General features: G+C 41.2%; 2 protein-coding genes and 1 pseudogene across 5 annotated transcripts; 1 reads left to right on the top strand and 2 right to left on the bottom strand.

Moving 5' to 3' along the window:
- Positions 1–7,095: 7,095 nt before the first annotated feature.
- LOC117190089 (guanine nucleotide exchange factor DBS-like) lies at positions 7,096–8,676 on the bottom strand. The gene is made up of 2 exons (XM_033395173.1): positions 7,880–8,676; positions 7,096–7,746 (listed from the first exon to the last, which is right to left on the bottom strand). Exons 1-2 carry the CDS (start codon positions 7,968–7,970, stop codon positions 7,643–7,645), a joined length of 195 nt encoding a protein of 64 aa, XP_033251064.1. The 5' UTR covers positions 7,971–8,676; the 3' UTR covers positions 7,096–7,642.
- A 67-nt stretch (positions 8,677–8,743) lies between these two features.
- LOC117190088 lies at positions 8,744–38,516 on the bottom strand. 4 transcript variants are annotated; one of them, XM_033395170.1, is made up of 9 exons: positions 36,528–38,516; positions 23,304–23,417; positions 13,930–14,025; positions 12,094–12,279; positions 11,715–12,032; positions 11,457–11,654; positions 10,923–11,375; positions 9,254–9,380; positions 8,744–9,120 (listed from the first exon to the last, which is right to left on the bottom strand). In XM_033395170.1, exons 1-9 carry the CDS (start codon positions 38,454–38,456, stop codon positions 9,017–9,019), a joined length of 3,525 nt encoding a protein of 1,174 aa, XP_033251061.1. In that variant the 5' UTR covers positions 38,457–38,516; the 3' UTR covers positions 8,744–9,016. The 4 variants fall into 4 exon arrangements, with proteins under 4 accessions (XP_033251061.1, XP_033251060.1, XP_033251063.1 ...); XM_033395169.1 differs by lacking the exon at positions 36,528–38,516 and adding an exon at positions 30,916–32,939; XM_033395172.1 differs by lacking the exons at positions 9,254–9,380; positions 36,528–38,516 and adding an exon at positions 30,916–32,941.
- Positions 38,517–65,785: 27,269 nt separating this feature from the next.
- The window catches only part of LOC117191697, a 2,291-nt pseudogene continuing 774 nt past the window's right edge, over positions 65,786–67,302 (top strand).

The following is a 67,302-nucleotide window of genomic DNA, read 5'->3' as shown; positions in this document are numbered from 1 at the left end:
GATATCCGAGGTTACAAGCTCCGCTAGCTGTTCCTCCGAGTAGTGCCCGGGGATCCCAAAAATTAACCCTGCTTTTTGGGCGAAGTGCCTAAAGATTCGGGTTGAGTACCCTTGAGCAGCGAAAACACTGTTTTCCACTAGCCCGTTTGCACACTCCGCCGACCCGCACACAATCTTGCACCTGCCATAGCCCATTCTAGCAACCTCCTCGATATCGCTAATGCCCTGTTTCAGCAGCAGATCGGATATATCAAACTGGTTTATAGCAATTCTGGCATTATTCGCACTCATTTTGTCGATACAAACAATGATGTATGGGCCTTTATGCCCCTCATAATACTTGTTAACGATGATTTTGCGGTTACTTCCGTTTTTCGTACTCACGGAAGCAACACAAACCGCGTCAGTCTTCTCTCTCTCTTTCGTCATAGAAATGTTTGATGTCATGCTTGTTGTCGTGTTCGTGGACATGTTTGTCGACACGTTCGTCGGCAAGTTTGGTTTCTTGCACAGCAGTTTAGAAGCCAAAAGCTGCGGAGCCGTTTTTGCCGCCATCTTTACTCCTACCCGCATGGCGGATTTGGCTTCTCCTTCCCTTTTTTTCAGCGTTTCCATGCGAATTTTAACTCCCGTCGCCTTCTCCGTGGCCATCCTTGTCTTTCCTATGCTTGCCATGCTTCTCAGGGTCCAGATGGAGTTCCAAGAGCCGTTTTAAGAGTTATTCCGGAACGCCATGCAGTAAATTCCAGGTTTTTCGACTTAATTGATGAAGCTTTGGGAATTTCTTCGCGCCGTCTTCGTAGGCGTGTGAGGCGCCCCCAGAAGCTTCGGAAAATGTCTTTTTGATTAAAACTATCAGCGAACGTCTTGAAATATGTTAATTTTTTCCTTCCGCAAACAATTTTAGGTACGCGCCATACCCAACATCCCCTGCATGACAGCCGATCCTGCGCTCGCTATGTTTCTTCGATCGATTGTGTTAACTCCCCCTTCACTTAAGTGGAAGACGTCCTCGGATTTCTTTAAGCCGTCAATTAGCACTTGGAGGTCACGTTGGAAACTGTTTCTCGGAGCCGTTTGGTAGAGTTTCGATGAGGCATAACAGAGAAGCATAAAGCGATTGCTGACAATCCAGATAATATCGGTTTTTTACGAGTCCTGTTTACAGTTGGTCGATGTGTCGTAAGTTTTCCATACTTATCTTTTGTAAGTACGGCAAGCTCGGATCGTCTTCATGGCTTGTTATGTCGAGGAGTGTGGATACTGCTGGTCCTGGAGACTTCCTCACGTAGTTCTTGAGATTTTTATTATTGTTTACCTTTATCTCGTCGTCAAAGGTAAGGAGGTCACACCTGCTTATCGATTGTAGCCATTATGTCGTTAATGATGATTATGCCATCATCGATGCGTGTTACAGGTTCGAGATGGCTGGGCCGAGTTCAACAGTGCGCGATGACACCGGAATGTACATAGTTGCTGCGCACAAGTTGTGTAGGGAAGTTTTTTACTTCCGATAGTTTCCAGTTTCCGATAGCTATAACATGGAATAACCACCGTCGGCTATTTTTCCGTCTTCGGCGAAGTTAATTATGATGCCGTTGTGCTGAACAGGGTGATTACAGATTAATCTTACAGAATATTTTTTTTTACAAAATAAGTAAGGCTTAGGAAAGAATTCATTATTTAATAAAACTTTGATTTTAGCTACGTCTATTAAATCAATAATAGTTAAATTCGTAGAGTGTTCATTAATAATTCTTCTCAAATCGTGAGAGTCTAATATAGAAGGGTTAACAATTCCTATCTCTGCAAGTGTAACTGATAACATTAATGCTTTTAATTCTGAAATTATTATTCTGTTTCTTTAAAGTAATGTCTCATTTGCGATTGTGGGAATTGGTTTCTTAACTCTTCTGTATCATTTACTATTGTTGTATATTGAAAAGTAAAGAGGAATATTAACTCGTTATGAACTGATGTCTATCTTAAATTGTCCTTGTGGACAACCCTTCCTTTTATTAGGAGCGTTGTCCCCAAGTCTGCCTCGATTTTATTTTCGGTGTACAAAGGTGTCAGCTTGTTTCCTAATCGTTTGTTTGCTTTTACAAGGACTGTGTCACCTACTTGAAACTGTCTATCATGTCTGACTTCATTCAGTTTTTATACCCGATACTTAAAATGAGTATTGGGGTATATTAGATTTGTGGTAAAAGTGGATGTGTGTAACGTCCAAAAGGAATCGTTTCCGACCCCATAAAGTATATATATTCTTGATCAGCATCAATAGCCGAGTCGATTGAGCCATGTCTGTCTGTCCGTCTGTCCGTCCGTCTGTCCGTCCGTCCGTCTGTCCAAAACGCAGAACCGTAGAGGATGACTATATGTTCTAGATCGTAAAATCTGAATCAGATCGTATAATTATTATAGCCAGAATCAAGAAAACAATTTCATTCTTTCTCGCTCTGTCTCTCTCTAACACACAGGTTCCATGGTCGGTTTTGCCAATTGCAAAATATGAGTTCAAGGATCTCAGAACCTATAAGAGCCAGAGCAACCAAATTTGGTATCCACACTCCTGTGATATCGGACCTTGACCGTTCTGTGTCAAAATTTCGCCACACCCCCTTCCGCCCATGCAAAGGACGAAAATCTGGGGCATCCACAAATCTCAGAGACTATTAAGGCTAGAGGCTCACTATAAAACGTATATCTCAGAATTTCGCCCCACCCCCTGCCGCCCCCACATAGGACGAAAATCTGTTGCATCCACAATATTGCGTTTCGAGAAAACTAAAAACGCACAATCATAGATAATGACCATATCTATCAGATTGCTGAATCTGGATCAGATCAGATCATTTTTATAACCAAAAGGAACAAATCAATTTGCAGTGGCTACGCAGCGCCCGACGTCACGCTTAGACTGATTTTCTGTCTCTCTCGCACGCACTCTTTATCGTGTCGTTCAATAATAGCGGCGTCTGCCGGAGGAGAGCCATACTGACTAAGTATCGGGTATAAATGTAGAGTTGCGGCGTCCGCAGCAGCTCACCACGTTCCCCTTCGTTTTTCATAGATTCTTTAATTTAGTGAGAAAGAAAAAAAAACAATAGTTTCAATTCAAAGATATCCTTTTCCAATTGGTTATATTCGAAGGAATAATAAAAAAAAGAATATTATCTTCATATTTTGGGAACCAATTTGTCAATTTTTATAGAAAAGTGTGTCTACCCCATATCCGAGATCACTTTCTAGCAAGACGGTAACCCAACGCACACGGCTAAATTCGTGAAAAATCGTCCCAATAATTCTAGTTTTCACTTAATCCAATGACTCAATAGCCCAGATCTAAGTCCCATTGAAAATCGATGAGCTCTGCCTAAAAAACATTGGAAAAGTACGAGTCTGCACCAAAGGGATTGGATGAGCTTTTCTGATTAGTCGAGAGTATGCCAAAACTTATTCGGAATGTGATAAAAGTACAAAAATTTGAAACGTACAAAAGTGGATACATGGACTTTTTTTGAACACTTTTTTTTTCGTTCGTTCTCTTTCGTAGTGATCAGACGCGTTTTTGTTTTGCGCTCCGCATTTTTTCCTTTTGTTATACCCGATACTCAAAATGAGTATTGGGGCATATTAGATTTGTGGTAAAAGTGGATGTGTGTAACGTCCAGAAGGAATCGTTTCCGACCCCATAAAGTATATATATTCTGGATCAGCATCAATAGCCGAGTCGATTGAGCCCTGTCTGTCTGTCCGTCTGTCCGTCTGTCCGCCTGACCGTCTGTCCGTCCGTCCGTCCGTCTGTCCGTCCCCTTCAGCGTCTAGTGCTCAAAGACTATAAGATCTAGAGCAACGATGCTTTGGATCCAGACTTCTGTGATATGTCACTGCTACAGAAATATTTCAAAACTTTGCCCCGCCCACTTCCGCCCCCACAAAGGACGAAAATCTGTGGCATCTACATTTTTTAAGATACGATAAAACCAAAAACGCATAACCGTAAAGGATGACTATATGTTCTAGATCGTAAAATCTCAATCAGATCGTATAATTATTATAGCCAGAATCAAGAAAACAATTTCATTCTTTCTCGCTCTGTCTCTCTCTAACACACAGGTTTCATGGTCGGTTTTGCCAATTGCAAAATATGAGTTCAAGGATCTCAGAACCTATAAGAGCCAGAGCAACCAAATTTGGTATCCACACTCCTGTGATATCGAACATTGACCGTTTCGTGTCCAAATTTCGCCACACCCCCTACCGCCCCCCAAAAGACGAAAATCTGGGGCATCCACAAATCTCAGAGACTATTAAGGCTAGAGTAACCAAATTTGGTATCCGCACTTCTGTTAGATCTCACTATAAAACGTATATCTCAGAATTCCTCTCCATAAAAAAGGTAGCAAGTCTGATGCAAAAAATTATAGAGGTATAGCAAAGTTATCCGCTATTCCTAAAATGTTTGAGAAGGTATCCTGAGATGGATTTCTAGCTATCTTTGTTCCAGGTCTCAAAGAGTCTTCTTCAAAAACTCCCTCTCTTTACCAGTAAAGGTTTCTTCGGGAGTACCACAGGGCAGCCATCTAGGCCCCTTACTCTTCACACTCTTTATTAATGACTTGCCTTCAGTATTAACATACTCTCGAGTACTTACGTATGCGGATGATGTTAAACTCTGTGTCCAGTACAAGGACATTTCATTTCATTCTCGCTTGCAATCCGATCTCAATAACTTTCAGTCATGGTGTTGCGCAAACTTGTTACACCTTAATGCCTCGAAATGCAAAGTTCATTTCATCGTTCTAGCCCTTTGTTGGCTCCCTATGCCCTACTTGGTGGTTCTCTTGAGAGAATTACCCTGGTGGATGATCTGGGTGTTATGTTAGACCCCAAGTTAAAGTTTTCCGGACACATTTCTACCATGGTAAATAAGGGCATGGGCGTGCTTGGGTTTATAAAGAGGTGGTCAAAGGAATTTGACGACCCCTATATAACAAAGACTCTCTATACCTCGCTTGTTCGTCCGATCTTAGAATACGGCTCCTGTGTATGGTGCCCTCAGTACAAAGTACACCAGGATCGTATAGAATCAGTACAGAAAAACTTTTTACTCTTTGCTCTGCGGGGCCTTAACTGGAATGCGGGTGTAAGACTCCCATCTTACTCTAGTAGACTACTATTAGTAAACCTCCCATCATTAGTTAACCGTAGAAAAATGCTTGGTGTGATATTTATGCACAACTTGATCAGGGGGGACATAGACAGCCCTGATCTGTTGTGCCGCATAAACTTCACGATTCCTATTAGACTGACTAGAAATTTTATACCGTTGTTCCTTCCAGTTTGTAGATCGAATTATTCCTTGCATGAACCGTTTAGGGACTTATGCTCGGATTATAATTCCCTCTACCATATTATATCCACCACTAATTCTCTTCCTCTTATTAAATTACTAATCCTTACACACCTTTCTATTAATTAGTAACTGTAGTGGTATTTGTATTTTGATTTTTAGTTTCTTAGTAAGTTTAGTGCTAATTTTCCTCGAATTCGGTTCGACCACGCACCGTGCGTCATGCGGCAGCGCCCCTCGGTCGGTTGGGTGGGAGGAGGGCTGCGTTTTGCCTGGGATCCGCGCGTAACAGCCTTCTGCTGGTTTCACACGGGCCACGGGCCATCTCTTTAAATTTAAATTATTGTTTTTTGTCTTTCTCACTAAATTGAAGAATCTATGAAAAAACGAGGGGGAACGTTGTGAGTTGCTGCGGACACCGCAACTCTACGGTTATACCCGATACTAAGTCAGTATGGCTCTCCTCCGGCAGACGCCGCTAATAATAAACGACACGACAAAGAGTGCGTGCGAGAGAGACAGAAAATCAGTCTGAGCGTGACGTCGGGCGCTGCGTAGCCACTGCAAATTGATTTGTTCCTATTGGCTATAAAAATGATCTGATCTGATCCAGATTCAGCAATCTGATAGATATGGTCATTATCTATGATTCTGCGTTTTTAGTTTTCTCGAATGTGCAATATTGTGGATGCAACAGATTTTCGTCCTTTGTGTGGGCGGAAGGGGGTGTGGCGAAATTTTGAAACAATCGTCTCGGTCCGATATATTAGGAGTGTGGATACCAAATTTGGTTGCTCTAGCTTTTGTAGTCTCTGAGATCTAGGCGCTAATGTTTTACTCTAAGCAAAGCCGCCTATGCTACGTGTGTGTTAGAGAGAGACAGGGCGAGAAAAAATGAAATTGTTTTCTTAATGCTGGCTATAATATATATATATAATGCTGGCTGATACGATCCAATTCAGATTCCGCAGTCTTAAAGATATGGTCATTCTCTACAATTCTACGCTTTTGGTTTTCTCATATCTTTAAAATTGTGGATGCCACAGATTTTCGTCCTTTGTGGGGGCGGAAGTGGGCGGGGCGAAGTTTTGAAATATATTGGTAGCAGTGACATATCACAGAAGTCTGGATCCAAAACATCGTTGCTCTAGCTCTTATAGTCTTTGAGCACTAGGCGCTGAAGGGGACGGACAGACAGACAGGGCTCAATCGACTCGGCTATTGATGCTGATCAAGAATATATATACTTTATGGGGTCAGAAACGATTCCTTCTGGACGTTACACACATCCACTTTTACTCATTTTGAGTATCGGGTATAAAAATCACTGAAAACTGGAAAGTGATAAACATGTATCCACACGTGCTCGACACTGCAGATAGGTTTGGTTCCTTGCATGAATCAACATTAAATGTTGAGACTATAATTCCCTAAATCACACTATACGAGTATTGAACACTAATCTACTTCCTCTTCGTAAATTATAAATACTAATACATACCTAGAATATTTTCTCGGTCTGATTACCACGCTTTAAACCTTAATATCTCGAAAACTGCTAGTAAAAGTGTACAGAACGTATTGATCGATGCATTTATTAACTTTACAGAACTAAAAGGTTGTTTTCAGCTCACCTTTGAAAAGTCAATGACAAGAAGTAGTATTCATTTTGCAATTCACACAGTACGTCTGGCAGTTAGAACAAAAGATAATAAAATAATTTTTATTTTTTGCATGATTCGATTTATTAACAATGACATATTATGTTAGTTTTAAGCTAAAATATAATAGAATCCATTACATAGGAGAATATTTTTTAATTGCAATACGAATATGTTTTTATATCAACAATAATTTCAATAGTCCGCAAAGTTTAGAAATATTTATGTATTTACTTAAGCTAGTTCTTATATTGGTTTCTACTGCTTAAATAGATGTCTACAAACTAGAGAGCAAAAACTTATCCTATTCGAATTGGCTCAAGCAAAATCATTTTAAGCTTGTCCGTTTACCCGCAGTGATTTTGAACAGATATAAATATTTATATATGTAAATATGTATACTCGTCCTGTTATATTTAACGAAAATAATAAATAGGCGGCACCAAAATATTGGAAGGTTCTGTTATATTGGTAAAATGAGATTAGCTGTGTTCTCGTATAACTACAAAAATGTTACGTGCCTCGGAAACAAAAATTCTTGCATCTATAGAACACGATGAATCTGGTTTTGGCTAAAGCAAAACGACTAAAAAGCATTGTGCTAGTAGAAAGGAATATAAAATTATCCAAAATTTATTCGCTCCTGATTGCGACTCGATGATCGTGAAGATTTTCGATTGATTGATTCCAGATACGCGGCTGGGGTCCAGCCTTCTGAATTGGCATCTGTGAATGATCCAACATGGATATTATGATTATTTCTAAATTTGCAATAAATATTTATAACAATTTTTAAAATAAGTAAATAAATTAGGTATTATGAATTTGGTTGGTACATGCATTAAATTTGAACATTTACCTAAGATTCGAACATACCACCATCCGGCACAGCCCACCTTAAGCAGCTCGACAGTTTCACCTTCACGCATCGAAACTTCCGAGTGTCCCATAGCAGTATAGTCAGCCAGGGCAATGAATTTACTGCCCTGTATTAAAATTCACACAAAGTGTTAGTATATATATCTTATGCAGGAAATAATATGTTGAAATCGTTATTCATTCCGATAAGAAAAATGTAAGTATTCAAGAAATGTGTAGTAGCTCTAAAACTATTTATATGTACATTTGTAATTTTAGGTACATGGTACATGGCGCTACAAACGATTCTAACAAACCAAAAATTCTTCAATAAGATATAAACTTTTTCCTGGGTTTCTTCATAAGCATTATCTTGAAATTTCCATTGAGACTGTACTGAGCAGTGTAGTGCCAGGAAGTTGGAAAATACGCTTATTAAATGTAATAATTTTTCAAGGACTATCAAATCAAGCCTAACTAAAATCATGATAATATAAAAAATTTCGCGTGCACAACTGATTAAAACTCAGGAAATAAATATGTATCTTTTTTAGTAAAAGCGGTTAGAGCCAGTTTAAGCCAGAAAAGCTATTAACCGATTTCGGTTTTTTCGTTTAATTTGGTTATTGCTGTTAAAGACCTGCGCATTTGCGATGAGCATTGAATAAATGATTATACAGAGTAAGTTTTACTATACTACATATACTACATTTGATAAATTTAACGCTTATGGCTACGATGTAAGTTCTAGCTGTCCATTCATACAATTTCTAGCATCTTTATCTTATCAGTTACGCATATTTGATGTCAAATTTCGATTATTATTTGGCTTTTTATATAGTATAGTTACAATTTTTGCGTTTACCCGCAGGGATTTTGAACAGATATAAATATTTATATATGTAAATATGTATACTCGTCCTGTTATATTTAACGAAAATAATAAATAGGCGGCACCAAAATATTGGAAGGTTCTGTTATATTGGTAAAATGAGATTAGCTGTGTTCTCGTATAACTACAAAAATTTGTTACGTGCCTCGGAAACAAAAATTCTTGCATCTATAGAACACGATGAATCTGGTTTTGGCTAAAGCAAAACGACTAAAAAGCATTGTGCTAGTAGAAAGGAATATTAAATTATCCAAAATTTATTCGCTCCTGATTGCGACTCGATGATCGTGAAGATTTTCGATTGATTGATTCCAGATACGCGGCTGGGGTCCAGCCTTCTGAATTGGCATCTGTGAATGATCCAACATGGATATTATGATTATTTCTAAATTTGCAATAAATATTTATAAAAATTTTTAAAATAAGTAAATAAATTAGGTATTATGAATTTGGTTGGTACATGCATTAAATTTGAACATTTACCTAAGATTCGAACATACCACCATCCGGCACAGCCCACCTTAAGCAGCTCGACAGTTTCACCTTCACGCATCGAAACTTCCGAGTGTCCCATAGCAGTATAGTCAGCCAGGGCAATGAATTTACTGCCCTGTATTAAAATTCACACAAAGTGTTAGTATATATATCTTATGCAAGAAATAATATGTTGAAATCGTTATTCATTCCGATAAGAAAAATGTAAGTATTAAAGAAATGTGTAGTAGCTCTAAAACTATTTATATGTACATTTGTAATTTTAGGTACATGGTACATGGCGCTACAAACGATTCTAACAAACCAAAAATTCTTCAATAAGATATAAACTTTTTCCTGGGTTTCTTCATAAGCATTATCTTGAAATTTCCATTGAGACTGTACTGAGCAGTGTAGTGCCAGGAAGTTGGAAAATACGCTTATTAAATGTAATAATTTTTCAAGGACTATCAAATCAAGCCTAACTAAAATCATGATAATATAAAAAATTTCGCGTGCACAACTGATTAAAACTCAGGAAATAAATATGTATCTTTTTTAGTAAAAGCGGTTAGAGCCAGTTTAAGCCAGAAAAGCTATTAACCGATTTCGGTTTTTTCGTTTAATTTGGTTATTGCTGTTAAAGACCTGCGCATTTGCGATGAGCATTGAATAAATGATTATACAGAGTAAGTTTTACTATACTACATATACTACATTTGATAAATTTAACGCTTATGGCTACGATGTAAGTTCTAGCTGTCCATTCATACAATTTCTAGCATCTTTATCTTATCAGTTACGCATATTTGATGTCAAATTTCGATTATTATTTGGCTTTTTATATAGTATAGTTACAATTTATTGATCGAATGAAACATAGAAAACTGAATTTGATTTGCTGTTTCCTGTAACTGAGGCCCGAATTGGTGGATCATCTCTATGTTTCGTCACCCACTGTGTAAGACCCAATGAAATATTTCATATATTGTGCAGTTTACGAGCACAATTTTTGGTTTTTATTAAATATTTTGTGGTTTGTTCATGAAAATAAAGAAACAACCCATAAATATCGAATTGAATGAAGAAAATATAAGTCATTGTATATTGTAAGTCATATAATTAAATTTAATTCAAACAAAATGTAAGCGATCACGATGAAATTATCATTTAATTTCTCTTTGAAATTATGTACATATGTTCTTGTGGTATGTTAGATACGAACGAATAGCAAGAGATGTTTCTTAGGTCGCTAAAACTAATAATATTATAACCCACACAAGACGAATATTCATACTATGTATGTATATTTTTGATCAAAGTGACAGGCCGAGTTGATCGAATCAAATCTCATAGAATTAACGTTTGTCAATGAAACATTGTCGTCATTCCTAAGTGGGTCAATTATTTTTAGGGTTTGGTAAGTTTCGATTACAAAGATTGGTCGAATAACAAAAAGTGTTTGGATATTTCATTACCAAATATAATATAATATATATTTATATATAATATAATATAATTATTTGCGCAAAATAGAGAAAGAAAACTTTTACTGCGCGTCGAATTAGATTTTCTTGATTTTTTTTTTTAGAACTATTGAATTCTAGAATTGTGAGCATGGGGATTTGGGTATTTTGTGTATTTTTTTTTAATAACTAAAAGAATTAGGTCCACTCACCGGGGTGCTATTATCTTCGACCAAAGACAATTCGTCCTCGCTATTCGAGCAGTCGGAGCTCCATCCACAAACTTCCTGCTGCTCTTTGTCAGCAGCGCAGCTAAGAGAGTTGACGAAAGTAGCTCCAGCGTTATCGTCGCTGCTGCAGTTTGAGTTTCGGTTGGAAGACTCTGAAGTGGCGTCACAGCTTATCGTGTTCGCAAGAATAATGTTAGGGGTGTCCCAAGAAGTTGTATGCCTGAAGCCACGGTGGTTAAGGCTGTACTGCTTAATTTTTTCGCCTTTTAATTCCTCTAGCTGGTTGAGTAAAACACGTTTGATCTCTGCCACCCACTTGTTCTTTAAATCGACCGTCGGTGCCTGCAGAGTATGTACCTCCTGTCGACCCTGAAGCCAAACTTCAAAACGTTTGGTATCGCCCCGAACAGATTCAGTCAACCCGATTTGAGACATCTGAAAATGTTAAGTAAGTGGGTATGTACCACTTAAGATATAATTTGGTTCGCCGATTTGGATAATTTCAATGAGACTCACCTTTACGTGGTGTTTGAACTGGTAGGTGCTTTTGTTATGACCAGACTTTGAGGTTTGTTTACAGAACAACATGGATTTTTGGTAAAGAAATATGTGACGCTGCTGGGGCTTGATGCGAAGACGAATGTCCTTTTTTGATTCTGTCCAAACCTGGAAAGAATCCTGAAGAAGTAGTTCGCCCTGTTGGGATAGATCGGTCTGTAAAAATTAAAAAAGAGAACATTAGGGAAAGAAAATCTACTGAACGAAGTTAATTACCGGAAAACCAGTTATAGCTACTTGATGCATGGAGTCGTTGACGCTCTTCAGTACGATCAACATGCAATCTAGCGCCTTCTGAAGTTCCTTGGTGCAGCTGCCACTGTCGCTGAAGCGGAGCAAATCTTTCAGAAGAAGTTGGTACTTGGTGATCCTTTGTACTGGCTTTAGCAAATACGCCGCTAGCGGGAGCTTATGACCCAGTTGCATTTGACACTCTTGTAGAAATAGGTGCGTGTCCACAAGGGTTTCGCGCAACCGCTCTGATCTTGGGATGTTTTGACAATAAAATGAATACAGCCGGTAAAAAGTATCTCGCTAAAGAAATTGAAGAGTACTTAAGTTTTAGGGAGATATATATACACTTGACAACACTTACCCGTTGAACAAAGCAAAGCGCCACAAGCTCAGTGGTTGATATACAGTTTTCCAGGTCTTTAAGAAAGACATCGTTGTGAAAGGTGTAGAGTTCGTGTAGGTTGCCAAACAAGATATCCTCCTTCCCATTTAGACTCGGGGGGGCAAGATGCAAAAGATCTTCTGATTTTATCCGATCATAATAGCCCTGAAAAAATGCATAACAAGATAAAACTGGGATTTTCAAAAAACATCAAGGCAGTTCAAGTACAAATAATAAAGTGAATTACATCAAAAAATTCAATATTATTGAAAACAGAACACTCGTTGCTTTCCTTGATGAACTGTCCAAATTTTTGTTCCACATACTGTGCAACGGTACCAAAGCCTTGCGCTGACACAAAATCGTTAAGAACCCGCTCATACTTAGCTGGCTTATATTGAGAATGGCGTATCTTGGGAAGTGTGCCAGCATCGTTTTTCAAGAAGCTTTCTTGAAAAAATTCATGACAAAATTTAAGTATCTCGTCGTAGTCTTTGCGTACGTTTGATTGTTTCTTTCTTCTCTTTTCATCCTGTGAAATTGAGCTATTCTCCAGGGGACCAAAGTGGTTTTGTTCCAGGTTAAGTCGACATTTGTGGCAAATGTGACTGTCGATCGGAGGCACGTGGTTAGGTGCTACCAGGGCCTTAGGAGTGGACAACACTTTTTCGTTGTTCAACAAGCTGAGCGAGCTCTGTGCACGTGCCACTGACGAGGATACGGATAGAAAACTTTTTTGTTCACTATCTTCGAGATAGGCCACTATGTCAGAATAATTTTTACGTTGAAGATACTCTCTGAACTCAGTATCGTTTTCAATTTCAGAATAAGTGTTTGACTCTAAATAGTCCTTGACCAGTCGGTATTCCAGCGATTCGTCACAACTGGACAACTCAATTAGCTCCTTGAAAACGGTGCGACGTTCGTCTTTTAAACGTCGAAGGCTATTGCTTGGTGTTAGTCCACAAGTATCAGGACCCATTTCCTTATCTCTGTCGGAAAATGGCATATCCTCGCATTTTTGTAGTTTGTTAAAGATGCTAATAGTAGATTTTCCATTTAGTACGTTCCGCGTGGCGAAATTGCAAAAATTCATGCCGAAAACGTAGCTTCCGTCATTCCCAACAATAGTTGGGGCAAAGTGGGACCGAAAATCGCTAGGACGATAGCAGAGGGAGCCATTAGACGGGTGAGACTCAAAAAGGTAGCCTTGAAACGAAAGAGGAGAGGGACGAGGAATTTTCGAATCTCCCATCGAAAAGCTAAGTTGCCTGCTCATGGAGCTCCCTAATTTAAAATTGAAGCGACTGACAATATTGTTTGCTGCATTTTGTACCCGTCGCAACTGAATGGAAGACTTTGGCTTTGATGCTTTATTAAGATCATATCCGCCATATCGCATATTTATATTTGCTTCTAGATTTGAGCAGAGCTTAGAGTTCGAAGAGATCTACCGTCGCGTACAAGAGCTAAACACAGAATGACTGGACTGCAGTACCGCATTGGTACGTGTGCAGTAGATGTTCTTGAAGATGATAAGCATTATGAACTTAATGCACTAATTACAACCACAAGCATTCATGCATGGCCGGGCCTTATGATAGTGGGCCTTTAAACGATTCCGTTTCGGCTCCAGTTCGCTGACCACTTTTGAGCTAGAAACATTAGGAATTAAATCTTGGAGTTTTACGGTTGGTTGCACGTGTGGCCAGCGGAGAACCGCCTCGTTCATCTAAAATTTGTTTTAATCAAACGACTTTTTGTAGGCATACAATATTTGCAGTTTATACCTACGAAAAATTAAATTAAAAATACCTTAAGAATCGAGCTCATTTCGGTTACGTAGATGCGTTCCGTCTCTAAAAGCTCCGTTAGAACATGACCACGTTTTAGGCGTCGGGCCTCCACGTCCTAAAATACAACAATGAAATTCAATTATTATGAATGTGAGCTAAAATAAACAACACTGCTTCTTTGGTCTGTCTTGAGGCTCAATATGAGTGCATTTTCAATTTGTCTATTTATACCCGGTACTCGAAGAGTATAGGGGTATATTAGATTTGTGGTGAAAATGGATGTGTGTAACGTCCAGAAGGAATCGTTTCCGAACCCATAAAGTATATATATTCTTGATCAGCATCAAAAGCCGAGTCGATTGAGCCATGTCTGTCTGTCCGTCCGTCCGTCTGTCCGTCCCTATTAGCGCCTAGTGCTCAAAGACCATAAGAGCTAGAGCAACGATGTTTTGCACCCAGACTTCTGTGATATGTCACTGCTACAAAAATATTTCAAAACTTCGCCCCGCCCACTTCCGCCCCCACAAAGGACGAAAATCTGTGGCATCCACATTTGTAAAGATACGATAAAACCAAAAACGCAGAAACGTATAGGATGACTATATCTTCTAGAGTGCAAAATCTGAACCAGATCGTATAATTATTATAGCCAGAATCAAGCAAACAATTTCATTCTCTCTCGCTCTCTCCGTTTCGTGTCAAAATTGCGCCCACCCCCTTCCGCCCCCGCAAAGGACGAAAATCTGGGGCGTCCACAAATCTCAGAGACTATTAAGGCTAGAGCAAATTTCGTCCTACCTCTTTCCACCCCCACAAAGGACGAAAATCTGTGGCATCCACAATTTTGAAGATACGAGAAAACTAAAAAGGCACAATCATAGAGAATGACCGTATCTATGAGATTGCTGAATCTGGATCAGATCGGATCATTTTTAAAGCCAAAAGGAGCAAAACGATTGGCAGTGGCTACGCAGCTATGCGTTCGCCCTCTCTATCTCCCTCTCTCTCTATCTCTCTGCCCTGAAAAAAATAAAAACAACCCCCGGCAATGCAAGCCCTACAGTAACTGCTGGCAGGCGATGTCTTTTTCTTTGTTTTACGCTCAACATTCTGACCAATACCCCTTTATCCAAAAAACAAGCGCACCACGGTGTCTGCTTGTCCATGTCTCAGTTCAATCACCCCCTCCCACATTAACAAATCAATCTGTCCCTTTGCCTACAAAGAGACTAAAAAGAGAGAGACACACAGCATGCCCAGCAATATCACTTGTCCAAAGAGGAAGAGCAAGAGCAATGAACATAAATATGTAAATAAATAAATAAATAAATTAACATTATATAGTATGTGTATATGCAGCTGTTTGAATGAGCCGTTATGGTTAGGGAGTGGAAGGGGGACCAGCGAATGCAAGTGTGAAACTGATATAAATGCCTATAGAAAGAATGAGAATTGTCTGTAAAAAAACCGCGAAATCTAAACACCAGGGGCTCTGTCACTCTTTCCGCAAGCCAAAAAGAGGGAGAGAGCATCACCCAGGCCCAGGCATTGGTAAACAATTTGTTAACCGTTACAGTAAGGGAGGGGGACACGAAAATGTTTTCACTCCAAATATGCGTATGGAAGAACTGAGAAAAAAGCCGCTCCATTTTTTTGCGTTATTTGAGTTATTCTCTCAGTTCTCTGTCCTACACAGACAAGTGTTCTCTCAATAGAGCAAATGTCCATACATACAAAAGCTGCAAATGTCTAACAAGGTGACGTCATCACCACAGATGCTCTCTTTCAGCGATTATCATACGGCACCTTATTGGTGAATTCACCTAGTATGTCTATTTGGAAAAAATGAATTGAATTGTCCGTTTGTTCCGCATGCTTCTCTGCCCCACTCAGAAAAGAGTTCTCTCAACTGTCTGTTCACATCCTTACACATTTACATATGGATGCAAGTGTCTTTATAAACAAGATGAGGTCATCACCACACTTGCAGTCTTTCGGCGATTATCACACGCCACCTTATTCGTGCATTCACCTTGTAAGTCTCTTTCCGCATGCTTTGACTCCGTTCTCTCTTTCTTGAGTGACTCACTCGTAAAAAGACCGCGAAATCTCAATAGGCTGTATTTCGGTGGGACCAGTTGATATCGAGCCAGGCAGAGCGATAGAGACTTTCCGATTACCGATTCAGAATTAAACCCATTCAAACTAGTTTAGCTTTTAACTTATTAAATAGTTTTTAGTTTTTCTGCGCCGATCGTTAGTTAGAAACTAATAACAGTTGCTAACTTTCGTCGTTGCTTCGCGCGCTTTTCGGTGCCTCTGCTGGCGTCACTGGAGGCTGAGGCCGGACGTCGCTGCCTGCATAGCGGCTGAGGACGGACGTCGCTGCCACCGATTGCTGACGCTTTGGGAAGTTACAAGTTAATTTACATTAATTATATATAATATATATAATTATAGTTTTATAATATATATATATAAATATATATTATATTATATTTCCTTATTAATTATATTATTATTATTTATTTTATTGTATATAATAATATAGTATGATATAACATATAATATAATATATTGTTGTATTATATTATATATTATTATAATTATTATTATTATTATTATTATATGTATATAATATATTTACTATATACATTTTCTTATTTTTGTTATTTAATTATATTTTATATACATTTTATCATGCCTCGTAGGCTATCTGCTTCTCAGCAGTCTCAGAGACGCAAATTGAGAAACAGATCAAATAGAGATAGAAATTTAGGAAATTTAGAAAATGTCGAGTTTATTGAAAATAGGGAACTTGTAATAAGTAGATGCAGACCCTGAGTTCGTTGAACCAGTTAGAAACCAAGAGCTAGAGACGGAGGGACCAAATCAAGTGACTGCTTGGCAAGTTTCAGGAGTAGGTCAGGAAGAGCAGGCAGCCGTCCCTCATGAGCAGGTAGAGAATGCAGTAGGCAATAGTGATGGCATAAATGAACAGAATAAACGACAAGTGTCCGTGCGTCAGTCCGTACGTATACGGAACCAACATGTAGAGAATGTAGAAGAAAGAGTAGAATTGAGCAAGAACAGAATACAGGAGAACATATAGTTAGAAGAACAGACGCACAGATTAGACATGAGGAGCAAGTGGCCGATACTGTGCGTCGGTCCAGACGGAGACAGGACCCTGACTATAGGACAAGAGAGCAGGAGCAGAATACTGTAGAACATATAGTTAGGCGAACAGACGCACAGATTAGACAGGACTCGGACTATAGGGCACGAGAGCAAGAACAGAATACAGGAGAACATATAGTTAGATGAACAGACGCACAGATTAGACATGAGGAGGAAGTGGCCAATACTGTGCGTCGGTCCAGACGTAGACAGGACTTGGACTATAGAACAAGAGAGCAAGAACGGAATACAGAGAGGCGACAACGCATACGTTTAAATAATGAAAGGAGACGCATGTTAGATAAAGAGCAGGATAGAGTTCGCAGGGTCCAAGAACGGAGCTTAGTAGATCGTAGGCGTATCTCGCGAGCGCGAGACACTCTGGCACGCCAAGCTGCTCGTGCCGCAGCACGACAGTTAGAAATTGACGCTGCCAGAACTGCTATTCAGAGAGTTAGCTAATATAGGAGCGATAGCAGCAATAGAGTTGAGCAAAATTTAAGAAACGCCTCCCGAATGCAGATAGAACCCAGAATCAGGCTTAGTGGCCTAGAAGCTCTGAAAGTAGTTTATAACAGGAATGTAAAGCTGGGTCCTGATCAGGTTTGCATTTCTTCCAAAGGCCTGTGGTTCCCCAAACAAATTTGTAAGATTCCTCGCGTCCTTTTAGAAAGTGATTTTAGTGGTGAAATTTTCGCTCTTAAAAGCCTTTTAGAATTCCCTTCTGATTGCCCAACATTAAAATTCTGCAGAACATGTCATAGCAACATTAAGAAGCGTATAAAGCCTAAGCTTTTCTTCAATGAATTAGATTTCCCCATGCTGCCCGACTGCTTAAAGGGGCTTACTCCATTAGAGGAACGACTGATTTCTCCTCGACTTCCATTTATGATAATTAAGCCAATATTGCCTGGGGGGCGAGGTCAAATTGCCATTAAAGGGGCAGTGGTAAACGTCCCTATTTCGGTAAGCGATATCGTGAAGGAGCTTCCACGAGCTTTCCATGAAGCCCAGGTAATTCAGCTCCACCTCAAACGCAGAAAAGAGTATCTTCATGCTTTCATGGCTGAAACCATTAGACCTTCAAAAATTTTTGAAGCACTTCGTTATTTAGTTACCACAGATTTGTATAAAAAGCATAATGTTGTAGTTAACGAGCAATGGATCTCTGGTTTCACATCCGAAATTGTTCCTTTCGTAGCATCTCAAGCAGACGCAGCCTTTTTAGAAAGTATGCAGAATAGAGATAGGAATGTAGATACGGAGCCGGCCCATCCCGACGAGGAAGTAGAAGCCGAAGAGCTCAACCCTGGAGGTCAGGAAACTCTGCTTGAAAACAACATACCATTTGATGATAGGATTATCAAAATCGCACCAGGTCAAGGCCAACGACCTCTCGACATGATTCTAGACATTGACTCGGAAGAGTTATCCTTTCCCACTATTTATGCAGGCGTAAAAAGACAATCTTCGCAAAGTTTTACAACCATTGTTAGATCAGAGCTTCGAAATGTAGATAGGAGAGGTTGTAGAACTGACAAACTATTTTTCAATTACAAGAAGGTAGAACTCATTAAGATTCGAAATAATATTTCAATCTGCTTACGTAAGCGGAGCACTTCCAGTGCAGTAACGGCAGCTAACGCTCTTAATGAGAGTTTCATAGGGGGTCTTATTAACCACGATGAGGGATATAGGGTTCTTCGAGATATTCGATCGTCTCCGGCTCACTGGGAGGATGAAAAGAAGAAGGTTATGGCCATGATTCGTCAGTTCGGCCTGCCGACTTTTTTCATTACTCTGTCTGCTGCTGAAACGCGGTGGCCAGAGTTGCTTGTTTTGCTAAAAAAAAACGTAGATAGGGAGATCATTAGCGAAGAAGAAGCAATGATCTACACTACACCGAAAACGAAGAGCCTCATCAGGGCAGATCCAGTTACTTGTGCTAGGTATTTCGATTATAGGTATCGTAAAATTTTAAAAGTTATGAGGAATCGGGAGGGCATTTTCGGGGAAACCTCCGTCATCAAATATTATTGGCGTGTTGAATTCCAACAAAGAGGTTCCCCCCATATTCACGGCATGTTTTGGCTGAAAGATGCCCCAGCAGTGGACTTAACCAGTACAGAGTCAATATCAACAGTTATAGCCTTCATTAACAAACATATTACAGTAGATGTCACAGACTCTGAATTAGCTCCGTATGTTGAATACCAAAAGCATCGGCATAAGGACATGTCATGTCTTAAAAAAGCCAATAAAAGTGGAAAAAAAGTTTGTAGATTGGGTATTCCATACCCTCCAATGCCCCAAACGGAGATATTGAGTCCACTGACGGAGGAAACTCCAAACCTTGATTTTCACCAAGGAAATTTTAAGAAAATTCAAGACCTACTGAATTCTGATCAATCCTCTGATATGATTGATCACTTGAGCATATTTGAGAACTTTCTTTCGCACGAGCAAGTGAGCCTCAATTACGAGGACTACAAATATGCAATTTCTTCTGGTTTAAAGAAACCACACATTTTTCTAAAAAGGTCATTTGCTGAGATTTGCGTTAATGCTTATAACAAACACATCCTTTCAATGCAAAGGGCCAATATGGATATTCAATACATTTTGGACCCTTATGCATGCTGTAGCTATATAATAAATTACATAAATAAAACCCAAAGGGGTATTTCAAAGCTTATGCGTGAGGCGGCAAAAGAAGTTCAAGGGGGCAATTACACGATAAGAGAAAAGCTACAGCATATTGGTCACAAATTTATTTCTGGCACTGAGATATCTGCTCAGGAAGCCGTATATTGTTGTCTAGGCATTCCGTTGTCCGGAACTAGCAACAAATATGTTCAAGTAAATACTTTCCCTCCAGAGAAACGAGTTCGAATGCTCAAATCCACAAGCATCCTACAAAATATGCATCAGGAGTCCACTGACATATTCGTCAAAGGATTGCTGGAGCGGTATAAACAAAGACCAACTGATCTTGAGGGCCTGTGTCTAGCCGATTTTGCAGCAAATTATGAATTTTCTAAAAGCGAAAAAGAACTATCCAAAATAGAGATGATGAAGAGGACGAAGAAAATGAGGCACAAGTAGAAGTTTTTATCCCTCTCCGCGATAATAGTGGTTTTATTAGGGAAAGAACTAAGCCGTCCATTTTAAAATATATGAAGTGTAATATAAATACAGATAGGTCAAACTATTTTAGAGCATTAGCTATGCTGTTTTATCCGTGGAGAGATGAAGAGAAAGATTTAGTGAGCGTAAATTGCGAGGATCTTTATAATAATCATCAGGATTTGGTAAATTCAAATTTCCAAAAATTCAATGCATTAGGAGATTTGGAAGACGCGATTAGGAGGGCCATGGAAGCCGAAGAGAATAGGGAGGAAGGTGAAGAGGTAGTTGATGAGGGAATTGCTGAGGAGTTTAGGGCTTTAGCGATTCCAGAAATAAGTTCTCAGATAAATGTTTTGAACTTGAATGACCAGGCTAATTTGATTAGATCGCTTAATTTGAAGCAAAAAACCTATCTCACCCATGTTCTGCATAATGTGAGAAATAAGGCAATTTTTTATGAGTTTGTAGGTGGTGGCGCAGGCGTCGGCAAGAGTAGAACCATATCTACAATTTTTTAGACCATTTCCCAGGAGTTTAATCGTAGACCAGGATCTAACCCAGAAACTGTTAAAGTTATGCTGTGTGCTCCCACAGGAAAAGCTGCATTTGGTATTGGAGGTGCCACACTTCACTCAATGTTTTCTTTACCTCTCAATCAATCCAACCATGCTTTTAAACAATTGGGTCCAGATTTGTTAAATACCTTGCGTTCAAGATTTATTGATCTTAAAATTCTTATAATTGACGAAATTTCTATGGTCGGTGAAAAAATGTTTTCATATTTGGATATGCGCCTAAAACAAATATTTTCAAGGCCCGAGAGTCCTTTCGGTGGCATTTCTGTTATCGTGTTTGGCGATCTAAGGCAGTTATGTCCAGTAGGTGATCGTTGGATATTCAAATCCTCATCAGGAGCGCATAATCCATACAGTTCGATAGTTGGCTCTAGTCTCTGGGATTGCTTCAAGTTTTTCGAACTTACAGAGATAATGCGACAGCGAGATGACCAACCTTTTGCAACCGCACTAAATAACATGGCATCGGCCGTAATGACGTCAGAAGATATTCAGTTGCTTAGGGACCAAATAGTTCACGGCAGTGAAGCTCCAAGAGATGCGATCCACTTATTTTATAGCAATAGCGAGACAGATAAGTACAATAAGGAGAAGCTATCATCGATTATGACTGCAGAATATACTTCAGTAGCTTCAGACTAACCCAGAAATCAAAACAAAATATCTGGACTCTGTTAAGAGCATCCAAACTTCGAATACACAAGGCTTGTGCACTTCATTGGTTCTCAAAACCACGGCTAAATATATGATGACAGTCAATGTAGATACATCAGATGGTCTTGTTAACGGAGCCACTGGTGTTTTAATGCAGATAGATCTCAGCTCATCCAATACTCCCGAATTTCTTTGGATACATTTTCTCGAGGAAAGCGTAGGAGTTAACGCACGGTCAAAGCGCAGCCATAGTAACGAATCTTCTTGGACCCCAGAAGACTACAAAAAGTTTTCAATACCATCAAAACGAACAAGTTACTATTGACCGAAAACAGTTTCCGATTGTAGCTGCAGAAGCTATAACTATTCATAAGAGTCAGGGAGCAACATACAGCAAATTGGTCGTCCACACTTCATCCAATATGCAAATAGACGCATTGTATGTAGCTTGTAGTAGGGCCACCAGTGCGAACGGACTTTATATCGTTGGACCTCTCATTCCTTCGAGACCCAAGCGGGACTGTCCTGTCGCGAAAGAGATGGAGAACTTGCGTTCCGCTAAGTTACTTCACACCCACTTCGATTGTTTACTCAATCCGTCCGAATGAAATATTTTCCTCCATAATACGGAAAGCTTGCACTGCCATTTTATCGATGTCTGTTCTGATCAGCTAATGCTCAAATCTTCTATTTTGTGCTTCGTTGAGGCTTCCACATACTCAAATGAAGCTTATAATATTCCTGGCTTTTCCACAGCAGTGCGGTTAGATTGCCGGTCCGTAGCCAGCGGAGCTAGATTGAAAAGAGGCATTCTAATATTCGTTAGGAATGAACTTTTGAATCATTGTAGTATTATTGAAAGTAATCGATATTATGCGGATTCCGGGATCTTAGCATCTCCAGTGTTCGAGTATGCTTTGTTTAAGTACAAATCTGTCGGCTTTATTGTTATTTACAGAACGTTAACAAGACCATCTGATGTATCTACATTGACTGTCATCATATATTTAGCCGTGGTTTTGAGAACAAATGAAGTGCACAAGCCTTGTGTATCCGTTGCGAAAGTTCGAAGCAGAATTTGAGTTCTTATTTCAACGGTATCCATTTTTAGATAGAAATTCCGTAGTGTTAGGAGATTTTAATTTATGCCTTCGTTCCCTTTCAGGCTGCTGTAAGAAAATTTATGAATTCCTTTCAGAAAGGAATTGTAGGTCATTGTTAGATTTGGACTCGTCCACAACCAATTGCGATACGCATATTGACTGGGCGTTTTCAAACATTTCCGATAGCAGGGCCACCGCGCGCACCTTTGAGACTATCTATAGTTATCATAGTGGAATTTTAGTTAATGTTAGAGAGGCAGAAGACTAGATTTTTTGGTAATCTGGCATTAGTGTAAATATTTAATATTTTGTATTATTTAGCCGTATTCTTAATTATATTAATTCTTTAATCTTTACCTTTGTTAAACCTTTTTATTTTTATCCGTTTTATTACTTTGTTAATTAAGTTTAGGTTGAAATAGGTTTATTATTAATAATTTGTATGTATATAGGTATTCTTGTTAGTTTAGATATTTTTTATAAATGATTGGAATCCTTTTTTTAATTGTTGGGGAATATGGATCTTAAAAATTCTTTTAAAAGCAGCTCATGTCGACTCGTAGGTCCCCAAGATTATATTTTGGCTAGAGTGACCCCATTGCATCGTGATGGCCTCCCCGTGGTGTTCCCTGGGTTCCAATTTAATGTATTAAATTGGGAGCTAATTCGAGCGGCGTTTACGTATAAAATATATTTTATAACTTACATACATGCCGCGGCTCACAACGTTCCCCCTCGTTTGAATTACTAACCTGTTGATTTTGTACGTGCTCGACGCTGTCTGGGTTCGAGTTGCTGGTTAACGAGATCCCAGAGTCCGTTGCACCATCGATAGATGTAGGCCTTAAATCATGGATTGCATCAGTCTGTAAATCAGCAAAGAAATGCATACTAAGTGGTTCGTAAATTACAGATTACTTGAAATACCTTGGACAGGCATAATTAAAAAACACAAAACTACAATATAATCGAACTTCAGTTCGATATAATATAATCGAACTTCAGTTCCCACTACAATATGGACTTTAATTGTACAACATTTGAAAAGATCCTAAAAATATGTTTAAATTATCAATTATTTATTATTATTTCCTGTGGAAATTATGATCTTAACCCTATGACTGACACTAGTCACATACATATTCTTAACAAACAGCGCTTTCCCTTGAATTTTGAGAGCACGGGGGGCACGAGTCTATCGACTTAGCTGTTGATATTGATCAATGTTTCTAGGTTACAAAAATTTGAACCTTCATACGATTGACCGGTTAACATTAATCGCAATCGGCCACGCGATTCTCAGACCAACATAAATATAAAAAGAGGGCCCGAGGCTATTGTATTCTTTACACAACAAGAGCTCTCTAATTCTGCCAATTCAACAGAAAGTAGACTTCCAAACTTCTCAAACTACAATCGCTAATTTAGATGGGAAAACGGTTCTTTGTGTTTAGCCATCTTAGCATGTCCGGAGCAACTTTCGTTTGGCTTTCGTGGCTATGTTTCGTTGGCAGTCATAGTTATGCCAACAACGTCAAAGAGCTGCATCTCGAAAATAACTGTAATAGTTCTTGGCAGTGCTATGTTGTGAAGCTAGCCTGGGGTCTGGTGTCTTTAGCTGAATATTAGATCGTTTCTTTCGAGCTTACCATTATTCAATGCCGTGAATTTTTTACGCTAGCAATTTAAAGGACTACAATTGCAAGGCATTTCACTAGGCCAACAAATATGTTTGTATGTAAATATGCCATAGAAATTCCTATGTATTCTTACCGAGATTCCAGAAAGTGGTTTTTAAGGGTATGCAAGGTTCGATGCATGTTAAAGTAAGATAACGCTTTCTTTGTGCTCTGTGAGCTTAGCGCAAACTTGTTCACATTTTAAAGAAGTGTGGAATAGGGGCATGAAAACTAGAGTAAGCCTCGCTTTGGCTACCCAAATATGTGTTTCTTTTGAACAACGATACGTTATACGTGGCTACAATCGACTGAAATCGTTTAGAAAGTAATATTAAATGTTTAATGACTTTGTACAAGCAAGAGGAACCTCAATCAGAGTTGGTAAAATGTGTTTAATATTGAGGAGACGACTGAGTGAATAGCAGCCGAATCAGCTCGATGATTTCTGTAACTAAATTTTTATAACTGTTTAGATTCCAACCAAAGAATGGTATTGGAACCTGCTCTTTTATTCTGTGCCCGTCTATGTCTTTTAAGCATGCGAAGGTAAATTTGTACGCTACTTTGAGGGCTTACAAAAATAGGGTCACTGAATATAAACTAAATCTCTTTTTGGGTTCTTGAACCGTTAGCTTACAAAGAACTTGATACATAAACCTTCTAGAAACTATTTCGGATGCGATGGTTCTACCTGTGGATTGTAAACCAAAACAACAGAGGCTCTGATCTGGCCTGAACTCATTTTGCGTTGTATTCAAGTATTGGAAATGCACAAAAAATAGAGAAAGTGAAAGGCCGAGCGGTATTTACGTGTCGGTGATTATTCGGAGGCGATTTTATGTGGCCACACACATAAAGTAACCCTAGGCGTGTTGACACTAAAATAGATAGAGAGTGGCATGGACGTAACGATCCATGTCAGCATCCCTAATATTGGCTAATATATGCTATTGATTCAAAGCGAAGTTCCATGTCTTGAACTATTCAGATTGGTAGGATATGCGTGAGATTGATAACGTGTGCATCACAAAAGCTCTTATTCGTATAGTCTGGAAGATCCAAACAGACAGAGAGCCTTGTAATGGCCTTGTAATCTACGAACACCTGGCATGAATGTAGGAAACGAAGGAAAGAGAGAGACACGAAGCGGTCGTGTTTTCGTCGTGTCGTCGGGATAGAGCAGTAATCGGCTCTGAGAGAGCCGATAGCAAGAGAGAGAGATTAGTCAGTTGTCAGTTCAGCCACGCATCAGACGTACACGCATATAATTATTCACAAACATACTTGTAAAACTTGGAGCTGTTATAATTTTAAGTCCAACATACTTATCAAATAAATGTTACTCGTTGCCATCAAGCAACTTAAACTACTACAAATTGGGGGCTCGTCCGAAAATAAGCCCAAGACAACAACATTTGCAAGTGAGATTTGTGCGTGTATTTGGAAATTTTGGCGAACACGAGGCTAGAGCTACAAGGAGCCAAGCGGCACAGAGACGACAATCTGAGCGCGTTCGTTCCAAAGAGAGCAGAAGCGACAAAACTACGGCAGACGGCAGCAAACACAGCAAGAATCAAAACCTTCGTTGTTGTTGTTGTGCATTGCGTCTGAGAGGCTAGAGCTACAAGGAGACAAGCGGCACAGAGACGACAATCTGAGTGCGTTCGTTCCAAAAGAAGCAGAAGCGACAAAACGACGGCAGCAAACAGCAAGAATCAAAGAACATTGATTGTTGTTGTGTTGCACTGCGTCGGACGGAGACTACAACTACAAGAAAAGACAAGCAGCAGTTCATTTTGTAACAGCAGAAGCAGCGACGATTCGGGAAGCGACAACAAGTTAACGGCGAACAGCGAGAGCAAGGCAAGGCAACAAAGAGAGGACGGCAACAGCGACATCGACAGGCAAGCGAGATCTGGATGTGGTGGTGTGTGTGCGTCAAATTTGGAGTCTGGAAAGTTCTGCGCAGAAGCGAGAGTTAACAAGGGTAAACCCATAGTAAGGTGAGCGTTAACAGAGAAGCGATCGTTAACAGTGACGACTTTAAAGGCGTTTTCGAAATCGATGTTAACTGGAAAATTGTTAACAGGCCAGCAGTAATAAGGTTGTTTAAGTTGATTTAATTACATTTTCTTAGATATAAGCTAATATCAATTATTTTGTATTTAAATCGTCACGATGCAAGTTGAAGAGATAATGACACTGAGAGTCGCACATTTGCGAGAGAAGTTAAGAGAGCTTGCGTTGCAGACGACGGGACGAAAGCGCGATTTGCAAGATAGACTATTAATACATCACGGCTTTCCAGTTGAGGATGAAGAAGAGTCAGAGGATGAGTCCGTAGTAACAGCAGAGGATGATACCGTAGCAGTTCAACCAGGTACGCGACAGGCAGAGTATAAATCTTGGTTTACGCTAAAAGACGTGGAAGGTAGTGTGTCACAATTTTCTGGTTCTAATAACCCCGACATCAATCAATGGATAGAGGAATTAGAAGAATGCGCAGCTACTGTTCAATGGAGTCAATTACAATTATTCATTTATGCCAAGCAGTTGTTAGTTGGTGCAGCAAAATCTTTCGTTCGTAGTTTGCGTGATATTCGTAACTGGAATTCGTTGAAGGCAGCTCTGTTGGATGAGTTTAGTGTTAAACTGTCGTCCGTAGAAGTACATAGAATGTTGCAAAAGCGCCAGCAGAAAAAAGGAGAGTCGTTGCATGAGTTTTTGTATGCGTTAATGGAGATAGCCAAGCCAATTAAACTAGATGATGAGAGTTTAATCGAATATTTTGTGGATGGTATACCAGACGCTAGGGCAAGTAAGGCAATGCTGTACCAAGCTAGAAACTTAAAGGAGCTTAAATTTCAGATCGATGTTTACCAGAAAGCTAGAGGCGGATCCAAGCCGATGAGTAAGAATTGGCCGCTGAGTAATAAAAGTGAGAGTTCGGTGAAAGGGTCGATGGCAGAGAATTTTAGGAAATGTTTTAAGTGTGGAGACAAATCGCATTTGAGGAAAGATTGTCCCAAAAATGATTTTTGTTGTTTCAAATGTGGCCAACCAGGACACCGTGCTGCAAGCTGTAATGTCAAGGTCGAAACCAGACAAGAAAAGAGATCGAATACGAACATTATTCGAGATAAGAAAGTCGTCAATAAGCCGTCAGGTATTTTCACTCCATCAGGTTTGGAATTAAAGGATATTAAGTACGCGAATTTGGTATTCCAAGGTTTGATTGATACTGGAGCAGATTTGTGTTTAATTCGCAGGAGGGTATTTTTGAAATTTGGAAATCTTGAACTGATCGGCCAGGAGAAATGTTTAACAGGTATTGGAGATAGTCAAGTTGTAACTTTTGGTAGCTTTTCGATACCAGTGAAAATCGATGAGATTGGAATGGAGGTAGAATTTCATGTCATTCCAGACGAGGATATTGGTTTTGAAGCCATTTTAGGAAGGACTATTCTGGATCATGTGGACATGCAAGTTTCTAAGACAGGAACAAGATTTGTTCGTAGAGTTTGTGGAGAGGATAAAGATAAGAAACTTGATCAGGTAGCATCGTCCTCATGCGTGGAATTGTTTAATGAATATAAAGGCATTTGCATGTCAAGTATTGACGAAGTTGAGAAGGAGTTTTCAATTGATGTTGGTCATCTCAGTGAAGTACATGCTAGAGAGGTTAGGGGTATGGTAGGAAAGTACCAACCTCAGAGAAATGTAGAAGCGCCGATAAAAATGAAAATTGTATTAGTGGATGAGATACCAGTTTTCCAGCATCCGAGACGATTACCGTTGTGTGAACAGGAAATCGTGGACAAGCAAGTGGAAGAGTGGCTGGCTCAGAAGATTATAAAGCCAAGTACATCGGAGTATGCATCACCAGTAGTGTTGGTACCGAAAAAGAACGGTAGCAAGAGACTATGTTGTGATTAAAGAAAGCTGAATGAGAAAATAGTTCGCGATAAATTTCCAATGTCACATATGGATACAGTGTTGGAGAAACTGCAGGGTGCAAAGTATTTCACCACGTTGGATTTAACGAATGGTTTTTTCCATGTGCCTGTAGAAGTCGAGTCTCAAAAATATACGTCTTTTGTGACTCAGAATGGTCAGTTCGAATTTTTATATGTACCATTTGGAATTTCAAATTCTCCAGCGGTGTTTACCAGATTTATAATGGCTGTGTTGAGAGATTTGGTAAAGAATAATGAAGCAGCAGTCTATATGGATGACGTTATTATTTGTAGTCAAGATATAGAAGAGGGTTTGTTAAAGTTGAGAAAAGTACTGAAGATAGCGGAAATGAATGGGCTACGTATAAATTGGAGAAAGTGTCAGCTGTTACGACAAAAGGTTAATTTTCTGGGGTATATAATAGAAAAGAACACGATAAGACCAAGTGATGAGAAGACGAGGGCAGTCGAAAAGTTCCCAGTGCCAGTTGATAAAAAAACAGTGCAGCGTTTCATAGGATTGACTTCTTATTTCCGAAAGTTTATTGAGGGTTATGCTGTTATTGCAAAACCATTGACAGATCTGCTGCGGAAGGATGTTAAATTTGAATTTAAGGAGATACATCAGGTTGCGTTTAAACAACTAAAGGTAGCATTGATTAGTATACCTGTTTTAGAAATGTACAACCCGAAGTTGGAGACAGAAATCCATACTGATGCATCAAAATGGGGGTATGGAGCCGTGTTACTGCAAAAGAGTTTGGAAGACAGCCAATTCCATCCAGTTCAATATATGAGCCGTAGGACTAAGCCATGTGAAGAGAAATATCCTGCTTATGACCTTGAGTTTCTGGCAATTATCGAAGCTTTAGCTAAATGGCGTGTATACGTTTTGGGTATAAAGTTCAAAATTGTCACAGATTGTAATGCATTTACAATGACGATCAAAAAGAAAGACGTTCCTTTGAGAGTAGCACGTTGGGCCATGTACCTACAAGATTTTAATTATGTTATAGAACATCGCTCAGGAACGAAGATGAGGCACGTTGACGCGTTGAGTCGTGTATCTTGTTTTATGGTGACCGAAAGTATAGCTCATCGTTTGAAAGAAGCTCATCTAACCGACAATTGGGTTAAGGCTGTTAAAAGTATTGTGGAGGACAAGGAATATGAGGATTATTATATTCAGAATCAGATTTTGTTTAAGGATCCGGATAAGGAGCTCATCGTAGTACCAGCTCAGTTGGAAAATGAGATTATATCAATAGCACATAAGCAAGGACATTTTTCAGTTAAAAAGACACAAGATATCATTGAAAAGTCGTATTATATTCCGAAGTTAAAAGACAAAGTATGGCGCGTAATAAATAGTTGTGTCGAGTGTATCATTGTCAATGAAAAGACAGGAAAACGTGAGGGTTATTTGCAACCAATAGACAAGGGTGATAGGCCGTTACAAACGTATCACATTGATCACGTTGGACCAATGGAAATGACTAAAAAACAGTACAATTATATACTGGTTGTCGTTGATGGATTTTCTAAGTTTGTTTGGTTATATTCTACACGTAGTACAGGTGTTGAAGAGGTCGTTAAGTGTTTGGAAATTCAGGGGACTAGTTTTGGTAATCCGAACAGAATAGTGACGGATAGGGGTGCAGCGTTTATGTCCAATTTGTTTCGTGAATATTGTGAGAGAGAGAAAATACAGCATTTAATGATTGCCACAGGCGTTCCACGTGGGAATGGTCAAGTCGAAAGGATGCACAAGATAGTGGTGCCTATGTTGTCGAAATTGTGTCAGGGTAATTCCGGTAGTTGGTATAAGCATCTAGGAAAAGTACAGCAAATGATCAACAGTGTTGAGCCGCGAAGTACCAAGGTAACACCTTTCAAGATATTGACTGGGCTAGACATGCGTATAGGAATGGATCCAAAAATAAAAGAAATATTGGAAGAATCACTAATCGAAGAGTTGAACAAGGACCGCGAAAAAATTAGAAAGGAAGTAGTTGAAAACATTGCACGGTTACAGCAGGAAAACAAGAAGAGTTTTGACTTAAAAAGGAAACTAGATAGACAGTATGAGGTTAATGAGCTAGTAGCTATCAAGCGTACTCAGTATGGTACTGGATTAAAGCTAAAAGGAAAGTATCTAGGGCCGTATAAGGTGGTTAGGGTAAAGAATCATGGAAGGTACGAAGTCGAGAAGATTGGGGATACTGAGGGTCCCTATAAGACCTCTACAGTTTCAGAATATATGAAACCTTGGCTAGACCCATCCGAGGCGAATGGTCCGTCAGGACAGCCGAATGTAGGAAACGAGGGAAAGAGAGAGACACGAAGCGGTCGTGTTTTCGTCGTGTCGTCGGGATAGAGCAGTAATCGGCTCTGAGAGAGCCGATAGCAAGAGAGAGAGATTAGTCAGTTGTCAGTTCAGCCACGCATCAGACGTACACGCATATAATTATTCACAAACATACTTGTAAAACTTGGAGCTGTTATAATTTTAAGTCCAACATACTTATCAAATAAATGTTACTCGTTGCCATCAAGCAACTTAAACTACTACATGAATACCCCCAGTTTTCTGTATGATTCATGGGAAAATTCAGCAGGCAAGCGGGAACTCAAAGCTTTATGCCCAGCGCCAGATCCTAGTACATCTTCCGCCTTATTAGACACAATAATTATTAGGTCTGCATAGCAGTACGAGATTCGTTTCCTACCTTAAGCAGTAATTTTTTGTTTCGTATAAGCTCTTTGGAAGTGTATGTCAGTTGGCCCCCGCGCCAAGTTTGCAAGCATGCTATGTTGTTGCTGGAATCCCCATCGTAGTAGGAGCAGTCATCTTCGTCGCAGCTGGATATACTGCAGCAACAGCTAGCCGCAACGTCCGTCGAAGATTCGTTATATGCACTGTTCCAGAAAACGCCGCCGACGGCATTGCAGCAGTCTTTCGAAAGGATGTTCGCCGATTTTGAGGGGTTGCATTGGCAACAATCCTGTTCTGAGTCACACTGTGAGCTAATGTCAAGATAGCATTCCTCGCCGCAACCAGACGAAGACGTTGAGATGCTTGATGACAGGGCCACAGAATGGCTTCTGGGCGTTTCCTTAAACTTCTCACCATTGCTGTTGTTGTTTACAATCGTTTTTAAGTTGTCTATAGTGTCTGGTTTGAAAAATGAGTGGTTTAAAAAGCCGGCAGATTTCGAAAACGTTCGAGCCTCGGTTTCCATGTAGTTATCATAGGGATCTATGCTGGACTCTCGGACCCAGCTGTCGTCGATAGCTACGATTGTGGACTTAGTGTCCGCTTCCTTTACATTAAGACCGTTAATGTTGCGTTGTTTTTCGATATTGCATTGCTTTGCATGAACTGCGGCAGCTTTTAGCAGCTCGTTGGTAGTGACCTTAGTGAGATTCTTGTTGGCAAAGTTTTGTACATCGTTGTGATCAGCAGCCGATTTCATCTGAGTAGGAGCAGTTGTTTCATCGAATTTCTTGATCTGGCTTTGCTTTTCAAGACCCTTTTTGCAGCCCACACACTCTCCATTCTGGCGGTTGTTCGTTTGCTTACTCCGTTCCTGGCTATTGTCATTAGAGAAAGATACACCAGAGTCAGAGCAGCTCTCGATAGAAAAACGCTTCTCTCCATTAACAGTTATATTATCTCGACACCTACCATGCCGGGAGAGGGAACAGTACGCAAAGCTGCATGTTGAAAGTTCAGAATTGCTGTTCGAAACCTGTATTTTGTAGCCACTCTGTGGTTTTTTAACCTCTAAGTGGTTAACGATAAGCAGTGGCTGCCGCTTCTTTCGAATGTGAACACGTTCCAACTCGACTTTTTGCTGAATGCGGTGAGACTCCTGCTCTGTTGCCAATTGTGAACTGCTTCCACTCGCGCCATCTGTTTTCTGAAACATCCATGTTGGTGCAGTGTTCTTTACATCGCAATTAGTTAACGTGTTCGGGATTCGGAGCCTCGATTGTAGACGCGTATCGCCCTCTCTGTTTTCGATGCGCGCGATACGATCTGCCCGTGATTTTATGCCTACAGCCGCGCGCTGGAAGTCACGTTTATTCCTGTGGTACTTCCAGTTCTGCGATTTCTTACAGTCATCTACACCGGTGTTGGTCTCTGTTGTGTCAGAATGCGACTTATCACATGAGCAGGAAGAATTAGTGCAACACTGCGACAGAGCACATTCCAATTCATTCGGCAGAGTGGCGAATCCATTCTGAGAATGGACCCTGGGCAGAGATGTGCGCTTCTGTTGCAAGAGCAACTGCCACGACTCTATTGTAGGTGGTGGTAAAGAAGGCTTTGGATCCGGCACAATCTTGGGTGAGAAGCAGTGCTGTCGTCCTGACATGCTCATCTCAGCTTCGGTACTTGATTGGGGTGGTTGTCTGCGGTATCCACCAAATCGGGCGGGATTGTTCAGCCTGAGAGCCTGTGGGGACTGATTCGACTTGTGCATTATAGCCTGCTTGCACTTATGCACATGGTTAACTTTTAGTAGCTCCATTTTGGGTATTCCGCCGATGCCACTATTAGACATTCGTGAGTCAATCGTGCTGTCCTGCCCGCACATGTCGCCTGCAAACGGCTTTGGCGGTAGGGGAAGAGGCAATTTGCCTATGGGCATTTTTATCGAAAACTTTTAAATAATAATACTTGTAGTTTTTGCCTGCTCACAAGGGAAATTCAGCAATACTTTATGTACATTGTACAATATGTACATAAATATAAACACAGACTCCATACGAGTATATATATTGTATCAAGCTTTTTGTTTTTATGAGCTTAACCCTATGACTGACACTAGTCACATACATATTCTTAACAAACAGCGCTTTCCCTTGAATTTTGAGAGCACGGGGGGCACGAGTCTATCGACTTAGCTGTTGATGTTGATCAATGTTTCTACGTTACAAAAATTTGAACCTTCATACGATTGACCGGTTAACATTAATCGCAATCGGCCACGCGATTCTCAGACCAACATAAATATAAAAAGAGGGCCCGAGGCTATTGTATTCTTTACACAACAAGAGCTCTCTAATTCTGCCAATTCAACAGAAAGTAGACTTCCAAACTTCTCAAACTACAATCGCTAATTTAGATGGGAAAACGGTTCTTTGTGTTTAGCCATCTTAGCATGTCCGGAGCAACTTTCGTTTGGCTTTCGTGGCTATGTTTCGTTGGCAGTCATAGTTATGCCAACAACGTCAAAGAGCTGCATCTCGAAAATAACTGTAATAGTTCTTGGCAGTGCTATGTTGTGAAGCTAGCCTGGGGTCTGGTGTCTTTAGCTGAATATTAGATCGTTTCTTTCGAGCTTACCATTATTCAATGCCGTGAATTTTTTACGCTAGCAATTTAAAGGACTACAATTGCAAGGCATTTCACTAGGCCAACAAATATGTTTTTTATTTATTTATTTATTAAATTAACAAATTATCTGTTAATAATGGTACTTAGTTACTAAAGGCAGAAAAAGATAAGTTAAAAGTTAGCTAAATTTAAATGATTATAAATATTGCATGCAATTAGTTTAAGAGACAGTTCAGGGGATAGGGTTAGACAGAGGGAGTTATAATTATGGCATAAAACCCTAAAAGGTTCATGATCAGCATAATTAGACCTACATATGGGTAGACGGATAGGCCTAAAAGTACGGGTAGGTCTGGATGGAACGGTCAAGTCAATCTGACCCAAGAGAGTTTGGGAGTCAACAGTCCCAAGAAGGAGCTTGTGCACGAACATTGCGCCATTGCATATTCTGCGATGGTGCAACGACGGCAGGTCAATAAGATTTAGCCTAGACCGGTAGGGTGGCAAGATTCTACCCGAGTCCCAGTTAAAGTTCCGAAGGGCAAAAATTAAAAATTGCTTTTGCACGGATTCAATAACAGCCTGCTGCTCTTTATACTGCGGCCTCCACACACAAGAACAATACTCCAATATAGGACGTACTAACGAGATGTACAATTGTTTCGTAACGTACGGGTCGTCAAACTCCTTGGACCAACGCTTGATGAACGCTAAAACACCCTTAGCTTTATTTACAGTTGCAGCTATATGGGTGTTCAAACACATCTTATGATCAAAAAGGACTCAGAGGTCATTTGAACTCGAAATTCGCTCAAGGACATGATTTCCTAGAACATATGAGACAAAATGAGGAGCGCGACGGTAAAATGTCATAAGTTTGCATTTGGAAAGGTTCAGAAAAAGAAGATTAGTTGAACACCACAATAGTAGTTCACTTAGATCAAGTTGAAGGCGTGTGTGCAAATACCAATCAGAGTAAGAAAGACAGATTTTGACATCATCAGCATACATTAGTGTAGTAGAGTATGTTATAACTTGAGGAAGGTCGTTCACAAATAAAATAAACAGAAGCGGGCCCAGATGACTTCCCTGTGGCACACCTGAAGTAACATTAACAGTATTTGACAACACGTTAGAAAACAAAACACGTTGAGTACGGTTAGAGAGATAGGACAAAATCCAATCTAGAAGATTCGTTGGGAACCCTAATAAGGAGAGCTTTTGAATAAGCAGAGCAGGGTTCACAGAATCGAATGCCTTGCTGAAGTCCGTAAAAACTACATCCGTCTGCAAACCAATTTGAAAACCACGGTGGATTAGGTTAGAAAACTCAAGAAGGTTAGTCGATGTTGAACGATGTCTGAAAAAACCGTGTTGCGACGGAGATATCAAGCTGCAACAAAGATGTTGCAGTTGCCGGGTGACCAGGAACTCAAGAAGCTTCGGGATGGCGGAAAGCTTTGCGATACCACGATAGTTTTCAATGTTTGATCTTGAACCTTTTTTGTGAAGCGGAATGATGTAGGACTCATTCCAAATTACTGGGAGACAAGACTGTGCCAAGGAGAGGTTGAAGAGAAAGGTCAAGGGTTTGCAAAGGGACTGGGCACAGTGTTTTAAGATGCAACTTGGTACCTTATCTGGACCCGCAGAAAACGATATGTCCATAGATGACAAACCTTCAAGAACAACGCTTTCCTCGAAAAAGGGCAGAAAAATACTGTTAGCTTGAGGTAGCTGGTACGGATACGGAGTGGATGCGTTGTAAATATGAGACGAGTATGTATGTAAATATGCCATAGAAATTCCTATGTATTCTTACCGAGATTCCAGAAAGTGGTTTTTAAGGGTATGCAAGGTTCGATGCATGTTAAAGTAAGATAACGCTTTCTTTGTGCTCTGTGAGCTTAGCGCAAACTTGTTCACATTTTAAAGAAGTGTGGAATAGGGGCATGAAAACTAGAGTAAGCCTCGCTTTGGCTACCCAAATATGTGTTTCTTTTGAACAACGATACGTTATACGTGGCTACAATCGACTGAAATCGTTTAGAAAGTAATATTAAATGTTTAATGACTTTGTACAAGCAAGAGGAACCTCAATCAGAGTTGGTAAAATGTGTTTAATATTGAGGAGACGACTGAGTGAATAGCAGCCGAATCAGCTCGATGATTTCTGTAACTAAATTTTTATAACTGTTTAGATTCCAACCAAAGAATGGTATTGGAACCTGCTCTTTTATTCTGTGCCCCTCTATGTCTTTTAAGCATGCGGAGGTAAATTTGTACGCTACTTTGAGGGCTTACAAAAATAGGGTCACTGAATATAAACTAAATCTCTTTTTGGGTTCTTGAACCGTTAGCTTACAAAGAACTTGATACATAAACCTTCTAGAAACTATTTCGGATGCGATGGTTCTACCTGTGGATTGTAAACCAAAACAACAGAGGCTCTGATCTGGCCTGAACTCATCTTGCGTTGTATTCAAGTATTGGAAATGCACAAAAAATAGAGAAAGTGAAAGGCCGAGCGGTATTTACGTGTCGGTGATGATTCGGAGGCGATTTTATGTGGCCACACACGTAACGTAACCCTAGGCGTGTTGACACTAAAATAGATAGAGAGTGGCATGGACGTAACGATCCATGTCAGCATCCCTAATATTGGCTAATATATGCTATTGATTCAAAGCGAAGTTCCATGTCTTGAACTATTCAGATTGGTAGGATATGCGTGAGATTGATAACGTGTGCATCACAAAAGCTCTTATTCGTATAGTCTGGAAGATGCAAACAGACAGAGAGCCTTGTAATGGCCTTGTAATCTACGAACACCTGGCATGAATACCCCCAGTTTTCTGTATGATTCATGGGAAAATTCAGCAGGCAAGCGGGAACCCAAAGCTTTATGCCCAGCGCCAGATCCTAGTACATCTTCCGCCTTATTAGACACAATAATTATTAGGTCTGCATAGCAGTACGAGATTCGTTTCCTACCTTAAGCAGTAATTTTTTGTTTCGTATAAGCTCTTTGGAAGTGTGTGTCAGTTGGCCCCCGCGCCAAGTTTGCAAGCATGCTATGTTGTTGATGGAATCCCCATCGTAGTAGGAGCAGTCATCTTCGTCGCAGCTGGATATACTGCAGCAACAGCTAGCCGCAACGTCCGTCGAAGATTCGTTATATGCACTGTTCCAGAAAACGCCGCCGACGGCATTGCAGCAGTCTTTCGAAAGGATGTTCGCCGATTTTGAGGGGTTGCATTGGCAACAATCCTGTTCTGAGTCACACTGTGAGCTAATGTCAAGATAGCATTCCTCGCCGCAACCAGACGAAGCCGTTGAGTTGCTTGATGACAGGGCCACAGAATGGCTTCTGGGCGTTTCCTTAAACTTCTCACCATTGCTGTTGTTGTTTACAATCGTTTTTAAGTTGTCTATAGTGTCTGGTTTGAAAAATGAGTGGTTTAAAAAGCCGGCAGATTTCGAAAACGTTTGAGCCTCGGTTTCCATGTAGTTATCATAGGGATCTATGCTGGACTCTCGGACCCAGCTGTCGTCGATAGCTACGATTGTGGACTTAGTGTCCGCTTCCTTTACATTAAGACCGTTAATGTTGCGTTGTTTTTCGATATTGCATTGCTTTGCATGAACTGCGGCAGCTTTTAGCAGCTCGTTGGTAGTGACCTTAGTGAGATTCTTGTTGGCAAAGTTTTGTACATCGTTGTGATCAGCAGCCGATTTCATCTGAGTAGGAGCAGTTGTTTCATCGAATTTCTTGATCTGGCTTTGCTTTTCAAGACCCTTTTTGCAGCCCACACACTCTCCATTCTGGCGGTTGTTCGTTTGCTTACTCCGTTCCTGGCTATTGTCATTAGAGAAAGATACACCAGAGTCAGAGCAGCTCTCGATAGAAAAACGCTTCTCTCCATTAACAGTTATATTATCTCGACACCTACCATGCCGGGAGAGGGAACAGTACGCAAAGCTACATGTTGAAAGTTCAGAATTGCTGTTCGAAACCTGTATTTTGTAGCCACTCTGTGGTTTTTTAACCTCTAAGTGGTTAACGATAAGCAGTGGCTGCCGCTTCTTTCGAATGTGAACACGTTCCAACTTGACTTTTTGCTGAATGCGGTGAGACTCCTGCTCTGTTGCCAATTGTGAACTGCTTCCACTCGCGCCATCTGTTTTCTGAAACATCCATGTTGGTGCAGTGTTCTTTACATCGCAATTAGTTAACGTGTTCGGGATTCGGAGCCTTGATTGTAGACGCGTATCGCCCTCTCTGTTTTCGATGCGCGCGATACGATCTGCCCGTGATTTTATGCCTACAGCCGCGCGCTGGAAGTCACGTTTATTCCTGTGGTACTTCCAGTTCTGCGTTTTCTTGCAGTCATCTACACCGGTGTTGGTCTCTGTTGTGTCAGAATGCGACTCATCACATGAGCAGGAAGAATTAGTGCAACACTGCGACAGAGCACATTCCAATTCATTTGGCAGAGTGGCGAATCCATTCTGAGAATGGACCCTGGGCAGAGATGTGCGCTTCTGTTGCAAGAGCAACTGCCACGACTCTATTGTAGGTGGTGGTAAAGAAGGCTTTGGATCCGGCACAATCTTGGGTGAGAAGCAGTGCTGTCGTCCTGACATGCTCATCTCAGCTTCGGTACTTGATTGGGGTGGTTGTCTGCGGTATCCACAAAATCGGGCGGGATTGTTCAGCCTGAGAGCCTGTGGGGACTGATTCGACTTGTGCATTATAGCCTGCTTGCACTTATGCACATGGTTAACTTTTAGTAGCTCCATTTTGGGTATTCCGCCGATGCCACTATTAGACATTCGTGAGTCAATCGTGCTGTCCTGCCCGCACATGTCGCCTGCAAACGGCTTTGGCGGTAGGGGAAGAGGCAATTTGCCTATGGGCATTTTTATCGAAAACTTTTAAATAATAATACTTGTAGTTTTTGCCTGCTCACAAGGGAAATTCAGCAATACTTTATGTACATTGTACAATATGTACATAAACATAAACACAGACTCCATACGAGTATATATATTGTATCAAGCTTAACTACACACACGTCTAAAACTCATTTGACTGTTCACTATTCATATGCTAATCTTGGTGGTTGCGTTGCTTTTATTAGGATTATCAATAGATTCACTTGTGATTACGGATTACGGACTGGGGAGGCTACAGTCGCGGTCGATCATACTTAAGCTCCGTTTAGGACTTTTGCATAAATGCAAATCATAGTATATATACATATTAAGGCCACTTTCACTTGTAAGCTGTTCTTTTCGTCGGTTCTGTACTTGTATTTTTTTGTTTTGTTAATGTATTTGTACATGTGTAAGTGATATTTTTCTGCGCGAATATCAATACGGATATTTTTGAGGTATTTATCAACTACTTTCGTTGTCCGCGACTCGAAAAAGATTGATGCAGAAAAATATACAGTTCTTCCACTCCACTGTCTCAGCTACTACTCACTACTTGCATGTTGCTGGTAAACCGGTTCCAGTGATATCTTTTGTGGAATATGGACGCTTGTACACCCTATTAACGTAAAAAGTCTGTTTTCCAGGCTGCCTCTCAATAAATATCGTTGAAACTTATTTAATACGGCGGTGCGACTGTTTGTCACTCCAACCTGAATACGCAATCCGGTTGGTTTAAAAACTAGTATTATCACTTGAGGTTTGGTTAAACAGACTCGTAAAGAATGTTTTACTTATAGAACATACCTATCTGCAGACTTATCATCATCATAATTTAATAATGATGATTGTAAACAATTAATGTTTGCCAGTCACACGCAATCAGAAACATTTTTTCTACAAATTAGAAGTGGAGATTTTGAATAAAAATGAAAAAATAAAAACAAACAAAACTTAAAGAAAAAAACTCTTAAGTCAAAAACTCTACAGTTTTCTGTGGAACCCACCTTAATACAAATGGGAAATCTCGTTGAGACCGCTTAAAAAAAAAGGTTAGTTTCCTGTTTCTCGAAAATTAAATTTAGAAAATCGATTAATTTAATATGCTATTAATATATTAATCATACTATGGATCCACGATATGAAAAAAAATTTCACCAATATGCCTTTTGCCCAAGGGTATTTACAATGTTGCCCACTCTCGTCCACATGTTGCTGGGGTATAATCTTCGGGTTTGATGAGCACTGCAGCTAGTTCGATGCAACATGTTTTAGTTTGAGGCCACGTACAGTGGATAAAACAAACGGCCAATCAGCTTATAGAAATGAATATCGTGTAAATCATAGAATTTTATATATGTATATAAAATATTGTTTAGAATCATATTCGGACAGAATTCTTCCCTGCATACTAGAAGCAGAAAACATTTGTCGACTATCTGAATCACATTGGCCAATATTACAAACAGAACCGGACATTTGGACGCCACAAAAGAATACATAAAACAACAAATTGTGTTTTACATTATTACTTCCAGAAAAAAAATAATAAGCATAATAATAATGAAAACGAGGGGGAACGTTGTGAGTTGCTGCGGACACCGCAACTCTACAGTTATACCCGATACTAAGTCAGTATGGCTCTCCTCCGGCAGACGCCGCTAATATTAAACGACACGACAAAGAGTGCGTGCGAGATAGACAGAAAATCAGTCTGAGCGTGACGTCGGGCGCTGCGTAGCCACTACAAATTGATTTGTTCCTATTGGCTAAAAAAATGATCTGATCTGATCCAGATTCAGCAATCTGATAGATATGGTCATTATCTATGATTCTGCGTTTTTAGTTTTCTCGAATGTGCAATATTGTGGATGCAACAGATTTTCGTCCTTTGTGTGGGCGGAAGGGGGAGGGGTGAAATTTTGAGATACACGTTTTATAGTTAGATCTAACAGGAGTGCGGATACCAAATTTGGTTACTCTAGCCTTAATAGTCTCTGAGATTTTTGACTATCCCCAGATTTACGTCCTTTGCGGGGGCGGAAGGGGGTGTGGCGAAATTTTGAAACAAACTCGTCTCGGTCCGATATATTAGGTGTGTGGATACGAAATTTGGTTGCTCTAGCTTTTGTAGTCTCTGAGATCTAGGCGCTAATGTTTTACTCTAAGCAAAGCCGCCTATGCTACGTGTGTGTTAGAGAGAGACAGGGTGAGAAAAAATGAAATTGTTTTCTTGATGCTGGCTATAATAATAATACGATCCAATTCAGATTCCGCAGTCTTAAAGATATGGTCATTCTCTACAATTCTACGTTTTTTGTTTTCTCATATCTTTAAAATTGTGGATGCCAAAGATTTTCGTCCTTTGTGGGGGCGAAAGTGGGCGGGGCGAAGTTTTGAAATATTTTTGTAGCAGTGACATATCACAGAAGTCTGGGTCCAAAACATCGTTGCTCTAGCTCTTATAGTCTTTGAGCACTAGGCGCTGAAGGGGACGGACAGACGGACAGACAGACAGGGCTCAATCGACTCGGCTATTGATGCTGATCAAGAATATATATACTTTATGGGGTCGGAAACGATTCCTTCTGGACGTTACACACATCCACTTTTACCACAAATCTAATATACCCCAATACTCATTTTGAGTATCGGGTATAACAAATGTTTTTTATTTTATGGTACGTATTTACAAACATATTTTATTTCTCCTGATTACATTAATACCAAATAGATTAAAAACAAAAATAAAACGAGGGGGAACGTTGTGAGTTGCTGCGGAGACCGCAACTCTACAGTTATACCCGATACTAAGTCAGTATGGCTCTCCTCCGGCAGACGCCGCTAATATTAAACGACACAAGGAGTGCGTGCGAGAGAGACAGAAAATCAGTCTGAGCGTGACGTCGGGTGCTGCGTAGCCAGTGCAAATTGATTTGTTCCTTTTGGCTATAAAAATGATCTGATCTAATCCAGATTCAGCAATCTGGTATATATGATCATTATCTATGATTCTGCGTTTTTAGTTTTCTCGTATTCTCAATATTGTGGATGCAACAGATTTTCGTCCTTTGTGGGGCGGAAGGGGTGGGGCGAAATTTTGAGATATACGTTTTATAGTGAGATCTAACAGGAGTGCGGATACCAAACTTGGTTACTCTATCCTTAATAGTATCTGAGATTTGTGAATATCCCCAGATTTTCATCCTTTGCGGGGGCGGAAGGGGGTGTGGCGAAATTTTGAAACAAACTCGTCTCGGTCCGATATATTAGGAGTGTGGATACCAAATTTGGTTGCTCTAGCTTTTATAGTCTCTGAGATCTAGGCGCTAATGTTTTACTCTAAGCAAAGCCGGCTTTGCTACGTGTGTGTTAGAGAGAGACAGGGCGAGAAAAAATGAAATTGTTTTCTTGATTCTGGCTATAATAATTATACGATCTGGTTCAGATTTTGCACTCTAGAAGATATAGTCATCTTCTACGATTCTGCGTTTTTAGTTTTCTCGTATCGTCGAAATTGTGGATGCCACAGATTTTCGTCTTTTGTGGGGGCGGAAGTGGGCGGGGCGAAGTTTTGAAATATTTTTGTAGCAGTGACATATCACAGAAGTCTGGATCCAAAACATCGTTGCTCTAGCTCTTATAGTCTTTGAGCACTAGGCGCTGAAGGGGACGGACAGACGGACGGACGGACAGACGGACAGACAGACAGGGCTCAATCGACTCGGCTATTGATGCTGATCAAGAATATATATACTTTATGGGGTCGGAAACGATTCCTTCTGGACGTTACACACATCCGCTTTTACCACAAATCTAATATACCCCAATACTCATTTTGAGTATCGGGTATAAAAAAACAAAAATTTCGAAATTAGAGATACATATATGTATATGAGATATATTTTTCGTTTTATCCACTGCCACAGCGAACCGTTTCTTGGCCGTAATCCACCTCGATTCTTGCGCTTTCTTTCTCATTTTGCCACCTGCCACCTTGGTCTGATTGTTAGTCGGGTTTCCGCTTATGACAGCTTCTTGAAATGTTTCTTATATTGACGACAATAAGATTTTGTTGGGTTTCCAAATATACAGTATTTTTTCTGGAGTCTATAATTAAGTAATTGCTAAATTAACCGTCGGGCTTCCAAGACCCGCGGCACTACTATCTGTTGAGGTTGGTATGCTTAAAGTAGTTAGGTAGGTTTTTTTTATTTATTTCATTAAAAAAAGCTTTACCTTAAAAAAAAAACGCGAACTATCTATCGTATATGTATCATATAGATTTAAAGCTAACGATAAGATTGCAGAAAAATTATGAAAAAACGAGGGGGAACGTTGTGAGTTGCTGCGGACACCGCAACTCTACAGTTATACCCGATACTAAGTCAGTATGGCTCTCCTCCGGCAGACGCAGCTAATATTAAACGACACGACAAAGAGTGCGTGCGAGAGAGACAGAAAATCAGTCTGAGCGTGACGTCGGGCGCTGCGAAGCCAGTGCAAATTGATTTGTTCCTTTTGGCTATACAAATTATCTGATCTGGTCCAGATTCAGCAATCTTATAGATATGGTCATTATCTATGATTCTGCGTTTTTAGTTTTCTCGAATGTGCAATATTGTGGATGCAACAGATTTTCGTCCTTTGTGTGGTCGGAAGGGGGTGGGGCGAAATTTTAAGATACACGTTTTATAGTAAGGTCTAACAGGAGTGCGGATACCAAATTTGGTTACTCTAGCTTTAATAGTCTCTGAGATTTTTGAATATCCCCAGATTTTCGTCCTTTGCGGGGGCGGAAGGGGGTGTGGCGAAATTTGGACACGAAACGGTCAAGGTCCGATATCACAGGAGTGTGGATACCAAATTTGGTTGCTCTGGCTCTTATAGGTTCTGAGATCCTTGAACTCATATTTTGCAATTGACAAAACCGACCATGAAACCTGTGTGTTAGAGAGAGACAGAGCGAGAAAGAATGAAATTGTTTTCTTGATTCTGGCTATAATAATTATACGATCTGGTTGAGATTTTACACTCTAGAACATATAGTCATCCTCTACGATTCTGCGTTTTTGGTTTTATCGTATCTTTACAAATGTGGATGCCACAGATTTTCGTCCTTTGTGGGGGCGGAAGTGGGCGGGGCAAAGTTTTGAAATATTTTTGTAGCAGTGACATATCACAGATGTCTGGATCCAAAACATCGTTGCTCTAGCTCTTATAGTCTTTGAGCACTAGGCGCTGAAGGGGACGGACGGACGGACGGACGGACGGACGGACGGACGGACGGACAGACAGGGCTCAATCGACTCGGCTATTGATGCTGATCAAGAATATATATACTTTATGGGGTCGGAAACGATTCCTTCTGGACGTTACACACATCCACTTTTACCACAAATCTAATATACCCCAATACTCATTTTGAGTATCGGGTATAACAAAGTCATGATCTACAAAGTCATACTAGCCTGTGCCACGGCATTCAGGTGTATGGGATTGCAGCCAATACTAACCATATTTGTAAGCTCAGAAGCCACCCTAATGTACTGGCGAGGCGTCTTGCGAGATCCAGATACCGGCGTAGGCTGGCCAGAATACACCCAGTCGAACTGCACAACAGGATGATCTAAGAGGACCTCTGCACTAGAAAACCTGGACAGATAATTGAACCAAATAATATCCTCATCCGAATTCTTCGACCTTGATGACACGCATTTTTATACCCGATACTCAAAATGAGTATTGGGGTATATTAGATTTGTGGTAAAAGTGGATGTGTGTAACGTCCAGAAGGAATCGTTTCCGACCCCATAAAGTATATATATTCTTGATCAGCATCAATAGCCGAGTCGATTGAGCCCTGTCTGTCTGTCCGTCTGTCCGTCCGTCCGTCCGTCCGTCCGTCCGTCCGTTCGTCCGTCCGTCCCCTTCAGCGCCTAGTGCTCAAAGACTATAAGAGCTAGAGCAACGATGTTTTGGATCCAGACATCTGTGATATGTCACTGCTACAAAAATATTTCAAAACTTTGCCCCGCCCACTTCCGCCCCCACAAAGGACGAAAATCTGTGGCATCCACATTTGTAAAGATACGATAAAACCAAAAACGCAGAATCGTAGAGGATGACTATATGTTCTAGAGTGTAAAGTCTCAGCCAGATCGTATAATTATTATAGCCAGAATCAAGAAAACAATTTCATTCTTTCTCGCTCTGTCTCTCTCTAACACACAGGTTTCATGGTCGGCTTTGCCAATTGCAAAATATGAGTTCAAGGATCTCAGAACCTATAAGATCCAGAGCAACCAAATTTGGTATCCACACTCCTGTGATATCGGACCTTGACCGTTTCGTGTCCAAATTTCGCCACACCCCCTTCCGCCCCCGCAAAGGACGAAAATCTGGGGCATCCACAAATCTCAGAGACTATTAAGGCTAGAGTAACCAAATTTGGTATCCGCACTTCTGTTAGATCTCACTATAAAACGTCTATCTCAGAATTTCGCCCCACCCCCTTCCGCCCCCACAAAAGACGAAAATCTGTTGCATCCACAATATTGCACATTCGAGAAAACTAAAAACGCAGAATCATAGATAATGACCATATCTATCAGATTGCTGAATCTGGATCAGATCGGATCATTTTTGTAGCCAAAAGCAAGAAATCAATTTGCAGTGGCCACGCAGCGCCCGACGTCACGCTCAGACTGATTTTCTGTCTCTCTCGCACGCACTCTTTGTCGTGTGGTTCAATATTAGCGGCGTCTGCCGCAGGAGAGCCATACTGACTTAGTATCGGGTATAACTGTAGAGTTGCGGTGTACGCAGCAACTCACAACGTTCCCCCTCGTTGTATTTATTTATTTGTGACTTTTGTATGAGTTGCTCTAACAGGAACAAAATAATTAGTATCAGTGATACGGTTATACCCGATACTAAGTCAGTATAACTCTCCTCCGGCAGACGCCGCTAATATTAAACGACACGACAAAGAGTGCGTGCGAGATAGACAGAAAATCAGTCTGAGCGTGACGTCGGGCGCTGCGTGGCCACTGCAAATTGATTTCTTGCTTTTGGCTACAAAAATGATCCGATCTGATCCAGATTCAGCAATCTGATAGATATGGTCATTATCTATGATTCTGCGTTTTTAGTTTTCTCGAATGTGCAATATTGTGGATGCAACAGATTTTCGTCTTTTGTGGGGGCGGAAGGGGGTGGGGCGAAATTCTGAGATAGACGTTTTATAGTGAGATCTAACAGAAGTGCGGATACCAAATTTGGTTACTCTAGCCTTAATAGTCTCTGAGATTTGTGGATGTCCCAGATTTTCGTCCTTTGCGGGGGCGGAACGGGGTGTGGCGAAATTTGGACACAAAACGGTCAAGGTCCGATATCACAGGAGTGTGGATACCAAATTTGGTTGCTATGGCTCTTATAGGTTCTGAGATCCTTGCACTCATATTTTGCAATTGACAAAACCGACCATGAAACCTGTGTGTTAGAGAGAGAGACAGAGCGAGAAAGAATGAAATTGTTTTCTTGATTCTGGCTATAATCATTATTCGATCTGGTTCAGATTTTGCACTGTAGAAGATATGGTCATCCTCACCGATTCTGCGTTTTTGGTTTTATCGTATCTTTAAAAATGTGGATGCCACAGATTTTCGTCCTTTGTGGGGGCGGAAGTGGGCGGGGCGAAGTTTTGAAATAGTTTTGTAGCAGTGACATATCACAGATGTCTGGATCCAAAACATCGTTGCTCTAGCTCTTATAGTCTTTGAGCACTAGGCGCTGAAGGGGACGGACGGACGGACGGACAGACGGACAGACAGACAGGGCTCAATCGACTCGGCTATTGATGCTGATCAAGAATATATATACTTTATGGGGTCGGAAACGATTCCTTTTGGACGTTACACACATCCACTTTTACCACAAATCTAATATACCCCAATACTCATTTTGAGTATCGGGTATAATAAACATAAAATAAAACGAGGGGGAACGTTGTGAGTTGCTGCGGACACCGCAACTCTACAGTTATACCCGATACTAAGTCAGTATGGCTCTCCTCCGGCAGACGCAGCTAATATTAAACGACACGACAAAGAGTGCGTGCGAGAGAGACAGAAAATCAGTCTGAGCGTGACGTCGGGCGCTGCGAAGCCAGTGCAAATTGATTTGTTCCTTTTGGCTATAAAAATGATCTGATCTGACCCAGATTCAGCAATCTGATATATATGATCATTATCTATGATTCTGCGTTTTTAGTTTTCTCGTATCCTCAATATTGTGGATGCAACAGATTTTCGTCTTTTGTGGGGGCGGAAGGGGGTGGGGCGAAATTTTGAAATATTCTTGTAGCAGTGACATATCACAGAAGTCTGGATCCAAAACATCGTTGCTCTCGCTCTTATAGTCTTTGAGCACTAGGCGCTGAAGGGGACGGACAGACGGACAGACGGACGGACGGACAGACGGACAGACGGACAGACAGACATTGCTCAATCGACACGGCTATTGATGCTGATCAAGAATATATATACTTTATGGGGTCGGAAACTATTCCTTTTGGACGTTACACACATCCACTTTTACCACAAATCTAATATACCCCAATACTCATTTTGAGTATCGGGTATAATAAACATAAAATAAAACGAGGGGGAACGTTGTGAGTTGCTGCGGACACCGCAACTCTACAGTTATACCCGATACTAAGTCAGTATGGCTCTCCTCCGGCAGACGCAGCTAATATTAAACGACACGACAAAGAGTGCGTGCGAGAGAGACAGAAAATCAGTCTGAGCGTGACGTCGGGCGCTGCGAAGCCAGTGCAAATTGATTTGTTCCTTTTGGGTATAAAAATTATCTGATCTGGTCCAGATTCAGCAATCTGATAGATATGGTCATTATCTATGATTCCGCGTTTTTAGTTTTCTCAAATGTGCAATATTGTGGATGCAACAGATTTTCGTCCTTTGTGGGGGCGGAAGGGGGTGGGGCGAAATTTTGAGATATACGTTTGATAGTGAGATCTAACAGGAGTGCGGATACCAAATTTGGTTACTCTAGTCTTAATAGTCTCTGAGATTTGTGAATATCCCCAGATTTTCATCCTTTGCGGGGGCGGAAGGGGTGTGGCGAAATTTTGAAACAAACTCGTCTCGGTCCGATATATTAGGAGTGTGGATACCAAATTTGGTTGCTCTAGCTTTTATAGTCTTTGAGATCTAGGCGCTAATGTTTTACTCTAAGCAAAGCCGCCTATGCTACGTGTGTGTTAGAGAGAGACAGAGCGAGAAAAAATGAAATTGTTTTCTTGATTCTGGCTATAATAATTATACGATCTGGTTCAGATTTTGCCCTCTAGAAGATATAGTCATCTTCTACGATTCTGCGTTTTTAGTTTTCTCGTATCGTCGAAATTGTAGATGCCACAGATTTTCGCCCTTTGTGGGGGCGGAAGTGGGCGGGGCAAAGTTTTGAAATATTCTTGTAGCAGTGACATATCACAGAAGTCTGGATCCAAAACATCTTTGCTCTCGCTCTTATAGTCTTTGAGCACTAGGCGCTGAAGGGGACGGACAGACGGACAGACGGACGGACGGACAGACGGACAGACGGACAGACAGACATTGCTCAATCGACACGGCTATTGATGCTGATCAAGAATATATATACTTTATGGGGTCGGAAACGATTCCTTTTGGACGTTACACACATCCACTTTTACCACAAATCTAATATACCCCAATACTCATTTTGAGTATCGGGTATAATAAACATAAAATAAAACGAGGTGGAACGTTGTGAGTTGCTGCGGACACCGCAACTCTACAGTTATACCCGATACTAAGTCAGTATGGCTCTCCTCCGGCAGACGCCGCTAATATTAAACGACACGACAAAGAGTGCGTGCGAGAGAGACAGAAAATCAGTCTGAGCGTGACGTCGGGCGCTGCGTAGCCACTGCAAATTGATTTGTTCCTATTGGCTACCAAATTTGGTTGCTCTAGCTTTTGTAGTCTCTGAGATCTAGGCGCTAATGTTTTACTCTAAGCAAAGCCGTCTATGCTACGTGTGTGTTACAGAGAGACAGGGCGAGAAAAAATAAAATTGTTTTCTTGATGCTGGCTATAATAATGATACGATCCAATTCAGATTCCGCAGTCTTAAAGATATGGTCATTCTCTACAATTCTACGTTTTTGGTTTTCTCATATCTTTAAAATTGTGGATGCCAAATATTTTCGTCCTTTGTGGGGGCGAAAGTGGGCGGGGCGAAGTTTTGAAATATTTTTGTAGCAGTGACATATCACAGAAGTCTGGATTCAAAACATCGTTGCTCTAGCTCTTATAGTCTGTGAGCACTAGGCGCTAAAGCGGTCGGACAGACGGACGGACGGACAGACGGACAGACAGACAGGGCTCAATCGACTCGGCTATTGATGCTGATCAACAATATATATACTTTATGGGGTCGGAAACGATTCCTTCTGGACGTTACACACATCCACTTTTACCACAAATCTAATATACCCCAATACTCATTTTGAGTATCGGGTATAATAAAACGAGGGGGAACGTTGTGAGTTGCTGCGTACACCGCAACTCTACATTTATACCCGATACTTAGTCAGTATGGCTCTCCTCCGGCAGACGCAGCTAATATTAAACGACACGACAAAGAGTGCGTGCGAGAGAGACAGAAAATCAGTCTGAGCGTGACGTCGGGCGCTGCGTAGCCAGTGCAAATTGATTTGTTCCTTTTGGCTATAAAAACGAGGGGGAACGTTGTGAGTTGCTGCGGACACCGCAACTCTACGGTTATACCCGATACTAAGTCAGTATGGCTCTCCTCCGGCAGACGCCGCTAATATTAAACGACACGACAAAGAGTGCGTGCGAGAGAGACAGAAAATCAGTCTGAGCGTGACGTCGGGCGCTGCGTAGCCACTGCAAATTGATTTGTTCCTATTGGCTATAAAAATGATCTGATCTGATCCAGATTCAGCAATCTGATAGATATGGTCATTATCTATGATTCTGCGTTTTTAGTTTTCACGAATGTGCCATATTGTGGATGCAACAGATTTTCGTTCTTTGTGTGGGCGGAAGGGGGTGGGGCGAAATTTTCAGATACACGTTTTATAGTAAGATTTAACAGGAGTGCGGATACCAAATTTGGTTACTCTAGCTTTAATAGTCTCTGAGATTTTTGAATATCCCCAGATTTTCGTCCTTTGCGGGGGCGGAAGGGGGTGTGGCGAAATTTTGAAACAAACACGTCTCGGTCCGATATATTAGGAGTGTGGATACCAAATTTGGTTGCTCTAGCTTTTGTAGTCTCTGAGATCTAGGCGCTAATGTTTTACTCTAAGCAAAGCCGTCTATGCTACGTGTGTGTTACAGAGAGACAGGGCGAGAAAAAATAAAATTGTTTTCTTGATGCTGGCTATAATAATGATACGATCCAATTCAGATTCCGCAGTCTTAAATATATGGTCATTCTCTACAATTCTACGTTTTTGGTTTTCTCATATCTTTAAAATTGTGGATGCCACAGATTTTCGTCCTTTGTGGGGGCGGAAGTGAGCGGGGCGAAGTTTTGAAATATTTTTGTAGCAGTGACATATCACAGAAGTCTGGATCCAAAACATCGTTGCTCTAGCTCTTATAGTCTTTGAGCACTAGGCGCTGAAGGGGACGGACAGACGGACAGACGGACGGACGGACAGACAACAGGGCTCAATCGACTCGGCTATTGATGCTGATCAAGAATATATATACTTTATGGGGTCGGAAACGATTCCTTCTGGACGTTACACACATCCACTTTTACCACAAATCTAATATACCCCAATACTCATTTTGAGTATCGGGTATAATTATCTGATCTGATCCACATTCAGCAATCTGATAGATATGGTCGTTATCTATGATTCTGCGATTTTAGTTTTCTCGAATCTGCAATATTGTGGATGCAACAGATTTTCGTCCTTTGTGTGGGCGGAAGGGGGTGGGGCGAAATTTTGAGATACACATTTTATAGTAAGATCTAACAGAAATGCGGATACCAAATTTGGTTACTCTAGCCTTAATAGTCTCTGAGATTTGTGAATATCCCCAGATTTTCATCCTTTGCGGGGGCGGAAGGGGGTGTGGCGAAATTTTGAAGCAAACTCGTCTCGGTCCGATATATTTGGAGTGTGGATACCAAATTTGGTTGCTCTAGCTTTTATAGTCTCTGAGCCGAGAGAGACAGGGCGAGAAAAAATGAAATTGTTTTCTTGATTCTGGCTATAATAATAATACGATCCAATTCAGATTCCGCAGTCTTAAAGATATGGTCATTCTCTACAATTCTACGTTTTTGGTTTTCTCATATCTTTAAAATTGTGGATGCCACAGATTTTCGTCCTTTGTGGGGGCGGAAGTGAGCGGGGCGAAGTTTTGAAATATTTTTGTAGCAGTGACATATCACAGAAGTCTGGATCCAAAACATCGTTGCTCTAGCTCTTATAGTCTTTGAGCACTAGGCGCTGAAGGGGACGGACAGACGGACAGACGGACGGACGGACAGACAACAGGGCTCAATCGACTCGGCTATTGATGCTGATCAAGAATATATATACTTTATGGGGTCGGAAACGATTCCTTCTGGACGTTACACACATCCACTTTTACCACAAATCTAATATACCCCAATACTCATTTTGAGTATCGGGTATAATTATCTGATCTGATCCACATTCAGCAATCTGATAGATATGGTCGTTATCTATGATTCTGCGATTTTAGTTTTCTCGAATCTGCAATATTGTGGATGCAACAGATTTTCGTCCTTTGTGTGGGCGGAAGGGGGTGGGGCGAAATTTTGAGATACACATTTTATAGTAAGATCTAACAGAAATGCGGATACCAAATTTGGTTACTCTAGCCTTAATAGTCTCTGAGATTTGTGAATATCCCCAGATTTTCATCCTTTGCGGGGGCGGAAGGGGGTGTGGCGAAATTTTGAAGCAAACTCGTCTCGGTCCGATATATTTGGAGTGTGGATACCAAATTTGGTTGCTCTAGCTTTTATAGTCTCTGAGCCGAGAGAGACAGGGCGAGAAAAAATGAAATTGTTTTCTTGATTCTGGCTATAATAATAATACGATCCAATTCAGATTCCGCAGTCTTAAAGATATGGTCATTCTCTACAATTCTACGTTTTTGGTTTTCTCATATCTTTAAAATTGTGGATGCCACAGATTTTCGTCCTTTCTGGGGGCGGAAGTGGTCGTGGGCGGGGCGAAGTTTTGAAATATTTTTGTAGCAGTGACATATCACAGAAGTCTGGATCCAAAACATCGTTGCTCTAGCTCTTATAGTCTTTGAGCACTAGGCGCTGAAGGGGACGGACAGACGGACGGACGGACAGACGGACAGACGAGGGGGAACGTTGTGAGTTGCTGCGTACACCGCAACTCTACATTTATACCCGATACTTAGTCAGTATGGCTCTCCTCCGGCAGACGCAGCTAATATTAAACGACACGACAAAGAGTGCGTGCGAGAGAGACAGAAAATCAGTCTGAGCGTGACGTCGGGCGCTGCGTAGCCACTGCAAATTGATTTGTTCCTATTGGCTATAAAAATGATCTGATCTGATCCAGATTCAGCAATCTGATAGATATGGTCATTATCTATGATTCTGCGTTTTTAGTTTTCTCGAATGTGCAATATTGTGGATGCAACAGATTTTCGTCTTTTGTAGGGGCGGAAGGGGGTGGGGCGAAGTTCTGAGATATACGTTTTATAGTGAGATCCAACAGAAGTGCGAATACTAAATTTGGTTACACTAGCCTTAATAGTCTCTGAGATTTGTGGATGCCCCAGATTTTCGTCCTTTGCGTGGGCGGAAGGGGGTGTGGCGAAATTTGGACACGAAACGGTCAAGGTCCGATATCACAGGAGTGTGGATACCAAATTTGGTTGCTCTGGCTCTTATAGATTCTGAGATCCTTGAACTCATATTTTGCAATTGGCAAAACCGACCATGAAACCTGTGTGTTAGAGAGAGACAGAGCGAGAAAGAAGGAAATTGTTTTCTTGATTCTGGCTATAATAATAATACGATCTGGTTGAGATCTTACATTCTAAAACATATAGTCATCCTCTACGATTCTGCGTTTTTGGTTTTATCGTATCTTTAAAAATGTGGATGCCACAGATTTTCGTCCTTTGTGGGGGCGGAAGTGGGCGGGGCGAAGTTTTGAAATATTTTTGTAGCAGTGACATATCACAGAAGTCTGGATCCAAAACATCGTTGCTCTAGCTCTTATAGTCTTTGAGCACTAGGCGCTGAAGGGGACGGACAGACGGACGGACGGACAGACGGACAGACAGACAGGGCTCAATCGACTCGGCTATTGATGCTGATCAAGAATATATATACTTTATGGGGTCGGAAACGATTCCTTCTGGACGTTACACACATCCACTTTTACCACAAATCTAATATACCCCAATACTCATTTTGAGTATCGGGTATAACGAGGGGGAACGTTGTGAGTTGCTGCGTACACCGCAACTCTACGGTTATACCCGATACTAAGTCAGTATGGCTCTCCTCCGGCAGACGCCGCTAATATTAAACGACACGACAAAGAGTGCGTGCGAGAGAGACAGAAAATCAGTCTGAGCGTGACGTCGGGCACTGCGTAGCCAGTGCAAATTGATTTGTTCCTTTTGGCTATAAAAATTATCTGATCTGATCCACATTCAGCAATCTGATAGATATGGTCGTTATCTATGATTCTGCGTTTTTAGTTTTCACGAATGTGCAATATTGTGGATGCAACAGATTTTCGTTCTTTGCGGGGGCGGAAGGGGGTGGGGCGAAATTTTGAGATACACGTTTTATAGTAAGATCTAAGAGAAGTGCGGATACCAAATTTGGTTACTCTAGCCTTAATAGCCTCTGAGATTTTTGAATATCCCCAGATTTTCGTCCTTTGCGGGGGCGGAAGGGGGTGTGGCGAAATTTTGAAATAAACTCGTCTCGGTCCGATATATTAGGAGTGTGGATACCAAATTTGGTTGCTCTAGCTTTTATAGTCTCTGAGATCTAGGCGCTAATGTTTTACTCTAAGCAAAGCCGCCTATGCTACGTGTGTGTTAGAGAGAGACAGGGTGAGAAAAAATGAAATTGTTTTCTTGATGCTGGCTATAATAATAATACGATCCAATTCAGATTCCGAAGTCTTAAAGATATGGTCATTCTCTACAATTCTACGTTTTTGGTTTTCTCATATCTTTAAAATTGTGGATGCCAAAGATTTTCGTCCTTTGTGGGGGCGAAAGTGGGCGGGGCGAAGTTTTGAAATATTTTTGTAGCAGTGACATATCACAGAAGTCTGGATCCAAAACATCGTTGCTCTAGCTCTTATAGTCTTTGAGCACTAGGCGCTGAAGGGGACGGACAGACGGACGGACGGACAGACGGACAGACGAGGGGGAACGTTGTGAGTTGCTGCGTACACCGCATCTCTACATTTATACCCGATACTTAGTCAGTATGGCTCTCCTCCGGCAGACGCAGCTAATATTAAACGACACGACAAAGAGTGCGTGCGAGAGAGACAGAAAATCAGTCTGAGCGTGACGTCGGGCGCTGCGAAGCCAGTGCAAATTGATTTGTTCCTTTTGGCTATACAAATTATCTGATCTGGTCCAGATTCAGCAATCTTATAGATATGGTCATTATCTATGATTCTGCGTTTTTAGTTTTCTCGAATGTGCAATATTGTGGATGCAACAGATTTTCGTCCTTTGTGTGGTCGGAAGGGGGTGGGGCGAAATTTTAAGATACACGTTTTATAGTAAGGTCTAACAGGAGTGCGGATACCGAATTTGGTTACTCTAGCTTTAATAGTCTCTGAGATTTTTGAATATCCCCAGATTTTCGTCCTTTGCGGGGGCGGAAGGGGGTGTGGCGAAATTTGGACACGAAACGGTCAAGGTCCGATATCACAGGAGTGTGGATACCAAATTTGGTTGCTCTGGCTCTTATAGGTTCTGAGATCCTTGAACTCATATTTTGCAATTGACAAAACCGACCATGAAACCTGTGTGTTAGAGAGAGACAGAGCGAGAAAGAATGAAATTGTTTTCTTGATTCTGGCTATAATAATTATACGATCTGGTTGAGATTTTACACTCTAGAACATATAGTCATCCTCTACGATTCTGCGTTTTTGGTTTTATCGTATCTTTACAAATGTGGATGCCACAGATTTTCGTCCTTTGTGGGGGCGGAAGTGGGCGGGGCAAAGTTTTGAAATATTTTTGTAGCAGTGACATATCACAGATGTCTGGATCCAAAACATCGTTGCTCTAGCTCTTATAGTCTTTGAGCACTAGGCGCTGAAGGGGACGGACGGACGGACGGACGGACGGACGGACGGACAGACAGGGCTCAATCGACTCGGCTATTGATGCTGATCAAGAATATATATACTTTATGGGGTCGGAAACGATTCCTTCTGGACGTTACACACATCCACTTTTACCACAAATCTAATATACCCCAATAGTCATTTTGAGTATCGGGTATAACAAAGTCATGATCTACAAAGTCATACTAGCCTGTGCCACGGCATTCAGGTGTATGGGATTGCAGCCAATACTAACCATATTTGTAAGCTCAGAAGCCACCCTAATGTACTGGCGAGGCGTCTTGCGAGATCCAGATACCGGCGTAGGCTGGCCAGAATACACCCAGTCGAACTGCACAACAGGATGATCTAAGAGGACCTCTGCACTAGAAAACCTGGACAGATAATTGAACCAAATAATATCCTCATCCGAATTCTTCGACCTTGATGACACGCATTTTTATACCCGATACTCAAAATGAGTATTGGGGTATATTAGATTTGTGGTAAAAGTGGATGTGTGTAACGTCCAGAAGGAATCGTTTCCGACCCCATAAAGTATATATATTCTTGATCAGCATCAATAGCCGAGTCGATTGAGCCCTGTCTGTCTGTCCGTCTGTCCGTCCGTCCGTCCGTCCGTCCGTCCGTCCGTTCGTCCGTCCGTCCCCTTCAGCGCCTAGTGCTCAAAGACTATAAGAGCTAGAGCAACGATGTTTTGGATCCAGACATCTGTGATATGTCACTGCTACAAAAATATTTCAAAACTTTGCCCCGCCCACTTCCGCCCCACAAAGGACGAAAATCTGTGGCATCCACATTTGTAAAGATACGATAAAACCAAAAACGCAGAATCGTAGAGGATGACTATATGTTCTAGAGTGTAAAGTCTCAGCCAGATCGTATAATTATTATAGCCAGAATCAAGAAAACAATTTCATTCTTTCTCGCTCTGTCTCTCTCTAACACACAGGTTTCATGGTCGGCTTTGCCAATTGCAAAATATGAGTTCAAGGATCTCAGAACCTATAAGATCCAGAGCAACCAAATTTGGTATCCACACTCCTGTGATATCGGACCTTGACCGTTTCGTGTCCAAATTTCGCCACACCCCCTTCCGCCCCCGCAAAGGACGAAAATCTGGGGCATCCACAAATCTCAGAGACTATTAAGGCTAGAGTAACCAAATTTGGTATCCGCACTTCTGTTAGATCTCACTATAAAACGTCTATCTCAGAATTTCGCCCCACCCCCTTCCGCCCCCACAAAAGACGAAAATCTGTTGCATCCACAATATTGCACATTCGAGAAAACTAAAAACGCAGAATCATAGATAATGACCATATCTATCAGATTGCTGAATCTGGATCAGATCGGATCATTTTTGTAGCCAAAAGCAAGAAATCAATTTGCAGTGGCCACGCAGCGCCCGACGTCACGCTCAGACTGATTTTCTGTCTCTCTCGCACGCACTCTTTGTCGTGTGGTTCAATATTAGCGGCGTCTGCCGCAGGAGAGCCATACTGACTTAGTATCGGGTATAACTGTAGAGTTGCGGTGTACGCAGCAACTCACAACGTTCCCCCTCGTTGTATTTATTTATTTGTGACTTTTGTATGAGTTGCTCTAACAGGAACAAAATAATTAGTATCAGTGATATTATTTTATAATCAAAAATGAAAAATACAATACTAATTCTAATAAAAAACGAGGGGGAACGTTGTGAGTTGCTGCGGACACCGCAACTCTACGGTTATACCCGATACTAAGTCAGTATAACTCTCCTCCGGCAGACGCCGCTAATATTAAACGACACGACAAAGAGTGCGTGCGAGATAGACAGAAAATCAGTCTGAGCGTGACGTCGGGCGCTGCGTGGCCACTGCAAATTGATTTCTTGCTTTTGGCTACAAAAATGATCCGATCTGATCCAGATTCAGCAATCTGATAGATATGGTCATTATCTATGATTCTGCGTTTTTAGTTTTCTCGAATGTGCAATATTGTGGATGCAACAGATTTTCGTCTTTTGTGGGGGCGGAAGGGGGTGGGGCGAAATTCTGAGATAGACGTTTTATAGTGAGATCTAACAGAAGTGCGGATACCAAATTTGGTTACTCTAGCCTTAATAGTCTCTGAGATTTGTGGATGTCCCAGATTTTCGTCCTTTGCGGGGGCGGAACGGGGTGTGGCGAAATTTGGACACAAAACGGTCAAGGTCCGATATCACAGGAGTGTGGATACCAAATTTGGTTGCTATGGCTCTTATAGGTTCTGAGATCCTTGCACTCATATTTTGCAATTGACAAAACCGACCATGAAACCTGTGTGTTAGAGAGAGACAGAGCGAGAAAGAATGAAATTGTTTTCTTGATTCTGGCTATAATCATTATTCGATCTGGTTCAGATTTTGCACTGTAGAAGATATGGTCATCCTCACCGATTCTGCGTTTTTGGTTTTATCGTATCTTTAAAAATGTGGATGCCACAGATTTTCGTCCTTTGTGGGGGCGGAAGTGGGCGGGGCGAAGTTTTGAAATAGTTTTGTAGCAGTGACATATCACAGATGTCTGGATCCAAAACATCGTTGCTCTAGCTCTTATAGTCTTTGAGCACTAGGCGCTGAAGGGGACGGACGGACGGACGGACGGACGGACAGACGGACAGACAGACAGGGCTCAATCGACTCGGCTATTGATGCTGATCAAGAATATATATACTTTATGGGGTCGGAAACGATTCCTTTTGGACGTTACACACATCCACTTTTACCACAAATCTAATATACCCCAATACTCATTTTGAGTATCGGGTATAATAAACATAAAATAAAACGAGGGGGAACGTTGTGAGTTGCTGCGGACACCGCAACTCTACAGTTATACCCGATACTAAGTCAGTATGGCTCTCCTCCGGCAGACGCAGCTAATATTAAACGACACGACAAAGAGTGCGTGCGAGAGAGACAGAAAATCAGTCTGAGCGTGACGTCGGGCGCTGCGTAGCCAGTGCAAATTGATTTGTTCCTTTTGGCTATAAAAATGATCTGATCTGACCCAGATTCAGCACTCTGTTATATATGATCATTATCTATGATTCTGCGTTTTTAGTTTTCTCGTATCCTCAATATTGTGGATGCAACAGATTTTCGTCTTTTGTGGGGGCGGAAGGGGGTGGGGCGAAATTTTGAAATATTCTTGTAGCAGTGACATATCACAGAAGTCTGGATCCAAAACATCGTTGCTCTCGCTCTTATAGTCTTTGAGCACTAGGCGCTGAAGGGGACGGACAGACGGACAGACGGGCGGACGGACAGACGGACAGACGGACAGACAGACATTGCTCAATCGACACGGCTATTGATGCTGATCAAGAATATATATACTTTATGGGGTCGGAAACTATTCCTTTTGGACGTTACACACATCCACTTTTACCACAAATCTAATATACCCCAATACTCATTTTGAGTATCGGGTATAATAAACATAAAATAAAACGAGGGGGAACGTTGTGAGTTGCTGCGGACACCGCAACTCTACAGTTATACCCGATACTAAGTCAGTATGGCTCTCCTCCGGCAGACGCAGCTAATATTAAACGACACGACAAAGAGTGCGTGCGAGAGAGACAGAAAATCAGTCTGAGCGTGACGTCGGGCGCTGCGAAGCCAGTGCAAATTGATTTGTTCCTTTTGGCTATAAAAATTATCTGATCTGGTCCAGATTCAGCAATCTGATAGATATGGTCATTATCTATGATTCCGCGTTTTTAGTTTTCTCAAATGTGCAACATTGTGGATGCAACAGATTTTCGTCCTTTGTGGGGGCGGAAGGGGGTGGGGCGAAATTTTGAGATATACGTTTGATAGTGAGATCTAACAGGAGTGCGGATACCAAATTTGGTTACTCTAGTCTTAATAGTCTCTGAGATTTGTGAATATCCCCAGATTTTCATCCTTTGCGGGGGCGGAAGGGGGTGTGGCGAAATTTTGAAACAAACTCGTCTCGGTCCGATATATTAGGAGTGTGGATACCAAATTTGGTTGCTCTAGCTTTTATAGTCTTTGAGATCTAGGCGCTAATGTTTTACTCTAAGCAAAGCCGCCTATGCTACGTGTGTGTTAGAGAGAGACAGAGCGAGAAAAAATGAAATTGTTTTCTTGATTCTGGCTATAATAATTATACGATCTGGTTCAGATTTTGCCCTCTAGAAGATATAGTCATCTTCTACGATTCTGCGTTTTTAGTTTTCTCGTATCGTCGAAATTGTAGATGCCACAGATTTTCGCCCTTTGTGGGGGCGGGGCAAAGTTTTGAAATATTCTTGTAGCAGTGACATATCACAGAAGTCTGGATCCAAAACATCTTTGTTCTCGCTCTTATAGTCTTTGAGCACTAGGCGCTGAAGGGGACGGACAGACGGACAGACGGACGGACGGACAGACGGACAGACGGACAGACAGACATTGCTCAATCGACACGGCTATTGATGCTGATCCAGAATATATATACTTTATGGGGTCGGAAACGATTCCTTTTGGACGTTACACACATCCACTTTTACCACAAATCTAATATACCCCAATACTCATTTTGAGTATCGGGTATAATAAACATAAAATAAAACGAGGTGGAACGTTGTGAGTTGCTGCGGACACCGCAACTCTACAGTTATACCCGATACTAAGTCAGTATGGCTCTCCTCCGGCAGACGCCGCTAATATTAAACGACACGACAAAGAGTGCGTGCGAGAGAGACAGAAAATCAGTCTGAGCGTGACGTCGGGCGCTGCGTAGCCACTGCAAATTGATTTGTTCCTATTGGCTACCAAATTTGGTTGCTCTAGCTTTTGTAGTCTCTGAGATCTAGGCGCTAATGTTTTACTCTAAGCAAAGCCGTCTATGCTACGTGTGTGTTACAGAGAGACAGGGCGAGAAAAAATAAAATTGTTTTCTTGATGCTGGCTATAATAATGATACGATCCAATTCAGATTCCGCAGTCTTAAAGATATGGTCATTCTCTACAATTCTACGTTTTTGGTTTTCTCATATCTTTAAAATTGTGGATGCCAAAGATTTTCGTCCTTTGTGGGGGCGAAAGTGGGCGGGGCGAAGTTTTGAAATATTTTTGTAGCAGTGACATATCACAGAAGTCTGGATTCAAAACATCGTTGCTCTAGCTCTTATAGTCTTTGAGCACTAGGCGCTAAAGCGGTCGGACAGACGGACGGACGGACAGACGGACAGACAGACAGGGCTCAATCGACTCGGCTATTGATGCTGATCAACAATATATATACTTTATGGGGTCGGAAACGATTCCTTCTGGACGTTACACACATCCACTTTTACCACAAATCTAATATACCCCAATACTCATTTTGAGTATCGGGTATAATTATCTGATCTGATCCACATTCAGCAATCTGATAGATATGGTCGTTATCTATGATTCTGCGATTTTAGTTTTCTCGAATCTGCAATATTGTGGATGCAACAGATTTTCGTCCTTTGTGTGGGCGGAAGGGGGTGGGGCGAAATTTTGAGATACACATTTTATAGTAAGATCTAACAGAAGTGCGGATACCAAATTTGGTTACTCTAGCCTTAATAGTCTCTGAGATTTGTGAATATCCCCAGTTTTTTATCCTTTGCGGGGGCGGAAGGGGGTGTGGCGAAATTTTGAAGCAAACTCGTCTCGGTCCGATATATTTGGAGTGTGGATACCAAATTTGGTTGCTCTAGCTTTTATAGTCTCTGAGCCGAGAGAGACAGGGCGAGAAAAAATGAAATTGTTTTCTTGATTCTGGCTATAATAATGATACGATCCAATTCAGATTCCGCAGTCTTAAAGATATGGTCATTCTCTACAATTCTACGTTTTTGGTTTTCTCATATCTTTAAAATTGTGGATGCCACAGATTTTCGTCCTTTCTGGGGGCGGAAGTGGGCGTGGGCGGGGCGAAGTTTTGAAATATTTTTGTAGCAGTGACATATCACAGAAGTCTGGATCCAAAACATCGTTGCTCTAGCTCTTATAGTCTTTGAGCACTAGGCGCTGAAGGGGACGGACAGACGGACGGACGGACAGACGGACAGACGAGGGGGAACGTTGTGAGTTGCTGCGTACACCGCAGCTCTACATTTATACCCGATACTTAGTCAGTATGGCTCTCCTCCGGCAGACGCAGCTAATATTAAACGACACGACAAAGAGTGCGTGCGAGAGAGACAGAAAATCAGTCTGAGCGTGACGTCGGGCGCTGCGTAGCCACTGCAAATTGATTTGTTCCTATTGGCTATAAAAATGATCTGATCTGATCCAGATTCAGCAATCTGATAGATATGGTCATTATCTATGATTCTGCGTTTTTAGTTTTCTCGAATGTGCAATATTGTGGATGCAACAGATTTTCGTCTTTTGTAGGGGCGGAAGGGGGTGGGGCGAAGTTCTGAGATATACGTTTTATAGTGAGATCCAACAGAAGTGCGAATACTAAATTTGGTTACACTAGCCTTAATAGTCTCTGAGATTTGTGGATGCCCCAGATTTTCGTCCTTTGCGTGGGCGGAAGGGGGTGTGGCGAAATTTGGACACGAAACGGTCAAGGTCCGATATCACAGGAGTGTGGATACCAAATTTGGTTGCTCTGGCTCTTATAGATTCTGAGATCCTTGAACTCATATTTTGCAATTGGCAAAACCGACCATGAAACCTGTGTGTTAGAGAGAGACAGAGCGAGAAAGAAGGAAATTGTTTTCTTGATTCTGGCTATAATAATAATACGATCTGGTTGAGATCTTACATTCTAAAACATATAGTCATCCTCTACGATTCTGCGTTTTTGGTTTTATCGTATCTTTAAAAATGTGGATGCCACAGATTTTCGTCCTTTGTGGGGGCGGAAGTGGGCGGGGCGAAGTTTTGAAATATTTTTGTAGCAGTGACATATCACAGAAGTCTGGATCCAAAACATCGTTGCTCTAGCTCTTATAGTCTTTGAGCACTAGGCGCTGAAGGGGACGGACAGACGGACGGACGGACAGACGGACAGACAGACAGGGCTCAATCGACTCGGCTATTGATGCTGATCAAGAATATATATACTTTATGGGGTCGGAAACGATTCCTTCTGGACGTTACACACATCCACTTTTACCACAAATCTAATATACCCCAATACTCATTTTGAGTATCGGGTATAACGAGGGGGAACGTTGTGAGTTGCTGCGTACACCGCAACTCTACGGTTATACCCGATACTAAGTCAGTATGGCTCTCCTCCGGCAGACGCCGCTAATATTAAACGACACGACAAAGAGTGCGTGCGAGAGAGACAGAAAATCAGTCTGAGCGTGACGTCGGGCACTGCGTAGCCAGTGCAAATTGATTTGTTCCTTTTGGCTATAAAAATTATCTGATCTGATCCACATTCAGCATTCTGATAGATATGGTCGTTATCTATGATTCTGCGTTTTTAGTTTTCACGAATGTGCAATATTGTGGATGCAACAGATTTTCGTTCTTTGCGGGGGCGGAAGGGGGTGGGGCGAAATTTTGAGATACACGTTTTATAGTAAGATCTAAGAGAAGTGCGGATACCAAATTTGGTTACTCTAGCCTTAATAGCCTCTGAGATTTTTGAATATCCCCAGATTTTCGTCCTTTGCGGGGGCGGAAGGGGGTGTGGCGAAATTTTGAAATAAACTCGTCTCGGTCCGATATATTAGGAGTGTGGATACCAAATTTGGTTGCTCTAGCTTTTATAGTCTCTGAGATCTAGGCGCTAATGTTTTACTCTAAGCAAAGCCGCCTATGCTACGTGTGTGTTAGAGAGAGACAGGGTGAGAAAAAATGAAATTGTTTTCTTGATGCTGGCTATAATAATAATACGATCCAATTCAGATTCCGAAGTCTTAAAGATATGGTCATTCTCTACAATTCTACGTTTTTGGTTTTCTCATATCTTTAAAATTGTGGATGCCAAAGATTTTCGTCCTTTGTGGGGGCGAAAGTGGGCGGGGCGAAGTTTTGAAATATTTTTGTAGCAGTGACATATCACAGAAGTCTGGATCCAAAACATCGTTGCTCTAGCTCTTATAGTCTTTGAGCACTAGGCGCTGAAGGGGACGGACAGACGGACGGACGGACAGACGGACAGACGAGGGGGAACGTGGTGAGTTGCTGCGTACACCGCAACTCTACATTTATACCCGATACTTAGTCAGTATGGCTCTCCTCCGGCAGACGCAGCTAATATTAAACGACACGACAAAGAGTGCGTGCGAGAGAGACAGAAAATCAGTCTGAGCGTGACGTCGGGCACTGCGTAGCCAGTGCAAATTGATTTGTTCCTTTTGGCTATAAAAATTATCTGATCTGATCCACATTCAGCAATCTGATAGATATGGTCGTTATCTATGATTCTGCGTTTTTAGTTTTCACGAATGTGCAATATTGTGGATGCAACAGATTTTCGTTCTTTGCGGGGGCGGAAGGGGGTGTGGCGAAATTTTGAAACAAACTCGTCTCGGTCCGATATATTAGGAGTGTGGATACCAAATTTGGTTGCTCTAGCTTTTGTAGTCTCTGAGATCTAGGCGCTAATGTTTTACTCTAAGCAAAGCCGTCTATGCTACGTGTGTGTTACAGAGAGACAGGGCGAGAAAAAATAAAATTGTTTTCTTGATGCTGGCTATAATAATGATACGATCCAATTCAGATTCCGCAGTCTTAAAGATATGGTCATTCTCTACAATTCTACGTTTTTGGTTTTCTCATATCTTTAAAATTGTGGATGCCACAGATTTTCGTCCTTTCTGGGGGCGGAAGTGGGCGGGGCGAAGTTTTGAAATATTTTTGTAGCAGTGACATATCACCGAAGTCTGGATCCAAAACATCGTTGCTCTAGCTCTTATAGTCTTTGAGCACTAGGCGCTGAAGGGGACGGACAGACGGACGGACGGACAGACGGACAGACGAGGGGGAACGTTGTGAGTTGCTGCGTACACCGCAACTCTACATTTATACCCGATACTTAGTCAGTGTGGCTCTCCTCCGGCAGACGCAGCTAATATTAAACGACACGACATAGAGTGCGTGCGAGAGAGACAGAAAATCAGTCTGAGCGTGACGTCGTGCACTGCGTAGCCAGTGCAAATTGATTTGTTCCTTTTGGCTATAAAAATTATCTGATCTGATCCACATTCAGCAATCTGATAGATATGGTCGTTATCTATGATTCTGCGTTTTTAGTTTTCACGAATGTGCAATATTGTGGATGCAACAGATTTTCGTTCTTTGTGTGGGCGGAAGGGGGTGGGGCGAAATTTTCAGATACACGTTTTATAGTAAGATCTAACAGGAGTGCGGATACCAAATTTGGTTACTCTAGCCTTAATAGTCTCTGAGATTTTTGAATATCCCTAGATTTTCGTCCATTGCGGGGGCGGAAGGGGGTGTGGCGAAATTTTGAAGCAAACTCGTCTCGGTCCGATATATTAGGAGTGTGGATACCAAATTTGGTTGCTCTAGCTTTTGTAGTCTCTGAGATCTAGGCGCTAATGTTTTACTCTAAGCAAAGCCGTCTATGCTACGTGTGTGTTACAGAGAGACAGGGCGAGAAAAAATAAAATTGTTTTCTTGATGCTGGCTATAATAATGATACGATCCAATTCAGATTCCGCAGTCTTAAAGATATGGTCATTCTCTACAATTCTGCGTTTTTGGTTTTATCGTATCTTTAAAAATGTGGATGCCACAGATTTTCGTCCTTTGTGGGGGCGGAAGTGGGCGGGGCGAAGTTTTGAAATATTTTTGTAGCAGTGACATATCACAGAAATCTGGATCCAAAACATCGTTGCTCTAGCTCTTATAGTCTTTGAGCACTAGGCGCTGAAGGGGACGGACGGACGGGAGTATCGGGTATAAAAAAGTGTGATATCACAGGAGTCTGCACACAAAATTGCTTGGAGATTCTACCTCTTTTAGTATCAAAGAATTAGGCGTCAAACAAGTCGAACTGACGGACGAACAGACAGATATATGATTCTCGACTCGGTTATTGATGATGATCAAGAATATATATACTTTATGGAGTTGGAAACGCTTCCTCCTGAGTGTTACAGATATCCACTTCCACCACAAATCTAATATACCAATACGAGTACTCTACCAAAAATGGCCTGTTAGGCCTAGTAGAAGGTAGCACTTTAAGACCGCTAAGCAGATTGTATACGAGCTTACTTTAAATTAATGGTGCGGTTCAAATGGCGGAAATCAAGGTCCCAAGAAATTATATTTACTGAAGACAAATCATATGGCATAGAAAAATATATTTTTCTTGATGCATTGAAGCATGGATCGGTCGGTAAATGCGCAATATACATAAGTCATATGCGGTCAAGACATATTTAAATATATTTTATTATTTTATAATCACTACAAACTTCTCTTTAAGAAGCGTTTAATTGCTATACGACTTTTACATGATTTTTGCCCCATTCGTTTTGGATATAATTGGCTGTTATTTCATAAAGTAAAGCTGAAAAAAACATTACTATTAACATCCACCTTAAAAAAATAAATGGCAGAATATGAACCAAGTTGATATACCCTTCGAAAACCAACTACTTCCACTTTAGCGTTAATAATTGACAATAGATAACCGTTTACATCAATTTGTTCAATTGCTTCATTTGATAAGCAAACAAAAAAATAAAATCGGTCAAAGCTATTGCAATTTCAGCTCAATTTGGTGTAAATAAATCGCTCGACTTCCAACCATCGAATGTTCAAAATGAAAATGTTATTTGTGCAGCAGAGTTGTTCGCTTGTTCTTCCATAAGTAAATAAGTTGATGGCGAAAAGGAAAATACTTCAAGGAAACTATGTCTTACAAAGTAGGAACCTATTTGAATGGGAGTACCATATGCCTATTTTGGAATAGGAACTTTGAGTTCCAGCCACAATCCTCTGTTGCTGACTATGCCAGTTTCGTGGGTATTAATATAAATAATCTGAAGGGAAGTTTTGATGAAGGCACTGTTGATGTACGGTCAATGAAAAAACAGCTACAGGAGAAAAATTTGCTGTACGATGACCTTCTGCTCAAGCTTATGATATTCATTGAGGTGACACACTGTGAGGTACGATTTTCAAATTGGTTTTACAATCTACTATTCACAATTTCTTTTCTTAAATGCAGACGTTTATGGTATTTGGAAATGACATAGCACGTTTTGTGGACGCTTTTACAAATGCATCCATGTATTCCATATGGCGTTCTTTGCACAACAGATTCATTTTCTCGCACGTGGCTGATGAGCTGAACGAGAATTGCTGTGACAATTCCACGGGAGCACTGTCAATACTTGCCTCTGAATATCCTCAGATCAGCCGAACATTCTGTTTATAGTGGAGAGCCAAGATGCATCTGGGCCGTCTTTGAAATAAAGACCAACAAATATGTGGGCACTAGGGCGGAAAAACCATCACAATTACAACTATTAGACCGATACTATGTCGCAGAGCAACGATTTCAGCTAAAGAATTTGTTGTTCCCGAATAAGCTAAAGGACTTGCAGGGCCGTGAGGTAATCATCGTCGGCTTTGACTATAGACCCTATACGGTTATAAAATATGTAAGCTATTTGCCAATCCTCACAGTAAAAAACTTAAGGTATCTGTATCCATTCTACAGAACAAAGAGAATAGCAACACACGTGATATAGGTGTGACACAAGATTCAGGCTTGAGCAATGTCTACATTGATGGCACGGAAGCACGCGTTGTTCTCAACTTTTGTGCAAAGTTCAATTGTACAGTGCAAATTGACACAAGTAAGTAGTCAATACGTTTTAACTTAGGTCCTAGTGTCTACCAAGAAGACTACAATTAACTACACTGAGTTGAATCCCTTCTCTTTTAACATTGACAGCTGACGCCGACGATTGGGGCACCGTTTACCAAAATATGTCTGGGGATGTCGCCATGGGCATGGTTATTAATCACAAAGCAGATATTTGCATTAGCGCAATGTATTCGTGGTATGAGGGCTACACATATTTAGATCTATCAATGTATCTCGTGCGGTCCGGAATAACCTGTCTGGTCCCAGCACCTCTCTGACTAGCTATCTGGTACCTTCCCCTTCAGCCGTTTCAAGCAAACCTCTGGGCTGCGGTCCTGGTGTATCTCTGTTTGGAGACCTTGGGGTTGGTGTTGGCCTGTACGTCTCGGCAATCGCCTGTGAGGGCTGGTGGTGCTGCACAAAGCTGGGCCTTGCTACGGCTTTTAAGCTTTTCATCTCGCAGTCGGGAAACAGTAAAACGACTTCTGTAACTGACCGTGTGCTGCTCTTTGCCTGCTTTCTCAACGACATAATCATAACCAGCATT

This window comes from Drosophila miranda (genome assembly GCF_003369915.1).
Source record: "Drosophila miranda strain MSH22 chromosome Y unlocalized genomic scaffold, D.miranda_PacBio2.1 Contig_Y1_pilon, whole genome shotgun sequence".
In the NCBI taxonomy this organism is placed as follows: domain Eukaryota; kingdom Metazoa; phylum Arthropoda; class Insecta; order Diptera; family Drosophilidae; genus Drosophila; species Drosophila miranda.
The sequence above is the reverse complement of the archived record's forward strand: the minus strand, read 5'-3'. Positions and strand labels throughout refer to the sequence as shown.

Bases quoted from the DNA above. Each gene is read 5' to 3' on its own strand.
- LOC117190088 (XM_033395170.1), bottom strand. From the start codon at position 38,456: ATGCCCATAGGCAAATTGCCTCTTCCCCTACCGCCAAAGCCGTTTGCA. The intron at 14,026-23,303 runs GTTAGTAATTCA...GTTGTATTTTAG, and splicing joins AGCACGTACAAAATCAACAG to GACGTGGAGGCCCGACGCCT. The intron at 9,121-9,253 runs GTAAATGTTCAA...GATCATTCACAG, and splicing joins GTGGTATGTTCGAATCTTAG to ATGCCAATTCAGAAGGCTGG.
- LOC117190089 (XM_033395173.1), bottom strand. From the start codon at position 7,970: ATGGGACACTCGGAAGTTTCGATGCGTGAAGGTGAAACTGTCGAGCTG. The intron at 7,747-7,879 runs GTAAATGTTCAA...GATCATTCACAG, and splicing joins GTGGTATGTTCGAATCTTAG to ATGCCAATTCAGAAGGCTGG.